Raw genomic sequence first — 72,089 nt, forward strand, 5'->3', positions numbered from 1 at the left:
GTGCTGGCCAAATTATTAGACTATTTTAAAAGCAAATTCTTTATTGATTACATAACTATAGACACATTAACGAATAATAAAATAATTATCTAATATTTAGTATGCATTTCCTTGTTCTTGATGAGCATTTTAAGTCTTTTTGGCATACTTTTCACAAGGTTTACACCATTTCTTAACTTTTTAAAAAAGGAGGTAAAAAATTGTTTATACTCACTATTATATATACTCACATACATATACTCACTAATTACCAAAAACTAACTTTAAATATAACAGAACACATTAATAAAAAAAACTAGAGAACTGTTTAAGCTGATTGAGGTTATGTTCGTGGTACGTAGATAAACAAAGAACATAAAGAAAGCAGACAGTGCTGCGACATTAAATTATGCTAAAATAACGTAATAATCAGTGTACAGTATGTACCGTACTTTAACAATAAAATAAATAGTATTTTAGTACAAATAGTGTACAAAAAACAAAAAAAAACCTCTTTAGTCTAATAATTTGCCCAGCACTGTATATACTCCATAAAATCGGTGGAAACATAGCTACCTCCACTGCTCTCTAACTTAACTGATATGACTAGTGTATAGTTACACATCGCTTGTGGAAAGGTTAATGTAACTATAGCGTAACGTCTCACTCATTTCTGTTAAGTTTACACCAGAATTGTCTCTATGCTTACAGAGAAATTGCTTGAAAGGTTACACATTAGCAAAAATTAAGCTTCCATCTGACTTTCTTGAACGGGTACTTATTTTTAATGGTAAGTAGACTTATACTTCAAGTTAACTATTGGCCAAACCTCTTGGCCAATACTCGAATTGGCCAAACTTCGGGCATTGGCCGTAACATATCGAATATTTAATATCCAATTACGAAGCAGATTCTTACGCCCTGTGCATCTGATTCGAAAAAAACTCGTGCTGAGGGTGAGGAGTTCACGTTAGCTCGGAGATACGTTACTCGGGAAAAAACTCGCTTTATATCCATTTCGCTCAAGTCAAATCACGTTTCAGCGCACGTCTACTGCATTTAGATCTGTTAAAGCACTACTTTTCGGATCTAGAATTTCTCAGTGTTGAACTTGCCGCACGGTTTTCTTTTTCTTTTTTTTTAATTCACTCTTATTCTGTTTTTGTATCTGAAATTAAATGCAACCTTTCAGCCCGCCTAGGGTGGGTCATGCGCATACTGGGCCATTGAAATTTGGGGGTGGGAGGGAGGGCTTTGTATTAATTCGTGGTGGCGCCCTTGCTCTTGGGGGATGCACGCCTGGCTACATCGAAATAGAAAATCTTCATCCTTTCAGAAGTGATTTTACGCCACATCTTCGGAATTTAGTAGTGATTTTTGCTAGGCGAAAATGGAAATGAATTTTAAAACAACCTATTAATGAATCACACGGAAAATAAACTAAAGTTCTTAATGTGAACATTTTTTTTTTAATAACACATGTAGTCAATTATCAAATAAGAACCAAACTCTTGAAACACAGGGTATTCAAGTTAATAAAATTATTTGTTAAAAAACTTTTTAAGCTACCTTTTTTTTTATTTAAAAAATCGTGAAACATATTCATCACATTTTCATATTGAAATTTCTAATGTATTGTAATATATTTTGCCAAACTCTATGTTTCAAAACACTGCGCACTAGTTCAAATACACTCAAAACAAAACAAAACAAACACATTCAATTGTTCACTGATATGTTTCGTAAATTTAAATCGAATTAATCACGTCGAACGCTGGTTTTCTATTACGCGAAATGGAGAACAGCGAATACTTGCACTGTATTGACAAATTAAATGTGCCTTTCACACAGTTTAGGTGAAGTTCGAAGAAAATTGAACTTAAACAAAATGCTTGCTTTGTTGTGTGTTCTAAAAATTCGTTTCAGGGATTTTTGTGCCGAATATATATTAAAAAAAATAGCAGCAACTTCTCCGGAATTAGGAGAAATTTTCACCGGCATGACGTCATGCTAAAGCTGCGCGCGCATTGGATGTAGCTCCGCACGTGTGGTGAGTTTACGGGTTATTCCAGAACCCTCTCAGCTTCCCATCGTTGAAGGAGGAGGTATTTGATCTCAGGTAGAGCATCTGTCAAAACTCTTTGTTTGCAAACATTGATGGAAGTATCTGACTCGATCTGGCAGCTGTAATTTATTCCGTTCTCAAGCATCAATATTTTGAAAGAAAAAGACCTCGGCAATGGAGCTTCAATATACCACGTTGTCGCTTTCGGATCACAATTCAACGTTTAATTCAAGCGGAATATCCGATAAATTCAATTCCTATGATGTTGCCGTCGTAATCTGCTATTTCCTTCTAGTTTTAGCAACAGGATTTTACGTGAGTTAATAATTCTTTTACTTGTATTTCTTTGTTAATTTTCTTGACCGGGAGAATCATCGTTACAGGTCGATATGAGATATTGATTACCGGCTTTAGTTCGAAAGGTCTCTCTATCTGTTACAGCAGCGTTTCTTAAATTGTATTCCGCGGAACTCAGGGGTTCCATGGAGATCAATCAAGGATTTCACGAAACTCAAATTCCTTATTTTCTTTTATTTTTAGAAAACTAGAAAGAATCTATCAAAATAGCGAATTTTCAAATCTTAAACTTAAATTATAAACTTGAGTTTTGTTTGTAACTTGACTTTGACTGTAACTTTGACTGTAAATAAAACATTTCATAATGTTGCTTCAAGCTATACTACTTTCGAAAAATACAGGGTTTCACGAAGAAACTAGTTATTTAAAAGGGTTCCGCTCGTTAAAAAGGTTAAAAAACGCTGTGATCGAGTTTGCTTGTTCCCAAAAATAGTTTTATCTCCTTTTCTAACGAAAAGTTTTTTTAATTTCGAAAAAATGTTTTTGTTAGATTGTATACAATATGTAATAAATAGATGCATGCATAAATGATGTTAAATGAACTTCAGAAACAAACAATATCAATGAATTGGTGTATTTATGTCACAAAGCGATTTTGTACCAAATATGAACTGAAACATTTTTGAGCTGAATTTAAAGCAAGGATCGATTTTATAAACTAATAAAGTAATTAAAAGCGAACAGCATTAAACGGACGTTAGGTTTTACTTATAAATATGTAGATTTTTATTTCTAAGTTTAGTAATTACATTTTTCTGTTTCAAAAATGTTTTTTAACTAATACTGCCGTGAGAATATAAAGGGCAAGTATCCGCAGAAATGAGTTTTTGAGATATTTGAAAAAAAAAAAAAAAAAACGCGTATTGATCCCCATACCAGCAGTGTATGTTTGAGTTTGGCATTTTTTTTTTTTTTTTAACTCCCGATTATCCACAGCACAGGTGCCGCGGATAATAAAAAACGCGAAAAAACCGCAAAAAGGCTAAAATGAGGGTCTAATAAGAGAAAAGTTTTTGATTCTCAAAAACTTGGCTGTATTGATGCATATTACTTTCTACAAACAGGAAAAATAATGTACAGTACAGTAAAAATGATTTGTATTTTTACCCGATAGAACTTAACATCAATAAAGAACGAGTGTATGTACGATGAAGAAAGCGCAATAAATAGATGAATAAATAAGCAAATACATAAATAAAATGAAAACAACTGAGTTTAAATTTACATTTCTTCGACCAAAAAAAAAAAAAAAAGCAGCCATTGGTGTTTCCTTTTTGCTACAAAAATTAATGTTCCCGATTGTTAAATGACTCGCGGAGTTTACTGTATTTGACAAAAATGCAAAAAGAAAAAAAGGAAAATAACTGGAATGTTGGAAGTTAAATTCCAACAGCAGAATAGTCCTGATCGTTTATTTATTTATTTAAGGAAGTTTTCGAATAAATTAATTATGGCTTATATTGTTTGACTGAACTAACTGATTTTTTTAGTAATTTTTTCTCTAAATTTACTCTGTCAAAGTTTTGCTAAACATAATATTGTATTCAAAAAATGTGAACTGTTTCGCGTTTATACTAATTAATTACTTATCTGTACGATGTTTTTTTACGTGAAATTTCGGATTCTTCTAAATAACTTTGAAATGAAAAGAAAAAAAAAATTTTTTTTGGGCGGTGTAAATTTGCATTATTAAGTTCTATAAGGTCATATGAGATGGTCGTACGATAAAAATTCTAAGACCACACTGTTCCAAGTGATTTGTCAAAATTAGAGACAGTATTGCAATGCTGCAGGATTTTTTTATATATATACGATGCCCAATCTCTCCATTCGATGTAGGTATGAGTGCTTACGAGTATATTTACTAGTTGGGTAAAGTTAGGAGGTTTCCTTTTTTTTTTTCGTTGAATTGAGAATTTCCTTCCTCCCAAAAAGTTCGGGGCACACCTGAATCCAAAAGAATAATGAAAATCCAGTTCAAACTCTAAAATCTCCATAAAAATGACGACATCATCCCCTCCCCCCTTATAAGCAATTGAGTTACAAAGGGTCAGTAAAAATTTTGCTCAAATAAATTCTGAGTTTCATAAAAGATAAAATATCACTCTCTAAAACGCGCCGATATTTGAGCAAAGCAGTACAACCAAACAAAAGGTTTTGGAATCAAAATCCATCCATCTCCACCTTCCTCCTCAAGAGCTACGGACCCCCCCCCCCCCCCCCTTCCCCAAACGAGATAAATATCTCAGAAAATACTCCCAAAACAATTTGGAACCCCTGATTTCCAAAACCGGCTTGATGACATGTATAATAGTGCAATGATTTTAGGTTGAAAAGAAAAAGGATTTAGGAAAATAGGTGCAAAGTTTGTATTCATAAAATAAGTGTCAAATAATAATTCCAACAGTTCATGGTTTTGTAATTTTCGTTCTTTTTCCATATTTTCGTCTTTTTCTTCCACTACTCTTTGAAGTATATGCTACAAACTACACACCATATTTTCGTATATTATTTGGAAAGATTTTGAAAATCCATGTGCTCTCCCCGCTAGAATCTTTTCAAAATAAGAAGTGGCCCTCGGAGAAAAAAAAGGTTAACCACCATTGTATGAGTGATTCATAAATTTTCAGCTCATTCAAGTAGTATTTTACTACTCAGGTTTACAGGCAAAGACGGATACAAGGGAGGAGCGATAGGGGCGATCGCCCCTCCCTTAAGGGACGATCCCCTGATCGACACGAAACACTGGCAATTTTTTCAAATTGAGGTCCTAAAACGCAAGTGTAGGCCATTTTTGATGACGTTAACGAAAGGAATTGAGTTTGAACTTCCCATCCGGGGGGGGGAAGATTTTTGGAATCGATGTTTCAAAAAGAAATTTTAGACTACTCTTAGCGATGATAGGCATTTTGGAAAATTTAACTCTTAAAGACGCAACTGTAAACATCTCTTGGGGAAAAAATTAGTTAAGGAGATTCCAGAAATTTTTGGAAGCTGAAGTTCAAAAAAAAAAAAAGCATTTTTAGTCTACTTTCGATGATAATAGGAGGAGGGGTTCTCAAAGCCTTCCAACGAAATTGTTACGCAACTGAAGTTTTAAAACGCAAGTGTAAAATAAGTCTTTTTACGGAAAAGTAAAGTTCAGGGACCTTCTTGGCTAAATGTCTATATTTTAGATGCTTTCAACAATAATAATAATAATAATAATAATAATAATAATAAAACTGGCAGCCTCCCTCCATCCTTCAAGCATGCATAAATCATATACTTAATAAGAGGTAAGTTGAAAATCAACCACCCCTGATATTTACGAAAAGTTTGAAAAAAGTTTCTGATGCCGTACTTCTGGCGAGCTCTTCATAATATTCGTGCTGTCTGCTTATTTCATAGCTGGAACGCAATGATACCAAACTCAAGTACAAAAATATCTTCAGCGGAAGTTTTGCCCCATTAATAAATAATGAGTGGTTGTAAGACCGGCACGCACGCACGAATGAACATGTTTCTCATTCTGAAACTCACTGAAACTTTCATTCCTTTGTCGAGGAATCTCATGAATGTCGTAATTATTCTTTACTCCATTCTATTAGTACGCCCTTTGGAATTAACCAGAGTTTCGATAATAGGATTTTTATTTGTCAATATTAATTGATCATACATAAATTCTGACGTGTATCGTATTTCGATGCAAAAATTTGCAACATCATTTGAAACATTTTAGTATTTCATTATGTCAGGGTAAAGGTGAAACAGGGTGGCGACAGATCAGGGAAATCAGGGAGATCAGGGAAAAGTCAGGGAACTTTATCACTCAGGGAAAAATCAGGGAAATATCAGGGAATTTTGAAAAAATAACAAAAATTCAGGAAAATTGATCAAATGAAGAAAAAAAAAAATTTTTCCTTGCAAAATGAAGTACTTTGATTCCCTACGAATTTTCCGCCAATTATTTGTTTTAAAAAAGTAAAATGAATGGGGTGCGATTATACATAGCCGCAATATTTGTGTATCTTTTTTCCCTCAAGGTCAAAGTATTCAATCATAGGATGAGCTTCCTAAGATAGCTTCTGTGTCTGTAAAGTTGTTTATTTTACCTAGCTTGAACTTTTCTTCCACGCATTCCATGCTACGTAAAATGAACAACCCTACAAGCAAAGAGGAAGCTGTCATTAATGACTTTGCTCCCTTTCCTTAACTCATTATCTTGAAGTAATTAGCATACTGTTATCACGATTTCAAGAAAAAAAGTTTGTTTTTCAAATTAATGCTGAGAAAATCTTAAAAGTTATCACTTGGCATTTTTAATTTAATTGGATTTTAACTAAAAATCAAATATGTTTTTTTTTTTTTTTTTTTTTTTTTTTTTTTGCCATGGTATTATTATTCGCTGTCACTTCAGATTACACGAAGGGTTTTTTTTTTCAGACTTTAAAACTCGTTTATTTTAAAACCATATACATATATATTTTGAAATTAATAATTGTTTTTGCATTTCAATGTTGTTTGTTACTAAAGTTTACTACTTTTTTTTTTCGATTGATAATAAAATCATTTGAAATTGAGTTGTGTACAAGAGTAAATATATTTTTATTATTTTTTAATAGTTGAAATGCTGTATTCATTTATTAAAACCTAAGTTCTTGATTAAAGAATAGCTGAATATGACTGGTTGTTGAAAGATTTAAATTTGATTTAGCTAAATATGTCTATTCTGCCATGTACAGGTAAAGGGCAGTAACTGCACATTTTTCTCTTTCTTTTTCTTTCTTTTTTTTTTGTATTTTTGTTATTTATTGTACGTTATCTTTATTATTATACTCCCTTATTTGGTTTCCGCTGAAAAAGAGGTGCGAAAAAAAGTCTAATTCCAACATTTTCCTATTGTTAGTACTGAATCCACCACACATTTCTTCAAATATCTCGAAAAATAATTTCTGCAGATACTGTTGTTCACCTGCACACGGCAATATTATTTACATAAGTAAAACTACATTACTTCTATACTTTAACTATCACTTGTTATTCTCGCAGCAACAATTATACTGCTTGAGAACTCAGTTCAAGATAACTTCCTTTTAAATTTTTTAGTTTTATCATGATTAGATATGTCTTTAAGAGTGGTTTTAATAATTTCTTAGAATTCTTATGTAACTGGTTCCTGGAAGTAAAGTTTATGTTTTAGATTTCTTATTCTCTGTCGATAATTTAATATACTATTTTTACCAAAAAAAAATAGCATCTTTTCAAAATATATTTTTAATTAACACCTTAAACCGTTTTAAACACTGCATTTTATTTAATATGCAATGCTTTTCAGGTAAGGCAAAGAAAGGAAACCATTATCGTTGGAAACGTAAATCAGGGAAATTTGGTGAACTTAATCAGGGAAAAGTCAGGGAACTTTTTTTTCCAGTTCCTGTCGTCACCCTGTGAAATATTTTCAGTACGTTACTGCCCTATAGCCAGGGCTAAGGCAGAAATACAAGAAATACACCACGATAATACCACCAAAATACCATGCCTTGCCTTCAATCTTCGAGTTGAACCGAACCATTGCTTCGGTCACTCGTCTGGTCAGTGCTAATTCCATATTAGCTACCAGTTTGTTTGGCACTCTTGGCTCCTTTAAGAGGTTTTCCACCTCCAGCTCAGTCACTTCCTATGCCGGGCTGAAGAGTGCTAATAAGCACGAAATTGCAGTCCTCGGCTGAGATGACTGAGCTGGTGGTGTATTTCATATATTTCTGCCTTAGCCCTGGCTATAGGGCGGTAACTTACTGAAAAAAAAATGGTTTGCAAAACAAAAGAACGATCAGCTTCCCTAACAAAAATCTCCAACAAAAGAAGATACTACAAAACAACTACCGTGTAGAATAATTGCAAAAAGGTACGGGAAATTCATCTGAATTTGCATGTATCATGAAAATATTTTGGTTCTAGCATGTGTTTTGTATTAAAATTTCCCATATTTTTTTATGCGGCATTTAAAATAGCTCCTGTTAGAGGTAATAATATTTGGGGAAGAAGAGAGCAACAGTTTTGTTTTACTCCTTTTGAATTTACACGTGTTTTGTCCCTGTTCTGTGTGTATGTATCACTTTTTTTTGAGTAGGGTTTTTTGATCTTGGCCAATTTCATCCCAGCAATGTTGACGTATAAAAAATATTTCAGTAATGCACTTTCGCTCTTGGCATGATTGAAAGATGATAACGTACTCTAACAAAAACTGTTGCCATGTGTGATTTAAAAAACAAAAAAACATTAAGATTACCATCAGTAGTGGATATATCATGCCGCAACTACGAAAGGCACCCAAGACCATTGGGACTTCGAAGGGGATTCCAAAATGCACATGATGAATGTTTTATATACAGTAGACCCTAGTTTTACGCGGGTTTATTTTACGCGGTTTCGATTATACGCAGTTTTAAGATTTGACACCTTTATTTTATTTTATATGGATGAGTTTCGGTTTTACGCGGAAGCGGCAATGCAAACAGATAAAATTTTCCCCACTTTCAAAAATCCAAGCTCCTAAAGATTGCAGATTACGCTTAATAAACCGCATTTTGGCCTGCTAATAACCGAGCTTGGGCCCCTGGAGACATTTTATGCGATTGGTTCCAGACCTCTTTCCAGAAATAATGTTATTAAACTCGCACAGTTCAGAACTCACTGGCAGAAGCACTTTTAGTGGAGACAAAGGAGGTCAAAACCAAGGAAGATACCGTCTTCGGTGACACACAACCAAAAACGTTCACATTGAAAATTTTGAGCCATTCCTAGATAATAGAAATGATCTTTCTGACTTGTTAGTGAAGGAAAATTCTATCATGGAAATGACGCAAGTAATCATGGATGCGTTAATGCTCTGCAAAGAATTACAGAGAAAAAATCTTAATGACTGCCAAAAGACTATCATAGCCAGCCACTAGCGTAACTATGTACCGCACGACCCCGCAACGCGGGGGGGGGGGCGGAGTCTGAAGGGGCTCGAAAATCTTTGAGCTTGGTTTTCATTCAATTTTATAAAAAATTTCCGTAAATTAAACTCAGTTTGAAAAGCTTATATTGGTTCTGGGGCCCCCTAAAACCCCAGAACCTTCGATGCTAACCCCCGATTTTCAACCCCGAGGCCGGACATTTTTTCGGGGCCCTCTTGTAGCTTGTAGCCAAACATTACAATTCTTGCCATATGCTAAAACAGTTTTAGCTAATTCGGGGCTCCAAAAATAACAGGAGCCCTAGGTCACGGCCTATTCAGTAATCGGCCTAAAAGTGGGGGGGGGGGGGCCACGAACCACCTTCCATATGCGAAAACCAAACCTTGGCACGGCACGGAGCAAAAAGTGGAGAGAAGGGAAAATCCCTGAAAAAGAAAGGGAAAGGAAGGAAAAGGTCCTGACCTAAGGGATCCTGAAAAGAACAGTCAAGAGAAGTATTTTGTGTAGGATCTGGATTGGGGGGGAGGGTAGGAAAGGGCCCGAAAAATTTTGAACTTTGTTTTTATTTAATTTAATTTTTTTTCCATAAATTTAACTTGATTTGAAAAGCTTATATTGGTTTTGCGTTCCCCTAGGGTTATAATATCATTCAAGATCGTCTATAATTGAATTTTTGGAGCAACTGTAAAAATCTTCCAGGGGAGAGTTCTGAAAAACTTCTCTTATCATTTTTAAATGTAGTCCACGTTTGCTTTTCTAGTGCTTTTATTTAGAAAAATATTCGGGGGAGGGCCTCGAACCCTCCGTCATCCCAATATGATTGAAAATCGCCTAAAATTTGGGATTTTAAAACTTTGATTTTTAAAAAATCCCGGGAGAACCTGGAACTTTATCTTTCTTGTCAGATCATGAAAGGCAATTTCAATTTCAGGAGTTCAATTTTGAAAAAAAATGCGGGGGAGAGCCTCCAAATCCCCGTTTTTTTTTTTTTTTTTTTTTTTTTTTTTTTTTTAATTATCGAAGAGAATCTAAAATTGCGTTTTGGGAGCTTCAATATCAAAAAACTTCCTGAAGTCTTACCTTTCACCCCCAATCCCTTTTTATAACATCCTAAAAATGCATTTTTGCACCACTTTCGATGTGGGGGCGTTTGCTGTGAGGGCAAGGGATGAGGGGGTTTTGAACTTAGTCCTGAAATTTTCCGAAATCGAAGGTTCAAAAAGGTAACTTTAAAAGGCAAAGAATCGCATTTTAAATACTTCAATTTTGAAAAATTACAAAGACAGTACCAAAACCATCCCTCTTTTTAATATTGCGTTTTTGGAACTTAAACTTCGAAAATTCTGGGGCAGAGTCCCCAATTTAATCCTTCCCTCTAACGTAATCAAAGGTGGCCTAAAATGAATTTTTAGGAGTTCCATGTAGAAAAACTTCTGGAGCAGAGTCCCTTCAATTTAATTCCATCTTCTAACGTCTTCAAAAGTGGCCTACAACTAACTGCATTTTTAGAAGTTCCATTAATAAAAATTCCTTGGGCAGTGCCCCCGACACCGTTTCATTAAATTAAAAGATTTGACAAAAATTACGTTTTTGGAACTTAAATATGATGAGATTTTCGGAAGTTCCTAACTCCTTCCCCAAAGGTGCTACACAATCACGTGTGTAAAAACTTTAGTAAAATTTACGGAAGACATCAAAACCTTCCATCCTCCTTACATCACTGAAAAACGATTAAAATTGCTTTTTTGGAAATTCAAAAATCTCCTATAGGCAGAGAATCTCATTTTTACTTTCTTCTATATCTAATATATAGAAGAAAGTATTGGATTCGTGCAAATTTTCGAATTTCGAATTTTTGACGGATTCGAACGTTTTGAGGTGTGCTGAGTCCATTTCGACTATTTTTGGAAAATGTCTATCTGTCTGTGTGTGTGTGTGTGTTCGTATGTGTGTCACGTCTGTGTGTGACCAGTTTTTTGTGGCCGCTCTACAGCAAAAACTACCGCATGAAATCGAACGAAATTTGGTACACATATGTGCCCCTATGTGAACTTGTGCCATTGGTTTTTGGCGCGAATTCCTCAAAGGGGGGTGGAGCAATGGGACGTTTTTTGAGTTACGCGTGCTTGCTATTCCTCAGGAAGCAACTGACGGAATCAAACAAAATTTGGTCCATATGTTGCTATTAACAGGAACAGGTGCTGATTCAATTTTGGTGACAATAACTCAAACGGGGGTTGAGCTATAGAACGTTTTTTGTCGTCAATTGTAACTGCTGTATCTCAAGAAATAACGAACGGAATCAAACAAAAAATTTTTGACAAGTAGCCCTTAGTGGGTATAAGAGCTGATTTCATTTTGGTGTCAACAGTTAAAAAGGGGGTAGCGCAATCGCCCGTTCTTTTTTTCCATTGTGAATGCCCTAACTCAAGAAGTAATACTACGTTCTGGTTGAAATTTGGAATATATGTTAATCCATATGTAAACAGGCTGTGGTTCAATTTTGACGCCAATCGCTCCAAGAGGTGTTGAATTTTTTTTTTTTTTTTTTTTTTTTTTTTTTTTTTTTTTTTTTTTTTTTTTTTTTGCGAATAAAAATAGCTTTATTAATGCAACAATAAGAAAGATAAATCGTAATAGATTGTCGTCTGCGTATTTCTCGTGATTTTAATTGTATGGAAATGATCGGAAATATTATCCATAGACTAATAATAAGAATAGACCGAGCTATGGCAACCCTTTTGCTGCTCATAAACCAAACCATGTGACTGGTGGATATCCTAGCAACAGCGGGCGTTGATCGTAGCAGACGATCAACGAACGCGAGAAATAAAATAAATATAATTGATGGAACACTGAAGAATGATCTTTTATGGAATCCGATTTGTAAATTTGTTATTCTAAGTTGGAAATATTTTGTTAATATAGTGAGTTTTTCGTTTAGATAGTAATGTGCATTTTCTTTAGTCAATTTCAATAACTCTCTAAGCAATTAAAGATGCGAGGGCCCAAAATAAATCGCAAACGGTAAGATTTTTACCTACAATTTCAATTTAAGATACCGATTAGTACATTTTTGCGTTAACGCAAAACGTTTACGCCATTACGTTCACGTCTACGCTGACGTAGCAGTTTCAAATGAAATAAAAGTTACTGAAAACTGTGATTAAAAACTAATTATTAATGTCAAAATAATGCATAACTAAAAGAAAAACAGTTCAATCTCTGCTCCTGGAAAAAAATTATAATGAAAACATATTACGTCTTAAAATACATGTCGAGTTCCAAACTATAGATAATGTTGCCATCTAGCAACCATGCTACCAAAGTTTTCCAAGCCTTCCACCAGTCACATGATGTATCCATGAACCAATTTTTTCATCAGCAAGTCTGGGAAAGCTCGGTCTACTCTTATTATTAGTCTATGATATTATCTCAATGATTTAAAATTTTTAACTGTTGCCAACTTATGTTTGTTAACAAATAAAATATTTATAATTAATTCAAGCAAGGCTTTTAAAATAACTTTCAATTTTCGCAATTTGCTTTGCTTTTGCAATAATTCAGACATTAGGATGGTCGTCTAGTTACTTTCTTCTATATCTAATATATAGAAGAAAGTATTGGATTCGTGCAAATTTTCGAATTTCGAATTTTGACGGATTCGAACGTTTTGAGGTGTACTGAGTCCATTTCGACTATTTTTGGAAAATGTCTGTCTGTCTGTGTGTATGTATGTATGTGTGTGTGTGTGTGTGTGTGTGTGTGTGTGTGTGTGTGTGTCACGTCTGTGTGTGACCAGTTTTTTGTGGCCGCTATACAACAAAAACTACCGCAGGAAATCGAACGAAATTTGGTACACATATGTGCCCTTATGTGAACTTGTGTCCATTGGTTTTTGGCGCGAATTCCTCCAAGGGGGGTGGAGCATTGGGACGTTTTTTTGAGTTACGCGGGCTTGCTATTCCTCAGGAAGTAACTGGCGGAATCAAACAAAATTTGGTCCATATGTTGCCATTAATAGGAACAGGTGCTGATTCAATTTTGGTGTCAATAACTCAAACGGGGTTGAGCTATAGAACGTTTTTTGTCGTCAATTGTGACTGCTGTATCTCAAGAAATAATGAACGGAATGAAAGAAAAATTTATCGGCAAGTAGCCCTTAGTGGGTATAAGAGCTGATTTTATTTTGGTGTCGACAGCTAAAAAGGGGGTAGCGCAATAGCCCGTTCTTTTTTTCCATTTTGAGTGCCCTATCTCAAGAAGTAATGCTACGTTCTGGTTGAAATTTGGAATATATGTGAATCCATATGTAAACAGACTTTGGTTCAATTTTGACGCCAATCGCTCCAAGAGGTGTTGATTTTTTTTTTTTTTTTTGAATAAAAATAGCTTTATTAATGCAACAATAAGAAAGATAAATCATAATAGATTGTCGTCTGCGTATTTCTCGTGATTTTAATTGTATGAAAATGACCGGAAATATTATCTCAATGATTTAAAATTTTTAACTGTTGCCATCTTATGTTTGTTAACAAATAAAATATTTGTAATTAATTCAAGCAAGGCTTTTAAAATAACTTTCAATTTTCGCTCTTTGCTTTGCTTTTGTAATAATTCAGACATTGGGATGGTCGTCAAGTTTTTGCATGTGTAATTTTGTTTTTGTTGGGAATATTGCTTCCTCGTTAAGCATGGGGAGGGATCAGAATTATAAGAAACTTATAGAAGAAAGTTTCGTGATGGCCACAACATACTAGTTTTTGCATGTGTAATTTTGTTTTTGTTGGGAATATTGCATATTGTCAAGCATGGGGAGGGATCAGAAAAAAAAAAGAAAAATATAGAAGAAAGTTACGTGATGGCCACAACATACTAGTTAAATAATGTCTTCAAAAAATTGAATCTGTTGAAAAATTTCCGGGGATAACCCCCGACCGCCGCTGTTTTAACATCATCGAAGATCTAAAGTTGCGTTTTCCGAACTTCAATAATAATTGCAGGAAGAGAGTCACTGACCTCTTTCCATTATGTTACGAAAAAAAAGACATAATCACGCCTTCATGAAATTCGAAAAATTTAAGACGAAGAGCCCTGAACCTTCATTATTCTCAATACAGTCGAAAATTCCGTTTGCTAAACTAACATTTTAGAAACCCCCCCCCCCCCCCATCCCATATTTTTGTACGAGTATATTATGTTTACAATTAAGTTCATATTGCTTATTCTTTTTCTCCTCATTATGGCGCTCTCTCCAGATTTCTGCCGACTAAAAATTCAATAATGCCCCCCCCTCTTTTCTCTTTCTCTCTCTCTCTCTCTATATATATATATATATGTGTGTGTTTATGTTTGAAAATAAATTGCGGGGCCAACAAACTTGAAAAAGTGTAGTACAAATATAGATTAATACGATTTTTAGTAGGGAGCCCAAAGCCAGATTTTGCGGATGGGCCGAAAATTTGAAGTTATGCTACTGTAGCCAACTCCTCTTTATAAACAGAACACGAAATTAATGTATGTTTTCTTTATACATATTGTGCATAAAAATCGATATAAGTACACATTAAACTTATTATACAATTAGTCATAACTGGAATGAAGTATTGTTTTTATCTCCGACCAAACCCCTATTTTAACACTACTATTAGGTCTCAATTTACGCTGTTTCGATTTACGCGGCATTTCCGTGGAACGTAACCCCCGCGTAAAACGAGGGTCTACTGTAATTCTCTCATAGACCAAGGGGCCCCAGAAAATGCATTGCGACGGGCCCCTAATCCAGAAAATCTAAATGCTTTTTGCTTTATGTACATGGACACTAGTCGATTTCTCTACATACAAATATGGTAAAACCACAACTAACTCAATATTGCAAAGCATACGACTTATACCCTTTCTTAAATAATCGATTCAAGTATTTTGAAACATTTTGAGATTAGATAAATATATGCTCTCCCTACAAGCATTCCAAAGTATTAACAGAATAACAGAACTTTAATTCATTTAATCATTCGTTTTATTACAAAAGATTGTCTAAAACGGAGTTTTTTAAAACAACTTCAAATCTGTTCCGAGGTAGCGCCTCCCCCCTCCCTCTTCGTGAACAACATAAAATATTATCTTAAATTTTAGCTTCAATTTCAAAAAATTTCTTCGAGAAATCCCGCGAAAACAACTTCCCCTAAACGTTATCGAAGGTTGGCTAAAATTACGTTATTGGAGCGAATTTCGACAAGTGTTCGGAGAAGGCTTTGAATCTCTGCTCCTCCTAACAACACCTGGAAATCGTCTAAAAAAAATTTGAGGTCACAGTACCTTCAAGACATTTTTTTTATATTTTAAGTAAATTTTGTTTTTCTTTGAAACCGTAACACGCACACTTATTTCGCAATTAATAATTTTCTTTCAATTTTTTAAACAATTGACCATTTTTTTAATTCAAAAAATTTAGAAAATGTTCAATTTTTTAAATTTTTTAAGTTTTTTTGTTTTTGAACTGTCATAAAAAATTCTTTCTTGCTAAACAATCACAGTAATCATCTCAAAGATCTGTGTATTCATTTGCTTATATATTTATTAGAAAACTTTCTGTGATTAATTATGTAAAAAAATCGTTTTTTTTCCAATGCAGTTTTCCAATGTGTAGCACAGTGTATCCAATGCACAGTTTTGTTAAACATATTATCCTGACTGGAAAAAGTATTACTTTTAAGCGGTATCTTTAATCGAAAAAAATCCTTAAGAATTCTAATGACATAAAATTGCAAAAAAAAAAAAGCTATCGTCGAGAAAAAGCAATTTAAAGTTTTTTTTTTTTTTTGCATAGGAACACATAACGAGCGAGCATGACCTAAAACCGCTCATCAGGGGCGCCATTCCTAAAGTTCACCAGGGGCGCTAGACCGCATAGGTACATCACCGTATAGTACATTCGCGAAGAAAACGAGGAACGGGAACTTTTTTTCAAAACTTTAGTTGTAAAATATTGCAAGGGAGGTAGTGGGGAATCAGAGACGCTCGCTAATTTTTCAAGAAGGAAGTCTGAAGAACGTAATTGCAGTCCACCATTGATGAAGTTTGGGGAAGGGATAGACATTGAGACTCTTCCCTAGAATTTTTTCAAATTTGAGATCCTAAAGCGCAAATGAAGCAGTGAGAAGCAAAAGGGATAAAAGTATAGACTTTTTGAAGTTTCGAGTAAACCTCGTTCAAAGTTAATTGATCCTCCTAAGTAGAGTTTCGTTATTATTATTATTATTCCAAAATCATATTGTATAGCAACACTTAACAGTACCATCTCCTGCCCTAAATCAAAAGAGAGGTTCTCTTACCGTTTGAACAGGCTATATCCAAATTTTTAATTATGGCACAATGTCTTTGTGAAGAGAATGACTTTTGGGTTCGGAGATCGAGGCACGGGCGCCTCTGTTTAAAACTTTTTAACTGTTCATGTACCAGTTCCAATCCATGAATTTTCGAAAAAAAATTTCCGTCATTTGATCTCTTTTGTTGGATACTCTTCCTTGAAAATTTTGAAATTGAAATTCCAAAAAGCGAATGTTAGATGAGTTTTCTCAATTTCTAAATTTTATTTAGTGAAAGATGGGACAAAACCATCTTTTCTGTGTGGACAGATCTCACTCCCAATATTGACTAAGGACTGGATGAGATATATTTTACAACATCCAATATTGCTAACAATGTGCTCACAATGTTATATGCGGTCTTTGGTCAATATGGGCATTTTCTTGAACTGCAGTCTGCAGTTGACTAGCAATAATATGCAAAAAAAAAAAAACTTTATGACATGTTTTTAAAGGGTAGTTTTTACATGAAAAAGAGCTCTATATGAACTTGTTAAAACTGTAAAGTCACACCTGTTCGTAACCGTTAAAACTGTTCGTAACCGTCGGCGACTCTCTGATTGTAAACAAACAGAAACGTCTGCACGCTGCACAGCTGGCGAGGTTGAATTTCTATTTCAAATATCGAAAATGAGCAAAACATCTAATAATCCTGCGGCTGAAGTGATCAATGTGTTAGAACACAGAAGATTCTTTAAATTTTCGGATTACAAGTTTCTGCTATGCGACTTTCAAAAGTATCAGGGAAAGTATTTCTCAAGTGTCAGGTAGATTGGAACAATATCCGACTGACAAATTAAGTACATATAATTTGTTTCTTTATGTATTGTACGTTACGGTTGTTCCCTTCAAGGCCTCCCCCTTCCCTCCCCCGTCTATTGAGACGAGCTCAACGATCTCTGTTTACAATTTTCTTTTCCCGAATTTTTTCTTTAAACAGTTATTAAAAAATGTTTCTGATCAGTGTACTCACATATGCAATAGGTCTTGAGTATTTAATGTTTCTAAAACACTTACTATAGTAATAAGAATGAAATTATTTTATTCGCTATTCTTTGAAATAAAATTATAATTTGTGTCTGATCATTTTTTTATTTTTTTTTCATACAGTCCATGTGTGTATCCAATCGTTCCACTATCAGCGGATACTTTTTGGCTGGAAGATTTATGTTTTGGTTACCAGTAAGATTCTTTGATTCTTTTCAACGTATTATTCATTTTAATTGCATCACCTGTGTTACTTCCTTTTGCATTCTGCCTTTTTTTTTTTTTTTTTTTTTGTGCTCTAGGTCGGTGCCTCTTTATTTGCTAGTAATATTGGCAGTGAACATTTTATTGGACTTGCTGGATCCGGAGCTGCAGCAGGGATTAGTGTTGGAGCTTTTGAACTAAATGTAAGTAAAATATAGATTTTGTTGCAGACTAGCACGTTTTAATTTTTTATGCATTAATTTCAGTTTTGAATGAAACATTCATGTGAAGTTCAACTCGTAAAAACTTTTTATTAAAAAGTTTCATTCATATTTTTGAAATCTAGTGTGACAAACAGCATCAATTATGTTTTTAAAGCCTTAAAATACAAAGAATATATGAATTTCATTGTTAATACTTATTTTCTTGACATATTTTGTATTTTTGAAGCATAAAAGAAATTTGTTGTTAGGAAATTGATCATATTAATTGTCTGCAATTGGCCATAAGTATGTGGATCTACCAAGCAAGGCCATATCCAGGATTTTTTTAATGAGGGGCCCGGATTCGCACATCCCCCCTCCCCCCCATTTCCTCCCATGTGTGTGTGAATGTTTTTTTACTGATTCAGCACTCATGGTTTTTTTTTTTTTTTTTTTTTTTTTGAATGCTCCTGCTGTTTTTTTTTTTTTTTTTTTTTTTTTTTTTAAATTTATTTTCATATTTTTTTGCTTATTTTTTTGTAGTGGTAAAGATTTGTAGTGGCCATTTAAGTTGGATGTAGAACATCCATAATTTCAGGGGTTTCTCCCCCAAGAAAATTTTTGAAAAATCGATATAAAAATCTGTATTTTTAGGCCTTATATGGGGGTATTTGAGACTACAAAATTGTGAAAAATAAACAGACAAAAACTTTTAAAAGTTATGCATTCTTTTGCAAATCAAGATCAATCAAAATAAAAATTGCTTGTTCTATAAATCATTGATCAACAGATAGGAAAAACGAGAGGAGAAAAGAGAAGCACATCCTTACTTGCTCATGTCAGCTTTTAGTGTTTGTTTTTGATCATTTCCCTATCATCTCCCCGCCCCCTCTTGCTTCAAATGCCGTATAGCACCTATAGCAAAAATTGTACAAAATGGTTTAAAAGAGATGGTATAAAAGATTCATAAAATAAGTAAAGAAAGAGTAATATTTTGGCCGTTCGACTATTTATACAGTAAAACCTGTGTAAGTTGACCACTTGCGGTGCACTACTTTAGTGGTCAACTTTAGCAGGTGATCGACTTATAGAGGTTGAATTATATGACACAGATCTAATTCCGTGCCTGAAAAGAGCGGTCAACTTAGACAGGTTTTACTGTACTTTATTTTCTTGATAAGTGACAAAATTGAAGTACTTTTCAAGGAATTTCAAAAAATTAAATAATTTTCGAAGATTCTAGAACAGTTGAAGTTATTTAATGCACTTCTTTTGTACTTTCCAGATGTTGATTGCACAGTCTTACAAAATGATTATAAAATTGTAAGACACACCTGGTTTATGTTAAAAACAAATGTAAAAAATATTTCTCAAAACAAACATTTTTATCAATCACAAGTAGAGCAGAATATGATATATTAGAGTAAGTGCTATATCTTTTCTGATGCTTAAGTTATTAATAGTATGCCGTGGAAGCAAGAAAAAAACAAGCCATAACAAAAGAACTTCCAAAATACTGAATTCGGTATTAAGTAAATGGCAAGACATGAAACATATCAATTAGTGAAATTTATCTTGAAAAATATGCTAAAAACGGAGAATCAGGATTTTTGCATTTATTACTCAGGATGTATCAAGGAGCTGAATTTGGCACATCTTAGTTAATCAAAATCGATGTACTGTAAGTTTTATAAGAGTTCTTTGGGGGGGGGGGGGCTAGTCTACCAAACTGACAACTAGCCTGCCTTGGCCCTGAATTAAATTGGAAACGAAAGCAGGAAGTCGTAATAAGTGTCTCAATTTCAAGTATGCTTTGCAGCTAATGAGAACTAGAATTGCTTTTTCTGTATTTTTTCTAGTAGTTCACTTGTTTAATAGTTACAAAATTGAGATTGAAAAAACTTGGTTATTTTCCTTTTCTGACTGACATCAGACAGTAAAATAGAAATTTAAAAAATTCTTCTATTTTATGTTACAAAACATTTCGGGGGTGGGAGCGGGCTTGTCGCCCCCCCCCCCTGATACGGCCCTGCTACCAAGTTCAAAAAAAATCTTGTAAGGCAGAATCTGACCAACAAATGAATAGTCCTGCTTTCTTACTTTGTTGAAGGTATTTGTCATGGAAAAATCAGCTCAATCCTAGTGTAGGGGAATTCAAAGACACCTTGGAAACTTTCTGAAGATCAAATGGCATTAGTGCTTCAAGCCTTTGCCTTCTTGCCTTTCTCAAAACAGAAAGGTTATTTTTCTGACTATTACTAGGAAAGTAGGCTAAAACAAGAAGTTCCATCTAGAACTAAACAAGCCTACTTTCCCGAATACTCATACAGTGAAACCTGTGTAAGTTGACCTCTTGCGGTGCACTACTTTAGTGGTCAACTTTTGCAAATGGTCAACTTATAGAGGTTGAATTATATGACACAGATCTAGTTCCATGCCTGAAAAGAGTGGTCAACTTACAAGGGCGGTCAACTTTACAGGTTTTACTGTATCTACTTTATCTCTAGAATCTGATCAAAAATAGCTAAAACCACAAATTGTTTCAAGTATAATTTTTTAATATTTTAAGCCAATTTCTAGGATTAAAATATGCTTCATTCATCTAAAGAATTAGATGCAATAAAAAAAATAAAAGATAAACGAACAAATAAAATAGCAGCACCTTTTAAACAAAGCAGCTATACATTTTTTTCCATTAAAAAAAATCTTTAGCCACTTCTAAAAAGAAAAAAAAGTTAAAATTAATAAACTCATTAAACCAAATACATCATATCAAAATGAAAAAAAAAAAAAAGTTTTGTTTTTCCCCTGTTGCCAAAAAAAAAAATTTTTTAATGAATTAATGTACATTCCAAAACAATAAAATGCCAACTTAAGAAAATAATTTTCAATGTCAAAAAAAAAAGTAAATAAATAATCGTCTGCACATGTCTTAATGTAGAAACATAAAGGATTTCGAGTTTATCCACCGAGAACTGCATACATAAATTAAAACTTTAGAGTGAAAATAAAAACAAGTTATATTAATAATAATTATTTCATGGTTAAAATCATGGTTGGGGAGTTGGAGTCAATCTCATCTTGGGATAAAAGAGTCAGATTCGGGAGCCGAAGGTAATTAATTCAAACACACAGAGTTGGAATCGGTCATTTCCCTTAGAGTATGCAACTCTTCCAATGTTCGAAGTCGGACTTATTTTGAGATAAAGGAGTCGGATTTGGAGTCGAATATCCATAAAACACTCGGTCATTTTTCCTCTGTGTATAAATTTTTGCCAAAACTACGAAGTCAGGGAGTCGGAGTCTGACTAATTGTCGGGCAAAAGAGTCGAAGTCAGGTGCCCCAAATTTCTCGGAGTCGTCAGAAGCTATTTCCAACCAAATTTGTTTGAAGTAAATCCGCCTTCAAGTGCAGAATCTACATTAACTTTCAGTTTCCCCACAGGCAGCTAGTGTTTAGGTGATTTGAACTGTTCAAAATTGAACGGAAAATTGTTCAAATCGAAAAGATATTTTATATATATGTTTTTCATCCAAAGCTTTTTCCTACAACTTTGTTTGAAGCAAATTCGCCTCTTAAGTTCGGAATTGCCTTGAATTTTCCTGTACGTGATAACGTTAAGTTTTTGTGAACTGTTCAAAATTGAACAAAAAAAATTTGTTCAAATCGGACTATTTACTCAAAAGTTATTATAGGGGGACTGACAGACAGACATTTTTCCCCATCTCAATACCCTACTTTCCAATTTTTAATTTTTCAATATTTATTTAATCATTTTATTTATTTTTGACTTTTTTTTATTTTTCGCAATATTTTCAAGATGCATTAAGCCTTCTTTCATGCTTTTTTCTTCGTTTTCTGACTTTTAGTGGGAAATTAGGTTAAAAAAGAGGTAAAATAAATTTCATTGTTTGATCTTTTTTCAATTGTGGGTAATTTTGATGTTCCAGGACTCTGTGAGTATGATTTTTATTTCCAAATTCTTTCATTCATAAATTCTCTTAAATATATTGATTCTTTCTTTTCTTAGGCTTTGGCAATCATCCAGTTAACAGGATGGGTGTTTTTACCTGTTTTCATAGCCAGTCGAGTAAGTTGAATACATCTTTTGAACTGTTTTATGCTTTGGAATTGCTTTATAGACAAGTCCTCATATATATAATAGTGGATTCACTGATCAAGTAACACTCTTGAGGTCACCAAAAATGAAACTCACGACATAGTATGATAATTCGATAATATTTTTTGGAAATGTTTGACATGCAGAGAAATGCTTTATTTTGACGAGGCTGAACTGGATCCGGTAACCAAACTGTTTTACTGGTACGACTCATTTTTAACTCCCGGCACACAAAGGAAGGGAGTTATAAGTTTGACGTATCTGTGTGTCTGTCTGTGGCACTCTAGCGCCTAAACGGATGGACCGATTTTGAAAAAAAAATTGATCGAAAGGAGAGTTGATCAAGAGTGTCTTAGCTAGGTTGCATCTTTGGATGACATTAATTAATGAAGATATTAATTAAAAACTTCTAAATGGTTTTTTGCAATTTTTGCAGTAAAAACATAGTTAAAATATTTAAAATTTAATACCAAAATAAAGATAATTTTTTCCCGCGTCTGATAGAATGTGCTTGGAACCTCCATGTTTCATAGAATTCAAATTATGTATAACGTTTCTTTAAAGCAGATTTTAATTACGGCTAAGCCTTTATTCACGCGATTGATAACCAAATTCATTGTTGGCCGACAAGGAAATAAAACACAATGATTTAAAATTTTTATCTGTTGCCAGTTTCTATTTAATAGCAAATAAAATACTTGACATTGATTTTTAATAATATAAGGCTTTTAAAAAGATTTACGATTTTCTCTCTTGATTCTACAGTTGTAACTCAGTCGAGGTTTTTTGAAATTTGTAATTTTTTTGTTGCTTGTAAGATAATGTAGAAATGAAAAAGGGGTCAACAATGAACACTATCTACTGGAGTTAGGATTAAAATTTCAACTATCAAAGTATCACCAAACAAGCAATTGCTTCATTCAAATGTAGAAGCAATTTTCACCCATCATACCTTGACAGACGATTTTCTAGTTTATAATAATAAGATAAAGATAAATACACTTTTATTTTCAAAAAATTGTTTCCAAAATAAAACTGATCTTTTTTTTTTTCGTCTTTTTGTCATTAAAATGTTACATGAACCATTTTGTATTGTCTTGGGCTATGTAAAGTACATAAATAATAATTTCTCTACATGAAATACACCGCCTACTCAGTCAGTCCAACCGAACAAGTCCTCAGATGGATGACTGAGCAGGCGGTGTATTTCTGCGTTAGCCCTGGCTATAGGGCAATAACTTACTGAAAATAATTTCGCTGTCTTTTATTTCAACCTGCCCAAACAAATTTTTTTCACAAAACTGATTTATAAATTTATATTCATAATATCGTCGCCTCAAAGCAACAGTAGGATATCTTGGTGTTGTTCCTGGGACTAGATGTCTTAGTGTTGCTCTGAGGCGACGATATATTGTTTCAGATGTTTTTTTACTTATTTGATTTTATTCAACTCAGGTCTGTACTCTACCAGAATACATGTCCAAGAGGTTTGGAGGCTTACGAATTAGAACTTATTTGGCTGTTTTATCTCTTATTTTATATGTATTTACAAAAATTTCGGTAAGTACACTTTCATCTATTATGCATTAAAAAAAAATTTCCTACTGAACTTTTTCTCTTATACTATATTTCTTCCTTTCATTTTTGTGTGTTGTATTTGTATTAGAAAAATTCATTTATTTTATAACATTCTTAAAAAAAAAAAGAAATATCTTTATATTTCATGGTTACATTTTTTTGATTAGTGCTTCCATTTGTTATTCATTCATATTTCCTTAATTAGGCATATTGATATTAATTTCATTTTTTTGCATGTTACGTGATTAGAATCTTTCAAGAACTATAGGCTAATATTGTTTTATTCTTTGAAATTGGGATTTACTTAGAGTTTAATTTGAGTTTTGTTTTTCAGCTCTAAATCATTATTCGTAAAATTGAGGGGTGTGCTCTTCCCCTGCATATTGGTTCTATGGAGCTCAAAGGAGTACAAAACCCTAACAAAATAATAAGATGCGCCGAGTGCGGTAGTTCAGTTTTTTTGTTCCATTTATACCAAGTTTTTCCAAAAGTAAAATGGCATGGTTAAGAAAAGCTTCTGTGTTGCTTGGTTTTTAGTAGAAAACACATTAAATTTAAAACATGAAACATTTGAGTATTTTTAACGCTCATCCATCTCAAAAAAACATTAAAACTCTCTAAATTCCAATCATATAGGAGTCATGCTACTTTACTTTTATTGAACTTGGTATTATTTATTCCTTCATTTTCAGGCAATAACTTTTAATTTTTTTTCAAGAAAACATTTTCATTCTTTTGGAGTTTTGTTCTTCTTGTTCCATGGATATAATTTTAAACAATAACATTTTTAAAAATTGAAAATCTGATTTAAAAATATTGTTCAGTCTAAAAACTACTTATGTTACTTGAATGGGAAAAAAACAGCTTTTGAAGTTTTTAGGTATCTCTTTAATCTAATTAATTTATCAGCCTCTTTTTTGGAGGCATACATAGTGATTAAATTATACTTTGCACTATCTTTCATGGTAGTAAGCTTTTAAATTTCGCCAAATATACTCCTATGTATTTTGGAAAAATTGTAACAACCGCTAATGATATTTTTTCCTCCTAATAATCTTAAACAAGTGATAAGAATTTAAAAAACAGCCTATTTTCCATTTCATTGATTTTTGATTTCAAACATTTACTCAAAGAAAAATAACTTAAAAGGGATAATTGAACTCTATATCCAATGCTTTTAATTGTGTAAAAGTTTATAACTACATTTATGTTACACACACACATATATTTATGTGATAAATGTTTGTTCTTAAATATCAGTTTGAGGAGTTGTTTCTTGATATTTTAATATTTTAACACATCATTTTTTGCACTTCGTTAATGTTTATAAGTTTTGCCTTTGTTGAAACATAGTAACAATGAAAAATTATGCAGAAAAAAAAATATTCTTAAGTCATTTAAGAAAAGATGATCTTTTGCTCTGAGTTTTGAAACAAAAACAAATCCTATCTTGCAACAAAGTACAAACATTTTAACAATTTAAAAAAAATTTCACTAGAGGGCGCCTGTGATGCAGGGAGTGTTATTGCTGCTGATTTGATAAGTGTTTTCTTACTATAATTTTTCATTATTACTGTCTAGTTTTAGGTTTTTTTACTTCACTTTATCATGTAATTTAGTTTTATTGTGTTTTGGGGGCTCATTTTTGCTGTTATTGTATTCTTGAAGTGTTTTTGCATTTTTTGGAGCTAAGCCTAACATGTGGTGATCTCCTGGTTTTTGATCTTGTGTGCTTTATTGGGTGCAGCAACTCTGTTTATTTACTGCTGTTTTTAGTATTTATTCTGTGTTTTTTTGCATTTTTATATTTCTGTTTTGCCTTTTGGAACATATTCACTGAGTAGAAATGGGTGTTATATGCATTATGAAAGAGGTAAAGAGTGGGAAGGGGGACAGGTGGATCTCTTGTGATTTATGTCATATGTTCTGCCTGTATAAGGGGGAAAATGAGTCTGTTTTTGAGGAGGATTATATTTGCACTAAATGTGCTGAACTCTCAGACTTAAGACTTAAGATGCTAGTTTTGGAAGCCCAGTTAGCATTAGGGTGTAAGCCAGTTGTAGAGGGTATAAATGTTCCAGAGATTCAGGGGGAAGTTTCAAATGAGGAGTTAGATTGGGAAACTAAGGGTGTAATTTTGGGGGACTCTATGGTAAGGGAGGTGGGTAACACAGTTGGGAGAGTAAAGCGTAAGGTGGCTAGGTGTTGTTTACCAGGGGCTCGGGTAAAAGACATTAATATGGTTGCTGAAAAGAAGGGAGTATTGAATAAGGAGGACATGGTTACTTTGTGGGTGGGAACAAATGATGTAGGCCACAGTAAAAATGAGGAGTTTTCTAGGGAATGGGAATCCCTGTTGGATAAAGCAACCAGCTTTTCGACGAATGTCCAAGTGGTTGGTTTGCTTCCCAGGTATGGAGTGCATAGGAGCTGGCTAAATCAACGTGCGAGGTGTATGAACTTGCTACTGAAGTCAATTTGCGAAAAGCGCAGTATCAGGTTCATTGATGTATGGAGTCATTGTAAACGGGATTGGATTGCTAGGGATGGCCTGCATCTGAGCTCTACAGGGGTCAAAATGGTTAGTGGATTAATTTTAAAGGCTTCGGAGTCAAAAAACTAAGTTGGAATGGGGGGCATGGTTCAAGCATCAGGTATCGAGAGAATGAAATTTTTTTGGGTATTGCTAGAAATGGAAATAAAGTGATGAACAAGAGTAGTAATGTTAACAATTGTAATTTAGGAAATTTCAGGGTGTTAAATAAAAGCAACTTAGGCATGCTTAAAGTTTTCTATACCAATGCTCGCAGTATTAGGAACAAGATGGATGAATTGAAAAGCATAGTCATGGATGAGAAGTTGGATGTTATTGGAATTACAGAGACATGGGCTACCGAATCTGATGCAGAGTTATTACATATTGCTGGGTATAATTTGTTCAGACAGGATAGAGTAGGTAAAAGAGGTGGTGGGGTTTTATTTTATGTTAGAGACAATTTTATTTGCAATGAATTGGTCATAAATGATAAGCCTACTGATATTGATATGGTTTGGCTGGAGTTGATGAGCAGTAAGGGCAAAAAGCTACGGTTTGGAAACATTTATAGGCCACCTAATTCAAACCAGGGACAAGATGAACAGATGTACCGTATTATTAGTGACATGTCCAGTAAGGGATCCGTTATCATAATGGGGGATTTCAATTTTCTGGGTATTGATTGGAATAATTTTTATTCTGGTAATGGCAAAGAAGAGGAATTTTTAAAAGTAATTGGTGACTGTTTCTTAGATCAAGTTTTAACTCAGGGAACTCGAGAGGAGGCAATTTTGGATCTAGTTTTTTGTGACATAGGTAGTTTTGTTCAGGGGTTGAGTGTAGGGGAGCATATTGGAGATAGTGATCATAACAGCATTAGGTTCCGGGTTAAATTTGAAGTGTGCAAAGATGATAATTTTAGGTTTGTGCCCAATTTCAGAAACACCGATTTTGTTGCACTTAGGCAGAGCTTGAAAGAGGTTTTTTCGTCAGGGTTGGAAAATAGCGACGTAGATCAGCAATGGACGGAATTTAAGGATAAACTTGCTAAAACCGTTGGGGACTATGTTCCATTTAGGAGAAAAGGTGTTAGTACCAAAATTTGGCCCATGTGGTTCTCCAGGGAGACTAAAGAAGCTCTTAATTATAAGCAAGCCACTTTTCGTAAGTTTAAAGAAACTGGTCAGAGTGCAGAGAGACTCCAGTATAGTAAGGCAAGGCGAAATTTTAAGTATTTGGTACGGATTCAGAAAAGGGAATTGGAGCAAAGGCTGGCAGATGACATTGATGGGAATCCTAAGAGGTTTTTTGCTTACGCTAATTCTGGGAAAGCTCGAAACAGTCAAATTGGGCCTTTGGTTGATGAGTATGGAAATTTAATCCAAAACGATAGGGATATTGCAAATGTTCTAAATAACTTTTTTTCCAGTGTGTTTAACGATAACTGTATCTCAACAGTTGACACTAACAAGACACAAGCTATTATACAGCTTGAGGATTTTGTATTTTCCAGGGAGGAGGTTTTATTTCATTTGAAAAAGATTAAAGCAACTAAAGCTCCGGGACCAGATAATATTTATCCAAAAATTTTAGTAGAATGTGCAGAGGAATTAGTGGATGTTATTTTGATTATTTTCAATGCTTCTTATAACTCGGGGACGGTGCCAGAGGACTGGAAGCTGGCTAACATAACGCCACTCTTCAAGAAGGGGTCTAAAGGTATTGCTGGGAATTATAGACTTGTAAGTTTGACTTCGGTGATTTGTAAGATTTTCGAAACTTTGATCAAAATTAAGATCATGATGTTCTTAGAGACTAATAGTCTGTTGACTAGTTTGCAGTATGGTTTCAGGAAAGGTAAATCCTGTACTACTAATCTATTGCATTTCTACGACAAGGTTACCTCAGCTTTAGATAACAAAAAATGTGTGGATGTTGTTTATATTGATTTTCAAAAAGCTTTTGACAAGGTACCGCATGTTGCTCTTCTCAGCAAGTTAGCTGACATTGGAATAGGAGGAAAAACTTTACTTTGGGTAAGAAATTGGCTTACTGGTAGGAAGCAAAGAGTAGTTGTGAGAGGAAATCATTCTAATTGGAGTGATGTTTTAAGTGGGGTTCCTCAGGGATCAGTTTTAGGGCCTCTTTTGTTTATTATATTTATGAATGACATCAATGAAAATATTTCTGGAAGCATGAATTGTTTTGCTGACGATGTAAAAGTTATGGGGATTGTCGAAAATGAAGAACAAGTAAAACAGCTGCAAGAGGATTTAGATCATATTACTAAGTGGGCAGATAAATGGGGTATGGCAGTTAATGTAGGGAAATGTCAAGTGCTACACTTAGGTCATGGAAATAAGCGTATGAGATATCGTTTACAGGGTTCAGTCATAAATCAGGCAGAAAATGTTATGGATCTGGGTGTCTTTATAAATCAGGACTTCAAGTTTAGTCAACAGTGCAGTATTGCTAGTAACAAAGCCAACAAAATGCTTGGGTTCATCAATAGATCTATTTCAAACAAATCTAAGAAAGTTCTTCTGCCTTTATATAGGAGTTTAGTAAGACCTCATTTGGAGTATGTTGTGCAATTCTGGTCGCCTTATCTGAAGAAAGATATTTTTGTATTGGAAAGGGTTCAAAGAAGGGTAACTAAATTAGTAAGGGGACTCTCAAATTTAGATTATGATACCAGACTTAATAGGCTTAACATGTATAGCCTAGAGCAAAGGAGAGTCAGAGGGGACATGATTCAGTTATTTAAATTTATCAAAATGAAAGATGTAAATGGATTAAATTTTTGCGGGGAAAGCAGGACAAGGGGTCATTGTTTTAAGCTATTTAAATCTCAGGCTAACTTGGAAATCAGGAAAAACTACTACTTTAGCAGGGTCGTGGGCACTTGGAATAGCTTACCGGAAGAGGCGGTAATGAGCAAGGGAGTGGATAGCTTTAAGAGGGCCATTGATCTTCATTGGGGACTAATTAATTGACCAGGACCAGCCTAGCTGGGCCCAGAGCCTGTTGCTGGTCGTCACATTTGTATTTGTATTTGTATTTGAAAAAATACATGCATAAAAATTTATTTTCATTCCATTCCATTTCAAAAAATGTATTTTTTCAGTGCCTTTTTTTGATTTAGAATGTTTAATGGATTTAAAGTAAAAACTGAGCAGTGCAGTGAAGTTCCTTTTCCACAAACCTAAAATTATTACTTTTAATTGTGGTCTTTCTACCTGAACATGTCATTTTCTTTTAGAAAGATTACTTTCAAGTTGGTTTTTACTGTTATATAAAATATTTTTGAAATATTAATTTCATTTTTCAAGTTTTTTCATTACTTCTAATCAAACTTGGATTCATTATATTTTAGTTATTTTATGATACAAGTTAAGGAATTAAAATACTTCTAGAAGTGCTAAATGATTATTTAAAGGGGAAAATAACTACAGTAGAGTAAGCTTTGCAAAAGTGTTCTTAATGATTGTGTTATTAAAAAAAGACATGATTCATTGATTAAATCAGTTGTTATCTGGTAACTTTAACTGATAAAAGTAATAATTTGTTTTCCAATGTCTCAATGCAATTAAAAATAGAATGAAATTAAAAGCTTTCTTGTAACGGGCTTGGATCCTAGGTAGGAACAAATTCTAGAAATCATGTGCAAATTAACAGTGAAGTTTATTGAGTTTGAATAATTGGAATTCACTGCACTTAACATTTGTTTTTCAATCAACGCTCTGAAATTGTTCTAGTTTTAATGTTCTCAAATAATTTTAAAAATTTATCTGTATTAAATATTAATGAAAACTGAATGAATATTAAGTTATGAGTTTTTTCACTGGATGTTTTTGTTTCTTGTAGGTTGTGATTTGGGCCATGTTTTTGTTTCTGTAGACCAAGGCCGTAGCCAGCAGGGGGGGATCAGGGAGAGAGACCCCCCCCCCCCCAAAAAAAATTGGAAGTTTTTCATGCTATAAAAAAACAATCAAAAATTTTGTTTTTTGAACTTCAACCCGGAAAATTTCAAGATGTCCCCCCTACACCCCCCCCCCCCCCTCAATGTCGCCAAATATCGTCTAAACTTTCGCTTTTAAGGCTTCAACTTCAAAAAAAAAAAAAAAAAAATACCGCTGGAGCACTTAAAAAATTAACAAAGAATGGCCTCCAAACTTCTCCTCTTACTAACATTAGCGAAGATCTTCTAAAACCCGTGCTTTAAAAGCTAACTTCAAAAATTTATTGGATAATTGTCTCTAACCCCCCCTCCCCCCTCTCTCGCCAATATCATTAAAGATTGTCTCAAATTTAGTTTTCAGGGCTTGAATTTCAAAAAATTTCCGCAGGAGAGATTTTGAAAATTTCTCCCACAACTTCATTGAAAGTTAATCAAAATTACGTTTTTGGAGCTTCAGTTGGGAAGGATTGCACGTCCCTTTAGCCTCACTAAAGATAGTCCTACAACCGTGTTTTGAAGATTTCAATCTCAAAAAATTCCTGGGGATTGGCCCGAATCTCCTTCCCCCCTAACACTAACAAAAATCGTCTAAAACTGCGTTTTTGCAATTATTATTTCAAAACATTTCGGGGGAGAGCCCCCGAACCCCTCTTTCTCTCCATACCATTATAGGTGACAATTAACAATTGTAATAAAGAATAAATACCTTTGTGCTGAAAAATTAAAATGTCAGTAATCCAACGTTATTAAGCACAAAACTTGCAAATGATTGCAGACACGTGTTTCGGTGTTACAAGGAACACCTTTTTCAATGCAAAGAAGTGTGAGCTTTTGGATGAAAAGTCATCCGAGAAAAGCAACACGGTGGAACAGGAGGTAGTATAAATATCAAAAAATAGAAACTAAACAAAACAAAAAAGATAAAATGACACATGGAGACAAAATTTATTATATAATTCCATCAGGAAAAAACCGTTAAGTAATAAATTTTAAAAGAAAACCCATAAACAATGCAAAAAGTCCAAAAATGAAACCACTCTGAATAAATTAGCAATAAAATTACCAGCGGGAAAAACTATGTATGGAAGCAATGTATCAAATGGAGAAATGCAGAAAAAACAGAGTGAAGGATAAACATATTGGAATTAGTTAATCACAAAACGAAATAAGAAAGCAAAAAAAGAAAAAATAAAAGTAAGAAATGTACGACGTTTACATAAAAATAATAGAAAATCTAAACCAATTTTAACAAAGGAGTCCACACAGAAGAAAAATAGGGAATTGCAGTAAGATCGTTAATTAAATTAGAACGGTTCCTCAAGATGTGAAAAGATTCCCAAAAATCAAGATCCAACGAATTGGGGCATTTTTGGATAATTTGATAAGAGTTAAAATCAAAAGAGTGATTCGATTCCCAACAGTGTTGAGCAATACTGGATTTATTCAGCTGTTGTTTTCTCACATAGCTTTGATGTTCTTTTAACCGAAATTTCAAAGAACGGCGGGTCTGTCCGATGTATCCGAGTCCGCAATTGCAAACAATTTTATAGATCCCACAGCAATTAAGAGGGTGAATAGAATCTTTAAGAGAAGAGAAAGAAAGTTTATTAATAGGAGAAAATACCACTTGGAATTGGAATCGCTTCAGAATCTTAGCAACCTGAAAACTGATACCAGGGAAGAAAGGCAGAACAACTAAATTCTTAGTGTTAAAAGTTCTATTAAGAACAACATTTTGAGATTTTTTGCAAAGTTTTTTATAAATGGAATCAACTACCGCCCACAAGCAATCCGCCCACCTTAGTTGATTCCATTTATAAAAAACTTTGCAAAAAATCTCAAAATGTTGTTCTTAATAGAACTTTTAACACTAAGAATTTAGTTGTTCTGCCTTTCTTCCCTGGTATCAGTTTTCAGGTTGCTAAGATTCTGAAGCGATTCCAATTCCAAGTGGTATTTTCTCCTATTAATAAACTTTCTTTCTCTTCTCTTAAAGATTCTATTCACCCTCTTAATTGCTGTGGGATCTATAAAATTGTTTGCAATTGCGGACTCGGATACATCGGACAGACCCGCCGTTCTTTGAAATTTCGGTTAAAAGAACATCAAAGCTATGTGAGAAAACAACAGCTGAATAAATCCAGTATTGCTCAACACTGTTGGGAATCGAATCACTCTTTTGATTTTAACTCTTATCAAATTATCCAAAAATGCCCCAATTCGTTGGATCTTGATTTTTGGGAATCTTTTCACATCTTGAGGAACCGTTCTAATTTAGTTAACGATCTTACTGCAATTCCCTATTTTTCTTCTGTGTGGACTCCTTTGTTAAAATTGGTTTAGATTTTCTATTATTTTTATGTAAACGTCGTACATTTCTTACTTTTATTTTTTCTTTTTTTGCTTTCTTATTTCGTTTTGTGATTAACTAATTCCAATATGTTTATCCTTCACTCTGTTTTTTCTGCATTTCTCCATTTGATACATTGCTTCCATACATAGTTTTTCCCGCTGGTAATTTTATTGCTAATTTATTCAGAGTGGTTTCATTTTTGGACTTTTTGCATTGTTTATGGGTTTTCTTTTAAAATTTATTACTTAACGGTTTTTTCCTGATGGAATTATATAATAAATTTTGTCTCCATGTGTCATTTTATCTTTTTTGTTTTGTTTAGTTTCTATTTTTTGATATTTATACTACCTCCTGTTCCACCGTGTTGCTTTTCTCGGATGACTTTTCATCCAAAAGCTCACACTTCTTTGCATTGAAAAAGGTGTTCCTTGTAACACCGAAACACGTGTCTGCAATCATTTGCAAGTTTTGTGCTTAATAACGTTGGATTACTGACATTTTAATTAACAATTGTATTTTAAAAGATTCAATTTAAAAAACGAACTGTGGGACCACCTCCCCCCCCCCTTTCTTTATGTTACTAAAAGTTATCTAAAATGCATGTTTAAAACTACAAATTCAGAAAATTTCCGGTGTTGGGTCTTTGAATCTATCTTCCCCATAACATCACCGAAAATCTTCTAAAATTGCATTTTAGAGCTATAATTTACAAAAATTTCATTGGCGAGCTCCCGAACCACTCCTAATTTGAAAACCCTTGTACCTTCTTTTCTCCCCCAGCGTCATCAAGTGTAGGCCTCAAAACTTCAGTAAAATTTCTGAGTAAGAGCAACCACCTTTTCCCATAACAGGTTAACATGCATCCCAAAATTGCGTTTTTAAAACATCAATAACAAAATATTCTGGGGACTGCCCCAAATGCGTTTTTTAGGGCTCCAAAAATTTCCAGGAGAGCGCTGTGCAAAAAAGTACTGGCTACGGCACTGCTGTAGGGTACATTGGTCAAACGTTAATTTATTTATATACATTAAAAAACTTTTAGCAATCAGGCTATTTGAGTTAGTTTATTCTAACAATAACCAAATTTTTCTTTAAAACTACGTGATTTCTTGTCTTTATTTTCATTATAGTTCAAACAGTATTTTATGAACATGTTCAAGTTGTTATTAAATTACTTTACTAAAATAACCTTAGTGTTCTATTCTTTTATTGGGTTAACTTTTTGATTTTCCTTTAATTACAACTGCTTTTAATTACCTATATGCCTCTTGTGTCTTGTGTTTGATACTTTGAAAATGTTCTTTTTCTGTTGAAGTGTGGAGCTTAGAAAGCTGGAAATTAGCAAGTTTTATCTTCAAATTCAACAGTGTGGAAATATTATTTTCCTTTTAGTTAACTAGTTGATTAGTTACTAGTTGAGCAAGTCTTGGGTCTTGGTAGTATTGAAAATTCTATTATTAGCAAATGTTACTTTAATTCCTCTGTAAAAACTGCATTTTTTTAAAAAATTATTTATTTAATGTTATTATTTAGATCAGCTTAACATAGTCCAGTGAGTATATTCTGCTGCTTTAAAGTAAATTTAGAGACATGTTGAGCAGATGGTTATAATATTTGAATCATATGGTAATAAATGGAATTTATACTTCAAGTGATCAATATCGTTGAATATTTAAAAATTTTATTAAAATTAAGTAATGATTTTTTTTTATAAAGAACTACCATGATGCTGGTTATGTCACATTTAAATATCAGTTACTTACTTGCTATTTAAATGTTATGTATATTTTCATGAATGTGATTGTAAAACAAAATTATATAACTATTCAAAAATCTAACTAATGTATTATAATCATTTTTAAAACATCCAAACTGAAGTTGGATAGAGAAACACATAAAAAACAGGACTATGCTCTTTCTTACAAAAACTTTAAATTTTTGTGTGGGTATTGTTTTAAGCAACTTAACCAAACCATTTTTATTTACGAAATATTTTGTTTATGTTTTGCATTTAATATTACACTATTTATTTTTATAGTACAATTGTAAAAATGTTACATATATGGAATAAGTATTTATGAATTGTGTCTTGAATGAACCATAAGATTTCATATCATTAGTTGTATTATAGAGCAAATAAAACATAAGTTATGGCAGGACACCTGTTGTAGATAAATTTTATGCAAAAATAACCTCAAGATTAAAAAGAAAAATGTTGTGATATTTTAGAGTTATCCTATGTCAATTGATTTCTGCCTAATAGCACCAAACACTGTCACAGCTAGAATTTACCTTCTGGGGGAAGGTTGTAAAGTACTCAGATATGGTATAAAATACCACACTTGACTTTTCAATATCTGTTAAAATGTAATATTTTTGGACCCCGAAAACCTCTCTTTCTCTCTGCACCTCTGTTTGCTACATAATATAATATTATAACACTGCCACATATATTTGCAATAAAATATTTAAAACTGCTTTATTTAGTGTTACATCTCAAACCTAATGTTACAATTTGGTAAAAGATATTCCGGGCAAAAATTTACTTTTCACTTTTTTTCATTTTAATTGTCTGTTTTTCTAATTGCAAATTAAATTTTTAAAAAGATGTCTTAAATAAAAAGCATTTAGATTGAATCAAATTAAACTTTTTTCTATCTGCCCCATGGGCGCCCATATAGGGGGCAAGGGGAGGCTCAAGCCCCCCTTTGAAATTAGAACTTCCTTGCTTTTAGTACTTTTTCCTTTGCAAAAACGCAAAAGCATTTCTTCTCCAGCCATTAATGAATAAGTTATTAAAAATGTCAAATTTTATTGACTCTAATCTGTCCTGAAATCTGTTTCTAGGGGGAAAATATCCTGCTAAACCACGGCGGAAATATTTGAGCCCCCCCCCCCCCCCCCCCCGTTAAAATTTTGCATATGGGCGCCCTTGATCTGCCCCCTTTAGGAAAATAGTATATTTCAAACTTATTTTATTTCAATTTAAGTTCTATAACTTAATGTTCATATCTAAGGTATATTGATTTGGTTTTCAGGTGAACCTTTTCTCAGGCGCTGTTTTCATCAATCAAGCTCTTCACTGGGATCTTTATGTAGCCATTGTAGGGCTATTACTTATGACTGGAATTTGCACCATCACAGGTATAGATTGTACTACGTAAATGTAATATTCTTTTTCAATTTTCAGTTTTTTCTTTGTTTTTCAATTTCACACATCGTTGCCTCAGAGCTACAGTAGGATATCTTACTGTTATTCCTGGGATAGTATGTCTTATGCAACATTCACACTGCATCCGCACATCCGTCACCGAAGTATGCTTTTCTCCCTAAAACCAGTTTTCGGCCGGCGTTGCCATGACAGCAAGTCGTATTGTATGGGACCCGTCAACGGGACGAGAAGCCAGATATCTGACGGCTCTGACATCTGTAGAGTTGGGCGTCGCATTTCATTTATCTCCACGAGATGAGCGCGCTTTCTCTATTGGGTGAGAGACTAACATGTACCTTTTTCACTTTCGCAAAGTATGAATGCTTCTCCCTTTTCGGGAAACGTTACTCTGTCCGCTTTACATGGCGAACGTGATGTGCGGGCGCTGTTTGAATTACGCTTTACTCTTGCTCTGAGGCGATGATATGTTTGTAACAAACCTGTGAAACCTTATCAACAAAACTCAACTCTTTCATTTAGTCATTACACAGTTATATATGAAATTAATGTATTGCCATTTTTTATTAGTACAGATAATAAACCCCAACATTTTCATTTGGGTTTTGTTTATATGAACCTTAGATTTTTTGTTAAAACGTTGAACATTTGGCAAGATATTGATTATTCCTTATCATAAATTGCATTTAACAAATTAAATATACTTTATAAAAGTTGCTACCTCTGCAACAAAGAAAGTTTTATTTTTAATTCTCTTGATGAAACTTATTGAAATTACTTGACTATGAATGAATTTCAGTGCATCTTAAAAATTATTCTCACCTGCTTACAGTCTTTATGACTCATTTTATGGTTTAATTAATGTCATATATATAAAACTACTAGAGAACACGACAGGCGTTGTTCTGTTCAAACTTGATAAATTGAAAAGTTAAAAAATTTTAATAAACCATCCAGTGTTTTAACCGTTCTGTTGAAAAAAAGAAGTAAAAAAAATGTTTTACGCTGCTATGGTGTCAGAATTTGTATATTTATTACAACTTGATTTATCTAATGCCCACTGAGCAGTTGTTTTATTAACTATTTTTTCTCTCGTACTTGATGGTTTCTTTTAGCCATACTCACAAGATAAAAAGCGTCCTCAGATATTAAGTGTACAAATCTAACTGCCTATCTATAACAAACGGGAAATCCCACTGCAACATCCCGCATATGAAAAAGAATAAAATAATCGAAAGGATATTGTCCAGAAAAATGTTAAAGATAGAAACAGTTCTCTGAATAAGCGAAAATCACTCATCTCTCCCCCCTCCCGATGTAAAATAAACACATTCTTCAACTAAAATGACTAAAAACCCTTTAAAAATGAAAAACAATTCTTTGCAATTTGAAATATTTCGCCAAATAAACAAAAAATACAATAAATTACATTAACAGTATCTTTAAAATGTAAACAAATGGTTGCGCAACTTTATTGTTTATGGCCAAACTCGCCAAGTCACCACGCTACTGTAATCCAGCTGATAAGTGAGAGAAGCCAACTCCGACCGATTAGTGGTGCGATCTTTTGAGCCAAAACTTTTTAAGCTTCATATATTGCAAAATTTGTTCTTTCCACCAAAGATCTTCCACTGCACTGATCTTTTGTGTACAGAACTACCCTGTTGTAATTTATCTGGACGAAAATAAAATTAGTTTCGTTTTTAAATTCCATCATCTTTTCCTTTAATAATGACTACGACAACAGAACACACGTTTTGCGTGAACCTTCCAGTACTTGATTTTAAAATGTATCACAGGACCTAAAATCGTTGCTTTCAAGAAATGAAGGCTTCACTCTCTCTCTAAGTTTTATCTATTCTCAATTGACCTATATCACAGTAGGAAATTTCATTACAAAAAGCACAGCTGGCTTTCTTATTGTCCTTTGGCAACGGGTTAAATATTTATTTCAGTTCTCGCTCAACAATAGGTAAAAATAAATATTAATCATTTGGGAGATATAACCATCCAATGTTTAAATTAATTAATTAATCCACAAAAGCGTTTTTGATTCGATCCATCGCGCTTCGAAACCATGCTTGCCAAAACTTAATTACACACAAAAAAATTGATCAAAATCGGTCCAGCCGTTTAAAAGCCTTATGGTGACAAACGTCCGCACGGAAGATTTTTATATATAAAGATTATTATGTATTATTATTCTTTGTATCTGTGTGTGCATAGACTTTTTATAAAGTTTTATTAGCATAGAATTTAGTTCCTATTAACATTTTACTCAAGTGGTTTATGCTAGTCATGTTTCACCAATAGTATTTATGAGACAGTGAGAAGCAAAGGGATGTTAGTGGCAAAATGAAACATTTGGAGATAACCAGTACACATGGTAGGTGAACCCCTCGTCTGTCTTGGGGCAAGTTACAGTAATGGTAGCCCTGGTAGGTGCTGCTGTCCTGTACAGCAGGGTTTAGAAGAAAAAAAATAAATGTTTGCCTGCCTAGGATGTTATCTCTAAAGTCGTTTTGTTCAAAACTTGAAAATGTCCACTCACATCCCTTTGCTTCTCACTGCCTCATATATCTTTTGCATCAACAAAATTATCTTTTAATAAGATTTCCTTACAAGTACATTTCATAAAATGTTATAAACTTCGAAGGCAGTAACTTGAAAAAAATGGGACTAACTATTGCCTTTGCCTTTTAGGTGGATTAGCAGCAGTTATATATACAGATACATTGCAGTTTTTTGTAATGATCATTGGTGCAACAATTGTTGCAATTAAAGGTAATTTTTAATATAAGATATACACTAAGAAATTTAAATATTTTTTTGTGATTTTTTTAAAAATTACAATTAAATCTATGCATTAGTATGTAACTGCATGATAGAATCAAAGTTACGAAGCATTTTATATGCTTTTTGTCTTATTTTAAATGCTATCAATAACTGATATAAAATTTAATTTGCTTTTTTTTAAGCAATATCTGGTAGATACTTTTAAGTTTTATTGGTGATTTCAGGAGTTTTGTCCATCTGAAATTCAAAAGTTTACTACTATCAGAAGCGTGATTTTTCAGTATTTTTACTGAATTTAGTAATTTGTTGAGAGAGCAAAATATTGTATGCAGAAAAAAAAGAATGGGTATTGTTGGCTAAACTCGACATTTATTAGTTAGTTTCATGCATCCGATTAAAATAATTGACCACGTAGAGACAAAAACTGATGGGTGAACTTGCAGGTGTAGTCAGGGGTGCGCAGACGTTTACTGTGACTTTCCAAAAAATTCTTTTTTCAGCAAATTTTGCTGATGATTCAGCAAATTTGGGGACAATATTGCAACATTGAGATTATTTTCTTTCTTTTAATTTTTTAACATTGTTTTTTAATTTTGCCCAGTTTTCCTTCTCATTAGATGTTAGGTATGTATGATATGTGTGTAGGCTTGTTTTTTTTTCATTTGTTAAAATAGACATCAGAAGATCAGAATTGAGAATGTTCTCCGACAGAGATATTTCCAAAGATTAAAAATGTCTCTGTCACTTCAAATATTTTATATAAACTTGTTCTTAAAATTTATATTTTGAAAAACGATATTTATTTTTGTACTTTGATATTTAAAAACTATATATGTACTGTTTTAGCTTTTCTAATGGTGGGTGGCATGTCTGGCCTTCAAGAAAAGTACATGAAGGCTATTCCATCTATTAGAATGAATGACACAGAATGTGGTATTCCGAAGCATGACGCTTGGATGTTGTTGAGATCCTGGGATGATCCTGACATGCCCTGGTTAGGTTTTATCTTCGGACAGACTCCTGCATCTATATGGTATTGGTGTACTGATCAGGTCAGCATTGCATTGATCTATATATTTGAATATACTTTTCTTTTCTTTTTTTAAAACTTATTTAAAAATGGGACATTTTAATTTTACAAATTGAATTTTGGAATTGATTTCCAGTGAACATTTATCGCATTAATCAAATGGAAAACTTAAAGAGTGAGTCATGAACAGTAGTAATGACTGGATTAAATCCAGTTAGATTAATCCAGTTAACTGAATTAAAAGCTTTGGATTCCTAAAGCGTTTAGATTTCTGAAAATCTCACTTGCTTTACATTAATCTCTTTACAGCTGAAACAGTAAAAATTAGTATTTACAAGACTATAAGACCTGATAATATTTGTTCAAAAATTTTAGTAGAGAATTTGAGTTAAGTTGTTATCCAAAATTTGTGCCAAGATATTAGCTTGTGCTTCGATATCATGTATTATTATCATTAATACATGATATCTAAGAACTCCACTATAATATATGTAATTGTCATTGTAGTCTATAACTTCTGCTAAAAAGGAATGAAGCACCAAGTTTCATTTTTGTATCACTCTAACTGCAATATTGCTTTAATACTTGTACATATGCCCTCATTTTATGCAGAGGTTAGGTTCCACGAAAATACCTCGTAAAATCAAAATTGCGTAAACTAGGATTTACTAGTAGCATATTGCAATAATTACACATATAATTAACATAATGTGTAATTACTTTGATACATATGCCCTATATACATTAAGAAAACATGAATGATCTTACTGTTTAAAAAAAATAGCTGGTTATGATAGTCTGTTGGCTGGTAATCAATTTTTTCCTCCTAAGCTCTATGTATGGCATTAAAACATCCGTGATTGCTCCCATCACTTCCATGACAGGACCTTCCTTTACTAACAAATCAGAATGATCATTTGCCATTGTCAAGAAATGGTTCAAAACTTTCAGAGTGAAAGTTTTCCATTGTGTGTCATTGGTGTTGATATTCTCATTGGTTTCATCTTATTTTATCACCTCCAAAAGCTCTTCTTCCATGGGTCTTCTGACACAAAATAAAAGGTCATTTTTTCTGCCTGTGAGCTCAGAATAATGTGAATTTAATAATTATACTTCTGGAAAGAAATAGTTCTAAAAACCAAACGCAAAAAATGTCTCCAGTGACCCAAGCTTGCTTATAAGCGCACTAAAATGCAGTTCCTTGTATGTATTCTGCAATCTATGGAGTTTGGTTTTGAAAGATGGGAAAATTTTCTCTGTTTGCAATGCCGCTTCCATGTAAAATTAGAACTGATCCGTATGAAACATCAAATATTAAGCCGCATAAAATCAAATCTGCCTAAAATATACCCTCTTAAAATGAGGCTATACTGTATTGCATTAATTCTAGCCAACATTTAATTTTAGTTACTTCTGTTCCTTCTTGTGGTTTGCAAATAGTGCATTTAGTCTTTAGCCCAATTTGCTGCATAGCACATTAAATGTGTCTAATTTTATATGTCAAACTATTTCTTAATAAATTTAGTTGCACCACCATAGGATAAAAGTGCTTTGTTTAAAATTTTCAAAATCGTGATAGTTTGTAACTTCATAAATGTATGTGTATATATATTTATATATACAGGTAGTTACCAAAATAATGGAAACACCTGTGAATAAAAATGACATTTTTGAACGTGCTTCGTAAGTGATAAAGAATAAAACTAGATGTCCGGTTTTTTTATAAATAGCAATGTACGTATTCTGGTACCATATGGTGGCTTAATGGAAGTTCTGGAAGTTTTGGATTTTTTTCAAGCGCATGAAATGTCGGATATCTCAAATTTTAAAAGAGACCAAATTGTTGGAGCGCATCTAGCTGGAGTAAGTGTTACAGAAACATCTCAACTTTCTGCCATTTCTATAGGTACACTATCTAAAGTCATAACAGCATACACAGAGCCCGGTAAGACAAGCTGCGCAAAGTAAAATAGTGGACGGAAAGATAAGCTCAGTGAAAGAAACTGACAGGTATGAAGCGGATTGTAATGTCTAAAAAGCGAACAATAGAAGCAAAAGTGACCACAGAACTCAATCACCATCTGGATTCACCAATGTGAGTGATTACAGTCAAAAGGCACCTTTATTAACAGAACATTTACGGCATAGTAGCGATTCCCGACACAGTTGTCACAAAGTGTTTCCATTATTTTGATAACTACCTGTATATATATATATATATATATATATATATATATATATATATATATATATACATATATATATATATATATGTATAAGAAAACTTACTTTTTCTTATAAATTTTATAGATGATGGTCCAGAGGCTTCTAGCTGCCAAATCTTTATCTCATGCACAAGGTGGAACTTTATTTGCTGGTTTCATGAAAATTCTTCCAATTTTTCTTATTGTCATGCCAGGCATGATAAGCAGAGTTCTTTTTACTGGTAAGACTTTGCAAATCCCCTCCCCTTCCATCAGCCATGAGTGACTTCTTTAGAATTAAAAAATAATTCCCCTTTCAAGTAAAATTGGACACAACTCAGAATTCAACTAGCATTCTAGTGATGGAAATTTGAAATTCACCCTCAATTATATTGATAATGCTAGAATTCAATTGTATCAAAAGTTTAAGCAATAGCATGTAATCTTACATTGAATCAAAAGTATTGCAATACAGTAAACTTCTGACTATCCGCAAGTCAATCAACAATCAGGAACATGTATTTTTGTAACAAAAAGCAAATACCATAGGCTGTTTTTTTTAATACCAAAAATTGTAAATTTTAAACTCAGTTGTTTTTCTTTTATTTATTTATTTGCTTATTTATTTATGTATTGTGCTTTCTTCATCGTATATACACCTGTTCTTTATTGATAAAGCTCTGTTGGGCAAAAATACAAAGCATTTTTATTGTGCTGTATATATTTTCACTGTTTGTATAGAAAAGTATTGTACATCAATGCAGCCAAGTTTTTGAGGAAAAACAATTTTTACCTCATTAGTCCCTCATTTTAGCCTTTTACGTTTCATCCGTGTTTTTTATTATCCGCGGCACTTTGGACACTCAATCTGCAGATAATCGAGTGTTGACTGTACTTTGTTAATTTCTGAACTGTTATTGGAAAAGAATACTATCAACTAACAAACATGTCTTTTGAAGTAAGTTCTGGTTTAGAGGGGGAGGGAGGTTACAACAATTTACTTGTGCAAAAAAAAGTTTTCATGTCTAACTTACCTGATGAGCAAGTATCGAAGCAAACTTAATGTTGAGGATAATTTGCTGCTTTTTTTTTTTTGGCCAAGATGGAGTCAAAAATAGTGAACTTTTTAAAGAAATAGGCCCAGCATTCCTGCTGATTTTTTGAGACTTTTTTAGTTTTATTTCTGATTAATAAAAAATTTTGTAATAAAATATCCATCTAAATAAAATTTTGGTTTTATCTTAAACTACCTATTTGTAATTAATCTTCAGCAGTTCAACTTTAACCAGTGTAATACATTTTAATAGAACTAAAATGTTTTTGTTGAGGGCATGCAGAGTTAATGATACAGAAAAGAGTTGTATATTGTTTCAAATTCCTTAGATTATTAAGTACAGCTGTTTCAGACTAACAAACTTTTCCTTTTTTTTTTTTCATTTCAAAGTTAACATATATTTGTACATAAGAGTTGTACAGTGCATGCAAAACCTTTTGTGTTGAATAAAGATGAAGATCTTCTAGCAATTATTAATCTGCTGTAAAATAATAAAATTCACTTCTGTAAAAGTAGTAAATTTCTGCAAATCCATCAGAAACTAAACTTTAAAAATTCATAATTTTGATGCTTTCTCTTATAAAAAATGAAAGAAACTATTTTGGGGGGGGGGGGAGTTATATGGGTCATTCTTCAAAAAGTGTAACTTTTCTGTCACACTCCTTTTACAGTAAAAACTTTAAGGAACAATTCATTTAACAATGATTTTTAATTTCATCAAAAATATATCTATTTGAACCTGCCAACAATTTTTATTTTAATATATTTTTGGATCACAACATGTGGATTCTCCCCTCCGTGGCATGTCACACACCTTGTGTGACTGTTTATGTTGCTTAATAACTTGTTTAATTAAAAGTATATACTTATTTATATATTATTCCTTTCACAAGTGTCTCAAATACTAATTGTTTAAGTATATTTAATTTTTTAATACATATTATGTTTTAGTTTGTCTTAGGACAAAGATTCATGTTACACAATAAATTCTCACCTCCGGTACTTAAACAAAAAATGCCATTCCTCATTAACATGTGGCAGTTAATGACATCAAATTTTATTTTCCATGATACAAGGGAGACGCCCCCTTGTTTATTTTCAGCCATAGTTGAAGTTGTGAGATTTTTGTCGAAAAACAAGAAGATTGATTTTGCTTAAAAACTTAGTGTGGTTATTCTGACTTCTCACCACCGTGAACTTGAATTTCAGGGATGTAAATTAATACAAAAAAAAGTGAACATATTTTCATATGCTTAACATGTGCAGATTGTAGCAACGAAGAAAAGAAAATTCCTTGAAAAATGTATCATTAGGCCTATAATAACGGAAAATTACTCACCTCCAATTACATCCATACATCAATTATAGGTATTCTACCAAAATTATAAATTGCCAGTCTATTCTCAAATTTACTGCATACTATTTTTAACATACATTTAAAACTACTAACTAAGCTAAATTCAGAGAGCTCTCACTGATCATCAAAATAGCTGACTGTTTGCACAATCAACAAAATTACTACTTTGATATTAAATTGGCCTTAATTTTTAAACATTAAAAGTTTTTTATTTTTTTTTTATTTCCATGAACAAGGCATTTTTATTTTTTTATTTATGAGCAAAATAATTGGAACTTAGCTGGGCAATTGTTTATGGTTACTTCTAGTAGGTAACACTTTCATGTAAGAATGAAAAAGAAAAAAAAAAAGGTTTCGAAATTGAAAAATATTTTTGTTCAAAAGTTACGTTTTCTGTAGAATGACCCATATACTATTGTGATAAGTTATTTTGTCTGTAGATGAAGTAGCCTGTGTGGACCCAGAAGTTTGTATGAATTATTGTCAAAACCCTGCTGGTTGCTCCAATGTTGCTTATCCCCGACTTGTCTTAGAACTTATGCCAACTGGTAAATATAAGCTCTCTGTTATTATTATTTTTAAAATGTTTCTTTTAATTTTTTAACCGCAATATTTTACAATAAAATGTTGTTAATTATAATCTTGAAGCATGAAATATTTTCCTTCTACAATTCTGAATCAGCTTTTTTTGTGAATAAAAAGTGTCCAATGCTATTTTTGGTTGATGGCTAGTTCTTAGATAACTGCATTAAATAGTAAAACTATCTTAAGATAACTGCATTAAATAGGCAAATGAGAAAGAGTTAAAACTCATCTTAAATTGCTATTTGAGAATATTAGTTTGGGTTGACTATTGTTATTTTTATTTTATTTATTATTATTATTATTTTATTTATTTTTATTTATTTATTTATTTATTTTTTGATTAAATGGTTATTTTGTGGAACATTTATCTTAAAAACTGTAGGTTTTTAAACTGGAATTTACATTTTATTTTTTGTATTGGTAAAGTTTCAAACTACAAAATGCTTTCAACAATGGACTATTTCATTAACTCTAGCCATGTTCACAACACACTTTTTGACCCGGTAAATCCCCGCTCTGGCTCTGCCAAAAACCCATTGAAAAATTCCCCGTTTCCATGTAAAAAGAGATTTTTCATTGTACTAGAGAAAGCAGTTTTTACCCAACATCCTTAGCGGCTAGTAGATGAACTTGTTTCGCATAATGCATTCTGGGTAAAAACTCTGCTTTCACTCCAGAAGCAAGCAGGAGGAGAAAAATTCCACATATACCCCACAAATAACCGAAATGTGGTGAAAAGCAGGTTTTTTCCGGGGTCAAAAGTGTCCACAGAAACAGCCCTAGTGGGCATTGATTAGAAATTTGAGTTTAAGTTGTCCAAAACTTTGTGCTTGTCAGAATGATAGAAAATAATTTTTAAACAACAATGAAACCTATATGAGCTGACAACCTTTCGTTCCGTAAAATTTCAGCCATTGAGAAGGGGTGGCCGCTTTAAAGGGTTTTCGTTACAGTGTTTCGTTATAATTTCTATAATACATAATATAAACAAATCTAACACATAAAATGAAATTTGAGACCTTTCTAAAGGAAAATAGAGCATTAATTAATTATTGTTTTATATTTTTAGAAGAAAGGACACAATTTGTGACTAAGTTTTTACTTTTTCTAACAAATGTTTTCAAAATCGTTTTTTAATTCAAAATGTAAAACTCCAACCACTTGATTTGTCATAGCATCTGATTATCTGATGACATTATCCACTATCCCCCCAAAATCACTTCAGTTGAAAGTTTTATTTGCTGATGATTAAAAAACGTATTAGTAAATTGATCGTCAAAGGCGGAATTAGTGCTTGAAATGCATAAAAATGTATTTGCTCCAAAAAAGTTAATAATACACACTACGAACTGATTAGTTAATTTAAACCAGTCCCAAACTAATATTAAATTTTGTCAAAAAAATTTAATTTTCGCTGATTCGTTGACCAGAAGGTGTTTCTCTCAGTTGGCACTGTACATTTCAAAGCACTCCATTACTGTTTCGTGCTGAAAAGAATCTTAGTGTATTCATTCTCTCGCCTACTGTCCGAGCTCATATTGCTCAGAACATCAACGCATTAATCAAGATTCATAAAATGATCTCCGACAGTGCTGCTTGCAACCCAAATTGCATACACACTGACCAACTAATAAAATAAGCATGAGTGACATTTTTACTCCAAAGTTATCGGAATTTGTTAACAGCTAACAAAAATTCTCCTCCTATAACTGAAATGCTGTAGATTAGGAACAGAAAAAAAATTGATTTTCCTGGAAAGTGGGATGGACACATTCACTCGGCAGCCATTCAGAAGGGTTGGGTGACTGTTGCTAGGGGTGTTTTTAACATTAAGCCTAAGAGCTAAAAAATTCCTGCCACGAAAAATTGACCATTAGGAGGGTGGCCGCTCAAAGAGGTTTCACTGTATAAAACTTTGTGCGTTGATAAAGTGGGTAAAATTAATATAGTTCACCATAATAACCATATCTTTATTAATCCATTCTAACTACCATTTATTTTTTATGGATATACCTTGTATTACCTAATCTGGAAAATCGGCCATCAAAATATGACGGGCAAAATTCTTCTCCATTTCCATTCCATTCGTCAAACAAGGAATCCAATGAGTAGGGTCTATCAGAACTCCTGACTGCAAGAAAAACGTATATGAATCCAAGACATCAAAATTCAAATGAATGCTGGTATTCTGTTTTTTAGAATTTTATTATGTCAAAGGTCACACAGATAGAAATACATTTCTTAATATTGCAACTGGATGATTTTATAAATAAACTGTAATTGACTTAAACATATTATTAACAATATGGATGTTTTACTAAAATTATTTTTCAACTATTTAGGTTTAAGAGGTCTTATGATGGCTGTAATGCTGGCTGCTCTAATGAGTGACTTGACTTCAGTTTATAATAGTGCAAGCACATTATTTACTATGGATATCTGGCCTCAAATTCGGAAAAATGCCACTGTATGGGAGCTCATGATTGTTGGCAGGTGAAGAAAAATTATAATACATTCGAATTGACACAAAAATAAAATATGTTTCACATTTTATTTTAATTAATTAGTATGTTGAAGTAAGTAATTATTCCCAGAAGTAAATAATAATTGTCTTATTGCACAAAACATGAAAATTTACTGTGGATTTTTTAAAATGCTATAATATATTTGTAATTTGAATAAACAAATTTATAGCCAAAGATTTTGAATATTCAACTTCTAGCTTTTTCAGGTCAGGGGTAACTGCCTTGCCTAACGTAACATATTTTTTTTTCTTAGAGCAGTTGACAGAAAATATTACATAAAAACAGTGTACGTTAATGAATTCATTTTGCTATGCAAAAAAGAATTTTTTTTAAATAAAATTTTCTGTTTTAGTTATTAAAAATGAATTTATGTAACCAAGATAATTTTATTAATTTTTCTTAATATTGTAAAGTGAAACATATTTTTTGAAAAGAGTGAAGAAATTGAGTACTGTTAATTTCACAGAATTAATTTTCAACATCAAATAAGATAAGGTAGCAAAGGCCAAGATTAATTCACACGAAGAAGCCTGAGATGTAAACTTGTAATGTGGTCATGAATATTTAAAAAATATTACAATTTGATTCTTTACTCGATTTATTTTTTAAAAAAATTCTCTGTTTTTTTTCACATGAATTGATACATCAATTACAGGCAAGAAAAAGGATCCAGTTTAATGGAGCATAAAAAAGTGCTGTAAACTCCAAAAATGGTATAAATCGGCATTTTTTGTGCACATTAAATAAATCTGTGTTTTTAGAAGGTCAGAACCGCCAAGTGCTACATATAAAAACTTCCTTTGAATTAAAACTTCAAACTGTGATGCACTCTGCTTAAAATTAACAGAATCTTTTTATCCCTAATAAAAGTTCAATATTTATTATGAAAACATTTTGTATAACTGATTTCTCAAATTGACATGCTATGCTACTTATTTTGAGTTCATCTTGGCTGTTTACAGTATTATCTTTGATGTTTAAAATTTGATTCTGTAACATCAGATGTTATCGACTGTTTAAAAACGTTTGCAGTTGTGTTGCTATAATTTAAATACTTTTATTTTCTGAACTAATTACCAAATGTGATTTTTTTTACATCGTTTTACAAAGAAATAAAAACAAAAGGCACTGTTCAAATCCAACCTTGTGTGATTATTTTATCAAATGCACAGTGTACTAGTGCATTAGAGTTTGTTCAAGTGAGATCTGCGAGCTTGTACCTGGGGCTCTGCAGTGCTAGCATGCCAAAAAAACATAATTAGTAAAAGTAATTGTAGTCAAGCCAATTACAACGTGAGATTTGGGAAGGAATCTACGAAGAAGAAAATGATTTATATCATTTTGGTTTCTTGTCCACTCCTAAATTCAGATTTAGCTAACAAAAGACTCAAATATCTTGTTCTTTTTTGTGAAACTTATTTGTGTTAACAAACATTTTCCACACTTCGTAACAGTGGCATACATAGCACTCCCATGTCAGTGGGGGGGGGGGGGGCCTAGATGTATGAGGGCGCACGCTCTGAAAAAAATAACACTACGTTAAATTTTTTTTTTAAATTCTTATGGGTTTTTAAAGAAAGTCTATGTACGCTGCTGCTTCGTAACATGAAAAGTGTAAGAAGAAATGGCTTTAAACAGTCCCATCAGTTTAAATTTTTCCCAGGGGCTTTATAGGTATGTACACCATTATACCAAACAACAGAAAAACCCATGCTCACTTGGTTGGCCACTACGTTTTGAGTTTACACTCTTTGCCCCCTTCTAAAAAAATTCAACCTGACTTATGAGTATTGCACCAGCCTTGTATTTGGAGTTTTCAACAATCCTCTCTAAAACCTCTGATATAATCAAATCCAAAAACAACTTCATTCATCTCATGGGTTCATCTGGGAAGGCTTAAGTTACGAGTACATCAATGACCTAATGATTTGTGAAAGGAGGTCTGCTGAATATTGTCCAAAATAATTATAACTTCATAAGTTTTTATCTTTTGTGTAATTTAAAACATTTGAACATATCCGTATTGTTTTTAAAAATCCAAAGGTCAGGATTATGCACCTCATACGATGATCTCACTTAAACCAGGCTATTTTTTTTTCCAATAATTTCAATAAGTTTGCTATTGTTAGTAAACTTGAAATATAAATAATTTGATATCATTCATTCCTAGCCATTGATTTTTACTACCACAGCCTAAAATAATGTTAGGTAATGAAAACTAGACAGTTCGGGGTGGGGAGGGGAGTACAGAGTTGGTACATTTTCAGGTGGAGATCCATGGTGGCCTGGACTTTGAGCGCATCTGGATGTGCATAGACTAATTTTATGCAAACAGTTTGAATTTCCAAAAGTTAGCTGCAATATCAAATCATGCTTTACTGTGCAAATAACTTGAATTTTATGTGGAATGTAATAAATAAAAGTTATAAAAAAGGAAGCAACTGCTCATGTTGGACAAACTTGAGGACATTTATAAGTTAATCTATTTTGTTGAATACAAATCCATATGATAAGCAACTTAATTTGAAGTAAAACATTTTTCAATAGTTCATATTATTCAGGCATTTTCTATAAGTATTTTCGTGTCTGTTGAAAACGATTAAGAGCAAGAAAAGGAAAAAGGTGTCATGTGTTATTGTTTCTTCTTTCACAGAACCTTCATTATCCTGATGATCTTTATCAGTATTGGCTGGATACCTATTATCCAGAACTTACAAGGAGGTCAACTTTTTATTTACATCCAGTCTGTATCAGCATATCTTGCACCTCCAATTGCAGCTGTGTACATATTAGCTGTTCTGTGGAAAAGGATGAATGAATCAGTAAGAACAAAGTTCTTCATTTTTAAGATAGTTTTGTAAAAGATTAAAAAAGAGACTGAAGAATTTTTCATGTTGGTTTTACTCATTTATTTTTACTCGTTACTGACAAGGCCGTATCCAGAAATTTTTTTCGGGAGGGGCCCGGATTAGCACATTGCCTTAACACACACACATATAGTATATATAGACACACCAAACGCATAAAAATGTTAACATAGAAGACTTTTTGTCTCGATTTTTAATGATTCCACTGTTTGAACTGTTGTTATTTTAATTTCTTATTATTTTCTTATTCACCTTGTAGTCAGTGGCGGCGCGAGAGCAAAAGTAGACGTCGGCGATGCAGTTTTGCGAGGCCCTTTTAATCGTAAAATATTCTCAGACAAATAATTGAATTCATGGAATTTAATTTTTGTACTGGTAGGACAAAAACATTTCGTGGTTAGTAGCGCAGTAAAGAAGTTTTTTGGTGGTGGGGGGGAGGACGCGGCATATTGACGGGGAAAAAAATTACATGATAGAAAGGGGGGTCCGGGGGTTCTCCCCCGAAAAAATTTGAAATTTATAGTTTAAAAACGCCATTTTACGCTTTCTTTGCTGATATTAAGGGAAAAAAGGTACAGGGGGTCTCGGTGGGAATTTCTAGAAATTGAAGCTTTAAAAACGCAATTATAGGCCATATTTATTGACTTTAGGATCAGAGACTGTCCCAGATCGATTCTTAAAGAAAAAAAAAGTCAAAATCAATCTTCTGCAAATTCTCGAAATTAAAGTTTCATAAACGAAATTTTAGACAGACAAACTTTGAAGATTTTACGGGAAGGAAGGGAGCTCTTCCCTCGAAAAATTTTGAAAATTATGGTACTAAAAACTTTAGCAATATTTTATATTCAGGAGCCATTCCACTTAAACTTTTTGTTAATGTAGTTTAAAAAGCCTAATTGCTTATGGTGTAAAAGAAAGACCGTATGGGGACCCTTGACCAAATATTTTCTGAAATTCAAGCCTTAAAAATGCGATTGTAGGGCCATTTTTTGTAATATGTAATTGTAATTTTTGAAATTCAAGCTAAAAACGCAATTTTTGATGTTGTTGAGTATTTGGGGGCTATAAGCTGGAAATATCGCGAAATGTTAGATCTAGAAACAAAATTTCAGTTGCTCCATAATGCTTTCGGTGTGTGTGTGTGTGTGGAGGGAGGGGGAGTTTGGAGGAGCAGCATTTTGAACATTTTCTTACTTTTAGATGAACTTAGGAAACAAGAGAAAAAAGAAAAGAACTGAAAAGAAGAGCAAAAAGAAGGGGGGGGGATAGAGTTAGCTGATCAATAAGCTGTTGCCATTGAATATTTTTAACTCAGGCCCCGACAGAATTGGGCCAAACATTTGCTAAGGCTGGGCTCTGTGCAGTTTCCCCTGCACACACTATTTTGATTACTTTTGCGTCTGTTGTATTTAATAAGAGCTTCAATCAAAGACATGGAATTATCTTAAAACTTCTGAGAATTTACTTCGGAGAATTTTGCGAGGCCCTACCTGCGCGAGGCCGTCGGCATTTGCCGACGTCGCCGACGCCTAGCGCCGCCACTGCTTGTAGTAGTAAGGATAACAGGAGAGTGTCCCTTTAAGTCGGATGTAGAACATCCATAATTTTGGGGGGTTCAGAGGTTTTTCCCCCGAGAAATTTTTGAAAAAAAAAAATCTGTATTTTGAGGCTTTATATTAGGTATTTGAGACTACAAAAATATGAAGAAAAAAAAGAGGCAAACAAAGTCTTTTAAAAGTTATACATTCTTTTGCAAATCAAGATTAAACAAAATAAAAATTGCTTGCTCGACAAATCATGAAACTTAATGGACAGAGAGGAAAAACGAGAGAGGAGAAAAGAGAAGCCCCCCCGCCCCATCTGCTCATATCGGTTTTTAGTGAAGTTTGTTTTTGATCACTCCCCCTACCCCATTCTTTTTTTTTTCATTAAATGCCCTACAGTATGAAACTTGTACAAAAGAGTTTAAAAGAAATGGTGTAGACATTCAGAAAATAAGAACGGAAGAGTAATATTCTGGCCATTTGGACAATTCATACTTTATTTTCTTGATAAGATACAAAATTGAAGAACTTTTCAAGGAATTTCAAAAACTTAAATAATTTTCAAAGATTCTCTAACAGTTGAAATTATTTGAAGCTCTTTATTTTCATTTCCAGAAGTTGATTGCACAGTCTTACAAAATGATTATAACTTTGTAAGACACACCCGTTTTAAGTTAAAAATAAATGCAAGGAAATGTTTCTCGAAACGACTTTTTTTCAATCACAAGTAGTGCAGAAAATGAAAGAGAGTAGAGTAAGTGTTATTTTTTTCTTATACATAAGGTATTAACAGTATGCAGTAGAAGTTAGAAAAAAAAACAAGCAATAACAAAAGAACTTCCATGATACTGAATTCGGCATTAAATAAATGCAAGACAAGAAACATATCAGTCACAAAAATGATCTTGAAAATTATGCTACAAAAACGCGAGAATCGTGATTTTTGCATTTTTTACTCAGGATGTATCAAGGAGCTGAATTTTGCACATCTTGGTAACAAGATACTCGCCTAATCGGAAACTAGGGGCCCAGCCTTTGGGGAGTCCCCGGCTCGAAATCAGTACAGTGTAAGTTTTGTAAGAGTTTTAGGGGGAGGAGGGCAGGGTCGTACACAGAGGGGAGAAGGGACACCTGTAGGCCCGGGCCCGAGCTTAAATGGGGCCCAATATTTTTAAACCTAGGGTTGAAAATATGGGTAAACATTATGGAGGGGGCCCAAAAAAAAAGCAGGTTGTGGCAGAACCAAAATTTCTGTGCACGCCTCTGGAGGAGGAAGTGCACAGAAGTCATTTTGGTAGACTTGAAAAGTCTACCGAACTGACAAAGGGCCTGCCTTGACCCTGGACTGCCCTGAATTGAATTGGAAAAGGGAGCAGGAAGTCCTAATTAAAGGTCTGAATTTCAAGTGTGCCTTGCAGCTAATGAGAACTAGAACTGCTTTTTCTGTATTTCTTCAAAATATTATAAATTTTGAATAGTAGCAAAATTAAGAATTTAAAAAAAAAATGTTATTTTCTTTTTCTGACAATAGGAATTTAAAAAAAGAAAAAAAAAAACCTTCTTCTGTTTTACGGTACAAAACATTTTGGGTTTCGGGGGGGGGCCCGGGCCCCTCCTCTGGATACGGCCTTGGTTACTGAAAGTAAAATTATCTTTCTCCTTTACATTGGAGCTCACTAATAGGGAGCTGCCACAACTAGTAACAATTTTCAAATTGATCATTTGCTTATTTTCCTCCAATTTTTTTATAACAAAAATTTAAAAAATCTTTTTGGTTAGTATTACACATACCCTGAGGTCTGTGTTCAAATGTGTTAACTTCTTCTTTTCTTTTATTTCTAAGAAGAAAAACATGTGATTCTTTAAAGGTATACTTTCTTTTGATAAGGTAAGTGAAAGCTGGCATACCTAAAGGGTTTTCTATGATTTTTCCCTGTGGAAATTAATGGAAAATAATTTTAATAATGTAATTTTTTTCTAAAAGATCATTCAGAACTATCTAGCTGTGCAGTGAAAGAATAATTAGCAACTCTAGTTATTTATTTTTATTGAATTATATTACTGGGTATTCCACTAATTTTACACTTAAACTAACTTTTTGTGAACTTGCTTGCTATATGTTCCTTTGACACACAAGGGCGTATATATTTAACGAAGGATTCTGGGTCCTTCTGAAAATAAGTTTAAAGCTGTTCATTGTGAATACGGATAGTAAGGAATTTATAATTTTCAAACTTAAATTTGTTTTCAAAATATTTAGCTTGGGCCCCTTCTAAAATAAATTCCTGTATCTGCTCCTGGTGGCACACCGAGAGAGAAAATTTCTCTTTAAGCATATTGCATACAAGAAAATACTTTTATGTTTTTTGTAGACTCACTGCAGCACAGGTCACATAAACAAATGTTTTTACTTGATAGACGCCCACTGCATTCATAAGTCCGCTATAAAATAGACCCCCATGCAATATGTTAAGAAGAAAATGTACCAGGATAAAAATATTTTACATTGGACTAACAAATATCCGTATTACCCTGCATTATCCGGCATGTCGCAAAATTCGTGAGTCACCAGATTTTCAATAACACTTGCCTGGTTCTTTCTGGCATGCCAGAAAAATTAAGGTTAGGGGAAAAAAATACTATAATAAAAATAAGTATAAGTATTCTATACATATCTTATCAGTATTAATAAACAGTTTAATTTTGTAAAAATATTTACTAAAAATGTAATTTGTTATTTTAACAAGAAAAAATATTTTGTAATAACGAATAGTTTTATAAAAATTAAATTAAGTTACCACCCCTAAACCAGTGCTAAAAACGTTACCTTAGCTATTCAATAAACTAAAATTAAACTTACCTCTTTAAAAGGAACCTAAAATAATTTATTTAAAAAAAAATATGAAGAAATCGCAGTAACCGATGATTGCTTGTGAATTGATTACTTTATTGACATATAATGAAATCCATTAATAATGACTTACCATAAATAACAAGCACATATAATATGCAATACATTTTTTTTTTTTTCCTTTCTGATTGAAACTGAATGGGGAAATTTACTTTTATCTTGTTGTTACATAAACCTCGGATTATCCGGTATACTGGAAAACTCAAATTTCCCAGCAAGCTGCTCAACCCTCGCTATTTTCCGGCATGCCGGATAGTGCAGGGTAATACTGTAAATTGATATTACAAACTGTGAAGGAGTAAAACATTAACAGGAATATCTGTATTGAAAAGGTGCTAAACACATTTTATCTGCTCGTTTAAAAAAGAGAGAAATAGTCTGGTTATAATATCTAAAGCACTTTTAATTTAACAGGGTTGTTTCTGGGCAATGATGCTTGGATTCTTGGTGGGTGTAACCAGGATGGTTTTGGATTTTCTTTATCGTGAACCTCGCTGTGGAGAAATGGACACCCGCCCACTCATCGTTCAAAAGGTTCATTACATGTACTTTGCCTGCATTTTGTTTTGCATCACAATTGTGTCTGCTGTTATCATAAGCTTGATGACAGATCCGCCTGAGGAATTCAGAGTAAGTAAAAATTGCTTTGCAAATGACCATTGCGTCATGTTTCAAAAGTTTTCATTTTGTACTGTTTTTTTAAATTTTCTTATAACCCTCATGTACCTGTTAGACCATCTGATAATTCTATAAAACATCTAAAAAACATTTCCTTGGCGTAATTGCTATTTTAGCAGCAGTTTTGTTTCACAACCAAATGTGATAAAACTTCTGTGTGCTTACTAATATAAAAGGATATAAATATAACTATAGAGGAGCTACCAGAGCTTTAAAAGTTATAAGCCTGCCATTGAGAAAAGTCACTTAAAAAAACAAAGTTTAAAGTGGATTCATTAATCAAAATACATAATTTTGTTCAAAATCACTGACCTAAAAACCTCATGAGTAATGACATGTTTATATATTGTGTTAGGGTTTTATTTTCTTTTAGTTCTTGCACCTGCATGTTATGTGTATTCTTGAGAATTAGTAAGAAATCTTAACATAAGGTTCTTGACTTTAAAAATGGTAGACTCTACAACAGAATAAAAGTTAAACCTACAACAAGATTATTCTTTCTAAAGATTACTTAAATTCCTAGCTTGGCCTTCAGGGATAAATAAGAGAACCATCTCAACTAGCATATTATGTTGTTCATTGTTTTATTCTGTTATTTCTTATGGGCAGATGCTTTCTATTCCTTATATTAATATCCAATTTTGGAATGATCTTGATTAAATTCTACAAAAAAAGTAACATTGATTGCTGAATATAGATAAATATTAGAAAACTAGACTGAACAAATAATAATATGAAAATAATAAATATGATAATATGAAAAATTATTCTTATATTAAACGTATTTAACTGACAACAAGAAATGCTGAATGAATTTATCACAACTCATTATTAATTTCAAACTCTAGCCGTTGTGTTTGTATTTGATTAAAAATAGTGGTGTGAACAACACATTTATATTTTTTTAGAAAACAAATAGCAACGGATAAAAGAGTTTACAGAGAAAATTCAAAATGAAATAGAACCAATTTTTAAAAAATGGATTTATTGAGACTTGGAACTAAAAAAAAAAGCGGACTAGTTAGGTCCCCCAATAATATTGTATTCTGATTTTTTTAAAGTCACTACAAAGACTTCCTTTATTTAATTTTTTAAATATCCATCAAAAATTAAATTTAATACATTTCTCATTACTATATTTATGTTGTTAGGTGGTATGATGTTGTAAAATAAGAATAATTTATGTTTCCCACATTTTCAGCTTATTCGCACCACATATTGGACTAGATTCGATGAAGGTAACAGGGATGATGAGAAAGTAAATTTTGAAATGCAACGAAATGCTGGTCTACAAGAAACAGTTAAACTTACTCATAATATGAGTAAAGAAAAAGCTTGCGACGTTGAAGGTATTATCCAAAAACATTTTTTTTTCCCCTCACTAAATAAGATTTTGCTTTCAACTGTTGTTTTATTTATAGTAAGAAATGTGAAAAAACATTCCAACCTTCTGTTGCTAAATTTTCTGATAACATTCATATATATATATATATATATACTTTAGTTTTGTGCGGAATGAAAATAACTTAATTGCAGTTTTTGCTCCAAATCTTAATTTTATCATAATTATCTTTTTAGACATTGCATGCATGGTAAATGGTTCATTCAAATGAAACCTGGTCAGTGTGTCTTTCTTCACATTAGACGTTAGATAGTGTCACATAACAGTGGTTCAGATGTTTTTGAACCTCTGAAATTCTATTCTCCGACATTGATTCTCAACGGAAGACGAAGTATGTGATTGGTTCCAGGCCTAGATTCGACACCAGCCTACTAGCTTCTTTAAAGATGGAATTGACCAACTAATGTCGGAAAGGGATAACTGTGCCAAGAGTTTTTGCAACTATTTTTGAGTTAATAAAGTCATTACCGTTACTTTATACTGGTTACCCGGGTTTCATTTGAATGCCACTGATATTATAAAACAGTCTTAATGTGATGAAGTTTTGTGTGCAAACATTAGTTGTCTTTTGTAGTAGTGCAGACATTCTACATGTCTGAAAGTTGAAGGAATTTGAAAGTAGAGCTAAGAAAATCTAAAACATGATTATTGGTGTTGTAACCCAAGTAGTTTGTTTATTTTATAGTTTAAACTTTTTCATTTCATTCAAAAATCTATCAAATAAACGGGCTGTTGGAACTTTTTTAAGTGTATTAGTATGATGAAATTGAAACATCTTTCTGGTGACTTGTATTTAAAAATGAAGCATACGGGCTTTATAGTAACTCTTCACAATTCTGCTGCACAGACCTGTGTTAGATTCTTGGGTTGGACACAGTTGACTCAGCCTTTCATCCATTCAGTGGGTCAATGGAAATGTTCGAATAGAGAAACTAGTTATCCTGGGCGGTAGTTTTTTTTAACGTTTGATGACGTCAGTGGTTAGTGTGGTGAGTGTCCATAGAATGTTTCCATATGTGATTCACTAACCATTAACTCTATTAGAAAGCATCTGGTTAGTCACTGCTGTCCACTTATCCCAACTTTTGAGAAACTTTTTTCATCAGAAAACATTGTAATAAGAAGTGATGTACTTAGTATTTTTAATTAATAATAATGAGACAGATTACTTACATGTTCTACAAAATGAATGAAGCCAAAAAAATAAAAAATTCTCAATATCATTATTGTTCATGAAGCACGACCCTAAAAAAATTACCAGTGAAGCTAATCGGCTCATCAGCAGAATAGTTCCTTTGATACGACAATGACAGGGGTACACTGAGTGTATTTTTTTCTTGATGTCTCTGTCTTGTCCCCAAGCTAGATTCCCTACAAAGCCCACACAGGGACAAAATTCCAAGAAATTTGGAGGGAACTAGACAGAGAAATGCCCTTTGATAGATTCTAAGCAGGTATATTTTCATTATTTGCATCTACTTCAATGATACAAGTTAAACCAATGTTTTGGAGACTGAAGAGAGGAATATTTTTGCATACTAGAAGAAAATTGAGACTCATTGCACTAGAGCTCTATGCCTTCGGCCCTTCACCCCCCCCCCCCCCCATAGTTCATTTTACTGTACAAATTTTCCCTTCAAATTATTTTTTTGTATGTTATATATTGTACAAGAGAAATATATGTACAAATTCTTTCTTGTTCCATTTTTCTCCTTAAGTAAAATGAATGTTTTCAACACAAGGCATTTTTTTCTTCAATCATATATTTACACTTAGTCATTTTGAGGGGTGAGGGGTTCTGTACTCCCCCTCCCCCCCCCCCTCGACTTCACCACTGGCCAAGCTACTTGGAAACTAAACATTAGGGGCTCTGCCGTTTAGTGGAGACATCCTTTGCACCTGAGAGCAGAACATCTGCCTTTGTACTCCAGAGCTCTCAGTTACGAAAACTGAGATAGGCACATTAGGCCTTGACTGTCATGGACTATTTCACCACTGGGTATTTAAATACTATAAATATTAAAAATGAAATTTAAAAGGTAAAATAGAATAACATTGATTTATTAATTGAATTCCTTTCACTTGATTTCATAACACAATTAAACAAATGAAAAAAGACTTACTAATGATGTTCATAAAAGCACTTCAACACCTGGAAATGCAATGTTGTCAGTATTGGAAACCTGTAAAAGTCGGGATTCTACTATGAGAATGTTTATCAAGCTGTCTACTTATTTGCTGTATTTCTTTGTCATTTCCTTTATACTTGAAATTACACACTTTTTTCTTTTTAGTTGCAGTTCATCGACCACTAATCGTGGAGAAGAAAACTGTTGTGTTTTACTTGAAAAAACTTGGCAATTGGTTCTGTGGCTTTAATCAACATACATCGGACAAAAAAGACGAAGTTTATAGTCATTTGACTGAAATTACCTCATTGTGCCAAAGCAAGAAGGATAAAATTATACTGAACTCCTTGCTTGTGTTGGCACTGACAGTTCCAATTTTGACATACACCTACTTTTCCACGCTTTCAAGAAACTTTAACTGATGCTTATAAAATGTATTCTGCACCAGTATTTCTAAATGGAATCAAACAATTATAAAATTAAAATTGAACAAAGTTCTAAGAATCAGGCCCCGATCTACATACCCACAGACCGCGCAGTGTGGAGGGTCTCACTGTACTAAAAGGGCCCGTGGCTCTCAGTGACATAGAAATCCAGTTCGCAGTTAGAGGCTCTACTGATTTTTTGCGGGGGGGATTAATTGATCCGGGCCTGCAAAGAATCCCCTGTCTATTGAAACTGGATTTATAATATATGGGTACTTGTCAGTCAAGGCTCATATACTAGCTAAGGAGAACCAAGAATTTAGTTTATTCAAAAATGATATAAACACAATTTAATACTGCGGAATATATTTTTGTTAATCTACGTAAATGTGTCCCTCTCCCGATCTATTTTTTTTTTCCAAGCCAATGATACATAACTAAAGCACTGTTGTTTACTAAAATCTCTTGATCCTGCAATGCAAGCTCAGCCTGAAAACAGATAATAGTTACAAAAGTGTACAAGAAGCAAAAGGAGAAAAACTTGGCTGCATAATATTCTGATCTCACAAATTTTTGTGCTCTTGATAACAAAAGATTCCTGTAGCTGGTTACGTATCAAATAAAAAGATAGGAGCATACTTTTGCAGAAGGAAGCAAAAAAACAATTGGCAATTTTTGTAATTTCAAGAAAAATCTTCAAAGGAGAAAAGGGCTAATGCAAGTGAGGATGCTATTTTAGACAAATGACACCAGAGAATATATTGGTAATCCTTGCGACCAGTTCAGCTCTATTAAGAATAGAAAATTTCTATCTGTATGATTGTGATATATTCATCCATAACATAGTATTTTCAAAACAAATTTCAATTTTTCCTCTTCAATCTACTTAATCACGTAACATATATATAACATTTGTCATTTTTATACAAATATTGAAGCAAACGTACTGCGTAATTAAGCATTAATTGTTTCAGTAATTTTTTTATATTTCAGTGAAGGCAATGTTTAAATTGCACAAAAGTAAATATATTAGAAACTTTTCCCTGAGAATAATATACATACTTATTATGGAAAAAAAGTTCCGTATTACCCCAATCTAGCAAGCGTACCGGAAATTCTATGTTCATCAGGTTTTCAATAACCCTTACCTGGTTCTTTTATTATAGTGTTATTAAATATCTGCTGGGTTACATTGAACAAGAGATGGTTAGCTGAAGGAATTAAAATAAGGCTTTTTTTCTCTCCCTCAAAGTAAACTTATGTTCTTGACTGAGAAAAAAAAAGAATATTATTATTATTATTTATTTATTTGTCATTATTATTTATTTATTTTTGAGAAATGAGCCCGAAATTATCAGGCATTCCGGAAAATTTGAGAATTTTCTGGCATGCTGGTCAACTTCACTTATTTCTGTCATGCCTGCTGATGCAAGGTAATACAGTAATATTGAACAAAAAAGGTAATAATTACAGTGAAGCACCGTTTATATGTTTCTCTTTTATACCTTTTTATCAATTATACTTTTTTTAATTGGTCCCTGGAGAATCTAATATACATTAACCTATACCAATTATACGTTTTTTCATTTGTACACTTTTTTCTTACAGTCCCTTCAAAAACATATAAACAGTGCTTCACTGTACCATTTTATGGAAAAAAGTCATAATATTTTATCGCTATACCCAATCTGTTCTCCATCACATCCATTTTTAAATGTTACTTATTCACCATCTTGTATACAGTCGAACCTCCATATACCGAAGTAGCAAATTGCCGGGAAAAAATTTTATATATAGAAATTTCAATGTACAGAAACGATCTTAGTTTATCATAAAAATATCCTAAAACATTAAAATTAAAGCTAATTTTCGCGTATGGAACTCAATTTCTAATTTATACAAGCATCGAATAAAATGAAAGTTAATAATTAAAAAAAAAAGTGAAACATTTACTGAGCACTGCATAGTTTCCAAAAAAACAACTGTAACGCTGCGCCATTTCATGTTTTGAGTGAAAGTTTTTTGTAAGTTTCAGTACTTTTTATTACAGCTTGCCATTTTCTCATAATAGCAGGCACTCTGCTTGTGAAAATACTATATTTACTAGAAATGATATTTTTACACCTTCATACATCTTCATTCCTTGGCAAGTCAACTAAATCTGCAACATTAGGGGGTTTTCGTTTTGGCAATGTAAATAATCGAGAGAAACGTAAATAATCAATCTACTTAACTTGAATTGTTTTCACTGTAGCGAAAAGGACTAGGAATGATAATCAATAACTTGAAACTGATTCCTCTGTATTACTGTTTGCAACTAAGATTTAAAATAAACTTGAGGGAATTTAAGAAATCCTGAACGCAACAACCTATCTACACACCCCTCAACCCCAGATTCCTTATGAGTTTCGTAGCAACCTTTAGTGAACATAATTTTCTCCCCTAACCTTCATTTTTCATGAAAAAAACAGTCTAAAGTGGAAAAAGAAATCTACGAACGTCTTGAAAATATTTTCGATATATAGAGATTTTTTCGATATATAGAAACAATTTTTCTATGTAATGGACATGGAAGTTTGCTAAGATTTCGATATACAGAAAATTTTGATCTGGGGAAGTTTGATTTATGGAGTTTCGACTGTATTTTCAATCTAAGGGTTTATACACTGTACTTAAACATTACCTCAAAATACTCTTCTGAAAATGTTATTTAGTATATACATATAGTATAATTGTATACTTATACTAATTGATAATACCTATTCAATAATATTTAAAGACAATTAATTAATAAAAATCTTTTCATATAAATGTAATTTGAATATTATCAGAAAATAATTTTTATTGTACAATCATATTTGATATTTTTAGTGTTGTTTCTTACGTTATATATCAGTTAGTATGCAAATTTTAGTAAAACATTTACATATACTATTACATTATTATTTATTTCTTCCCTTTTGAAGATAACCAGAATATTAAATTCATGGAGAAATTTACCTTTGAATGCTTTAATTTTTCTATGAATCATATGGCCTAATAATAGCATCACTTTTGAATATGCAGAACTCAGTTATTGAGTAAAGTTTTTTATTCATTTTTTAATAAATTATTAAAATACTGCCTTATACAGCATTTCTTAAATAACGTTCTACTGGATAAGCGAACAAACCCACATAATTTGAGAAATATTATTCCAAAATAAACATATAGACGAGGGGTGTTAGGTTCGAAAATTTGTATTGATGAAATTTTTATGCAGTCGAACCCTGCTATAGCCAACCCGTGATATAGAGATCCCCAGGTTGTAGCGAACCTTCTGAATGGTCGGAATTTAAGTCCTTTGTCATTAATGCAATTTCAAACGCTTGTAACGATCGCCAAATGCTAGAAAATCGGCTATAGCAATCCAAAATGTTCAAAAATTTCAAGATTTTTATCATCTGGTAAAATAAGTAAGAAAAAAATCCTATCATTCATAAACGTCTTAAAAAATGGGTTCACTCCAAATAAATTTTATTGGACAGAATTTTTGACTCTGAATATGTGCAAAAATGCTTTCTGGTTTCACGAGCTTCAGCATTTTTTGATTGATACGAAAACCTTTTACAAGATCAATTTCACTGTGAACTTAACTTCTGATACTGATGAAGAAATAGAAGATCCTGAACCTCCAATTTCAGCTCCAAAGGCAACTGTCAATGTTTTGAACATTTTTGCAACTGAAACTATAGATCAACATGTTGGGGGTTTGTTTCCGATTGCAGACTAAAATATTGGCAAAATACTTTTAAAATCAAAATATTTGCAACTGAAAATAACATCCTTTTCCCATGCTATAGAATTTTTATTCTAAAAAAGGTAAATTTTTAAAGTTAGCTTTTATTATTGAGTACAATATAATTAATGCATTTCACTTTATTGTTCTAAGTACTAACGGAAATAGTGTGGAATTAGGATGTCCATTATGGAAGTAATTGAGTGAATCCAGACTTTTTTGAAGAATCAGATGTAGCGAACCCTCGGCTATAGTGATCTCTCAAGTTGGTCAGTTGAAGTTTTGTTATAATGGGGCTTGACTGTATTAATAAAAAATTTTATATCTTTATTTTGCATTTATAAATCTATTGTTGGACTCAAACAGAAGCTTAGTATAATCAACAAAATTGGAAGCGCGAAGTGACAATTTTTGATAACTTTATTGCCAGGTATACAAAATAATTGTAGTAAATATTCATTTATTCATTTAAATATGTAGTGAATTAAATATTCCAATTTCATATGAGGCAGTGAGAAGCAAAAGGATGTAATTGACAAAATTAAAAGTTTTTAGATAACCAGTGCAAATGGTAGGTGGACCTCTCTGTCTTGGGGCAAGAGATAGCGCTAGTAGTCTTGGTAGGTGCTGCTGTACATGTGAGTTATAAAAAAAAATAATGAAAGCCTTCTTATGATCTGAACTTTAAACATGATTTGCACAAAACTTTATTAATTCATATATTGAGATTCACTTAAGTTCCAGTTTTTTAACTGAATTTTTAAAAAGATAGTTGTAATTTCCAACTAAAACTGGTGCAGAAGCCAAAGTTGAATAAATGGTTGTTTGAAAATTTGCAACTTAACATCTTAGCAATGTGGTAAAGAACTAGTGTCTTTCATTTCAAAGGCTTTCACTGAGACTTTTTTTTTTTTTAGATAAAACATGTTTTTTTTCTGGTAAAATTGTTCATTGATTTTTTAATATTCTAAAACTGTTCCCCTTACCCCTAGAATGATATACGAGCTTAAAAACTAGTATGTTTCATTCCAATTAAATATTTGGAACAATTATTTTGTATTGATATAAATATTTTTTTAGAAATATAATCTTGTGTCAAATAATTTTGACTTAAAATTAAAGATTGTAGATGAAAGCATACTTGTCTGTTAGAATATAAATCACCCTGCCTTATGTAAGTGCACATGAGCATTGAAATAGAAAACAATAAATTGATTTATAAAAAATATTTTTTGATTTACATTAGATTTTAAAAAAAAGTCTAATTTCCTTATTTTAAATTCAAATGCAATAGATAATGCATTTGTAATCATTTTTATATACACAAGTCAGTTAGTATTAATTTTCGTTCTTTTTATTTGCATTTTGTAAATCATTATTTGTATAATACTTACTGTATTTTCCCTCGCACAATATGTGCGTTTCTGTTGTACTTATGTTAATTAATAAAAATTTTTGAAATGACTTGAACTTAATGCTTTATTGTAAGAGGACATTGTAGCTCAAAAATCACGTTTAAAATACAACAAAAATATTTATAAATGTAAATTGATTAATATTTGAAGTTTCTAGTTTTCTTAAAAAAAAAAAAAAAAAAAAAAAAAAAAAAAAGATCAGATTTAAATTTTTAAAATGTGATTTTGATTCAAAAGAATAATTTTTATACCCTGATTAGTATTAACTTTATTTAGACAGTTAAAAAAATCGTTGTTATAAATTAATACCATAAACGCAGGCTACTTTGGCCCTAAGGTTCTCTTTGGCTCAAATTAAGAAAAAGATACAACATTCTCTGTAAACCTTGAGGAAGCAATTTTTGAACATATTTTGACATATAATCGGTTAGAAACAGCCTCAAGGGCTCACTAATGTATACCAAGCAGCAGTTTGATACTTCTCAACAAGGAGTAACGCTACTGTTTTGTATTCCTTGTGTTCACATGAGACGAAATAACCTCAGACTTCTGTATGTACAAGCAGTTCTATATCAGCTAAGAGTTTGAAGTACCTATTTATGAACAGTATTCAGTACTTTATGTAGTAGCATAGTCATACTGCTCATTTCTTTTAAGGTTTTTATTCGAAAAATCACAATAACAGCATATCTCTTAAACCTACAGAATACCACCTGCTTTGCCTCAGCGCAAAAACTTGAAAACATCCTCCATAGAGATTTGGAAGCAAAAAGAAAAGCTAAAAGTAAAACTCTAAACAGGAAAAACAAGGAATTCTCAGCAACGGATTCAGAGAGCGATTACAGACTCAAATCCTCAGGGCTCAGCTGCATGGCTTTTATTATGGAAGATGAAGAACTAAAAGTTGCAGGAGTTTTAGAAAACGTTGACCTTGTTGGGCACATGCTTCTTAATTTTGTTATTGTAGAATGGAATGAGCTCATGTTTCCAAAGATAACTGTTCGTGTGAAAGAAGGTGCGAATGTTGAGAGCATGGAACACACCAAAAAGTTTTGGAAGTGACCGAAAATTAGAATCCTTTGTTTTAAGAATGGTGTTATCTTTAAAAAATTATTCAATCTCCAAAACTGATGAAAAGATAGACTGTTCTCCGTAGGTAATTTCTGAGACAATGACTAGGTCTGGCGTCTGGTTCTGCACACACATTTTTAAAAGTTAAATTTTCCTTAAAACAAATATGTGTAAGTCAAATCTCTTGAAAAATGTATATTTCTTTTAAATAAATGGTTTTTTCCAATGAACACAGGTCTTTATTTGGCTCTAAATTAATTCTACAGCGATTTTAAAGAGGGAAAACCACTTTGGGCCAAAGTAACCCAAACGTAAGGGTAACATTGGCCCAAAAAAAAAAAAGATAGGATAATAATACATTGAAACAAAGTGATCAGTATTCAAAAATTAAATTAAGAGAACTCGGCGTAAAAAAAGGTTTCCAGAACTAGGAAATATGAATAATTACGAAATCATTGAGAAAAGTCCTAAAAGTGGGCCAAATCAGCCCGTGTTTACAGTACTGACATTGAATTCAGTTCTCCCAGAAAAGAGAGTCTACCACGTATGAATGAACATAAAAAAGTTCAATGTTTCATGAAAAGTTCAAAAATTCATGTTTTTTACTTACTTTTACAAAAAAGGAAGTATTGTATTCGCGAAAAAATTTTCCCTCAAAAATCGACCTTAATTTCCATTTTGTTCACCCCCGAGTGAATGTTGAGGTTTTTTTTTTTTTTTTTTTTTCCGACTCGACCACACGTGGATAAGTGCCTAAGAACGTATAGACACGCTAAATATCCATTTTGACGATTCCCGAGTTAGTTACAACGAGTTTTCTCGTGACGTCTGTATGTACGTCAGTGTTGCCAGATGGTCAAATCCAGATTTCCCCAATTCCCTTCCAACTTTTCCCCAAAAAGCGATGTTTTCTATCAAAATTTCCCAAATTCAAAAATTATTTTTCCACTAATATTTTCATAAAATGAGTCGACTTCCTCTGATATTTTTGTCTCTTGAAAAAAAAAAAAAAATTCCCCAAATAGCCAAATTTTCTTATAAAATTCCCCAACTTTTTTTTCTTCCCATTTTCTCTTTTTTTTTCCTTCTTTATCTTTATCTTTTTTTATTTTTACTAATAATGAAGCTGAAAGTCTCTCTCTCTGCCAGGATCTATGTGACGCGCATAGCACCTAGACCGTTTGACCGATTTTCATGAAATTTGGCAAATAATTAGTTTGTAGCACGGGGGTGTGCACCTTTAAGCGATTTTTCGACAATTCTATTTTGTTTTTTTTTTTTTCTATTCCAAATTTACGAACATTTTCCCGAAATGGACGACTAAGTTACCAAGTTATCATAATGCGGAACTGTGAAGTGGGCAAACCAATTGGCGAGAAATTCATCATGCATTATTTAAATATACAGGGGAACCAAAATACCTTTTAATTTTCTACTACGGGCAAAGCCGTGCGGATGCCACTAGTCATAAATACAAGCGCCTGACCGAAAGATAAAAAATAACCAAATATTTTCTTTTTACTCGCATTTACTTACTCTGCTTCTGTATTTACATTTAAACTATGATTTTTATATGCATTTATCTAAGAACATTCTTCATCACGCTATTTTTGCCTGTTTCACGTATCAACTAGTTACACACGGTGCAGAACTATTAATGCGAATTTCGTATACGAATTCCATAAAGTTGAGCAAAGCTAAACCAACACGCTGTTTGATACAAACAATGAAATTACCAGATGTCAAGACGTGAATTTAAATACGAAAAAAATATTTTTTCCCCAGGTTTTCCCCAAGGAAAAAATTTTTCCCCAAAGAATTCCCTTCAAAACCCATTTCCCCAGAGAGCACCAGATTTCCCCAAAATGGGGAAATTTCCCCCAATCTGGCAACACTGATGTACGTGTATGTCGCATAACTCAAGAACGTTATGTCCTAGAAAGTTGAAATTTGGTACGTAGACTCCTAGTGGGGTCTAGTTGTGCCTCCCCTCCCGCTTTTGGTTGCATTCGGGTGTTTTTAAGGGGGTCTTTGTTAATTTCGATGTAAACTCAAGTGGTGTTACAATTTGGCGGACACTTGGCGATACATCGCCAGTCTTTTGGTCGCCCGTTTTGTCGGGGTTTTTTTTTTTTTTTTTGAGCAATCACGATTGCTTATTGTTCTCACTTGACTGTTTTTGGCGTCCTATCATTTTATTTTCCCACCGCCACCCTCCGCACCATCACCGTCGACCGGGTCCTCACGATGCTGCTCCTATAGCGAAAGCCGTCTCCTGGTTGCATCCATATCCTACACACACGCGCATACACACACACACATACACCTACACACATACACAAACACATACACACACACAAACATATACACTCATACATAGACCCCTACACATACACACACGCATACATACACACACAAACACATACACATAACTATCCACATATTCATGCATGCACACAGGCACAAACACATATGCCTACACACACATACACATACCCCGCCCCCACGCACACAAACACTCATACACACAACTACTCACACACTCATGCCTGCACACAGACACAAACACACATGCCTACACACACATACCCCCTACACACAAACACACTTACTCCTGCACACAGGCCTACATACACACACACACTCGTGATTGCAAAAAACATAATTTGAATTTAAGAAGTCAAAATTCAAATTATTTTTTTTTTAAATCTGGTTTTGATTTGGCCACTGCTGGTGATATTCACAGGGTAAACTGTTGAATCACATTAAAATTACCAATAATGGGAAAATGACATTAAATTGGAATAAAAGGAAGTCATGTGAGGCACACATCAACTCTTTTTTTGGTCGATGTATTTGTGCCCCTGTTGTTTTAATTTTGTACATCGACGTTTTGTCACTGATGTCTAACATCTATTTTGGAGTTCAAAAAAGCTTTAAACCACAAAAAAGTAGTTGTAAACAGAGAATCAAAAAGTCGCAAATTTAGAAACCAAAGTGTAAGCGGCGGTTTACGAATCTGGAAGCTGTAAAAAGTACTTCCCTACATAGACAGAGAAAAAACGGAAGAGCCCGTCCAGTACTTTAGAGTCGTGCATGAATCGAATTTGGTAATGTAAAAGCTCCCGCTCCCATTGAGAGGCCCGGATCTATAAATTTTACTTATTACTGCAACAAAATCTGTATGGCCCCTCTCCAAAGACGGCCAGTATAGTGTATATTTGCAACGTTAGTGCTAGTTTTTTTTTTTTTTTTCCAAATTTGTTTTTCACTTTTTTGGATCGTTGGGCCCCTTATTGATGAGCCCCCCTCCCCTCCCGCTTTGCGGGTACGCAGATCCGGAAATGCCCATTGATCTGAAGTTTTTTCTCTAGAAGAATGCTGAGTTTAACACGCATGGCGTAAAAATGCGCTTGACTAAATTTATGAGGCGGTTTTCCGATTTTTAATGCGCGTAATACACGCCTGTAGATGTGATTAAAAAAACATCTGATTATGTAACTATCTAGCTGTACCCACACGGCTGTGCTCATACTATAAATTTAAAAAAAAGCATTGTCAAATGTAAATTTCCCTTAAAATGAATAATTCTGTTTCGATAAATAGAACGTGTATACAATTTTATGTAAGTTCCAATCAAATTCCATAAAGCAATAAAAAAAAATCCTAAAGCGCAAACTGTCCGTTAAAATTCCTTCTTCGAAAGAAAAAAAAAACATCTAATTTAAATACGCTTTAAAATCATTCGAAACCACCGTAGCTAAGAGTTTAAAATTAAATATTAATAATAGAAAAAATCTTCTGACAATCCAATCCGAAAAGAATTCCTGAAACAGAAAGCAATGAAAAAGAAATATCATTAAGTTTCGATTTATCGTCTAGAAATATTTATAACTAGCAAAAATACCCGCCGTTGCCTGGGTCAGAAATAAATGTAAGAAACAATCGCTTCTTATTAAAAATCGAGCTTCTTCCTTACCCATTAAAGTAAAATAGCAATAAGTATAAAGAATGAACGATTATTCATTTAGAAACGAAAGCACGAATTTAAACATATAAAAATTTGAAGAATTTCCAAAATATGAACTAACAAAAACAAAGATCACTGAAAAAACCGTGCGCTTTATTTAATTAAATAGTACACACTCAAAAGAAAAAAAAAAGCTCTCTACTATGTTTCTTTAAGGATGCAAAAAGTAGAGTTTCCAAATGTCTAAACGACTTTAAACTCATGTCTGCTCCGGAAGCCTTGATTCAAAATTTTCATTATGATTACTTTTATTACTTTCTTCTATATCTATTTCGAATTTCGAATTTTGACGGATTCGAACATTTTGAGGTGTGCTGAGTCCATTTCGACCATTTTTGGAAAATGTCTGTCTGTCTGTGTGTGTGTGTGTGTATGTGTGTGTGTATGTATGTATGTGTGTGTGTATGTGTGTCACGTCTGTGTGTGACCAGTTTTTTGTGGCCGCTCTACAACAAAAACTACCGCATGAAATCGAACGAAATTTAGTACACATATGTGCCCCTATGTGAACTTGTGCCCATTAGTTTTTGGCGCGAATTCCTCCAAGGGGGGTGGAGCAATGGGACGTTTTTCGAGTTACGCGTGCTTGCTATTCCTCAGGAAGTTACTGGCGGAATCAAACAAAATTTGGTCCATATGTTGGTATTAACAGGAACAGGTGCTGATTCAATTTTAGTGTCAATAACTCAAACGGGGGTTGAGCTATAGAACGTTTTTTGTCGTCAATTGTGACGGCTGTATCTCAAGAAATAATGAACGGAATGAAAGAAAAATTTATCGGCAAGTAGCCCTTAGTGGGTATAAGAACTGATTTTATTTTTGTGTCAACAACTAAAAAGGGGGCAGCGCAATCACCCGTTCTTTTTTTCCATTTTGAGTGCCCTATCTCAAGAAGTAATGCTACGTTCTGGTTGAAATTTGGAATATATGTGAATCCATATGTAAACAGGCTTTGGTTCTATTTTGACGCCGATCGCTCCAAGAGGTGTTGATTTTTTTTTTTTTTTTTTTGCGAATAAAAATATTTTTATTAATGCAACAATAAGAAAGATAAATCGTAATAGATTGTCGTCTGCGTATTTCTCATGATTTTAATTGTATGGAAATGATAGGAAATATTATCTCAATGATTTAAAATTTTTAACTGTTGCCATCTTATGTTTGTTAACAAATAAAATATTTGTAATTCATTCAAGCAAGGCTTTTAAAATAACTTTCAATTTTCGCTCTTTGCTTTGCTTTTGTAATAATTCAGACATTGGGATAGTCGTCAAGTTTTTGCATGTGTCATTTTGTTTTCGTTGAGAATATTGCTTCCTCGTCAAGCATGGGGAGGGATCAGAAAAAAAAAACATATAGAAGAAAGTTTCGTGATGGCCACAACATACTAGTTATTGCTGTTGTTAGGCAACGAATTTTTGTAACAATGGGTTTTATATTCGCAACTTCAAAGCTCGAATACGCTACCTTGCGGTGATTACCAATGCTAAAGAAAAAGGTGAAACATTCCATTCCACGAGTTTTCTTTGGAGTAAATTTCCGGCTTCAAGAAATTTGTGGTGTAATGTAATTTCAGAAGAATAAAAAGAAAGCTTTGCACAAATACAATGAAAAACTACTGTCATTCACTAAACGTCAAAGCAAGTTATAAGTTATGGCATTTGTTTATTTCACCTTTATTCATCCGCCATTAGACAGTGGCTGCTGCGCCCCCTATAATTTATTGGAGTTGCGAAATAATTATTTAATGGGGAAATGATATGAAATTTACTGTTTTCCACCATAACTTTTTACAACTAAGTTTTTAAGGAATAAATTACAGCCTAAGTTGCTCCCTCATAATGTATCTATCTATGGTGACAAAATGGTTAAAATCCGTCCAGTAGTTTTGAAGTTTACCCCGGACATCCGGACAGAGATTAGCCCTTTGTGTATAAAGATGAGGATGCAATTCCTAAGAAAGCAATGCCATGCTTGCTCTAGATAGGCCTTGTTTCAAAATTTACATTATGATTACTTTCAATATTGCTGTTGTTAGGCAACGAATTTTCGAAACAATGGTTTTAATCTTTAATCATTTGATGTGGAAATTACATGACATTAACTGTTTTCGATCACGACCTTCTTAAACTAAGTTTTTTAGTGATAAATTATAGCCTAAGTTGTTCCCCGATTATGTAGCTATCTGTGGTGAAAAAATGGTTAAAATCCCTCCAGTAGTTTTGAAGTTTAAACCGGACATCCGGACAGAGATTAGCCCTTTATGTATAAAGATGAGGATGCAATTCCTAAGAAAGCAATGTCATGCTGCTCCAGAGAGGCCTTGTTTCAAAATTTACATTATGATTACTTTTAATATTGCTGTTGTTAGGCAACGAATTTTCGAAACAATGGGTTTAATCTTTAATCATTTGATGTGGAAATTACATGACATTAACTGTTTTCGATCACGACCTTCTTAAAC

General features: G+C 32.9%; 1 protein-coding gene across 1 annotated transcript; it reads left to right on the forward strand.

Moving 5' to 3' along the window:
- Positions 1 to 2,218: 2,218 nt before the first annotated feature.
- Positions 2,219 to 59,328, forward strand: LOC129220781 (sodium/myo-inositol cotransporter 2-like). Its single transcript, XM_054855210.1, has 16 exons — positions 2,219 to 2,359; positions 17,823 to 17,894; positions 18,002 to 18,106; positions 22,138 to 22,197; positions 23,683 to 23,787; positions 35,694 to 35,799; positions 38,528 to 38,608; positions 39,467 to 39,672; positions 41,961 to 42,096; positions 44,706 to 44,813; positions 47,193 to 47,343; positions 50,029 to 50,197; positions 53,584 to 53,589; positions 55,112 to 55,327; positions 56,577 to 56,724; positions 59,072 to 59,328. Exons 1-16 carry the CDS (start codon positions 2,219 to 2,221, stop codon positions 59,326 to 59,328), a joined length of 2,067 nt encoding a protein of 688 aa, XP_054711185.1.
- Positions 59,329 to 72,089: the final 12,761 nt, after the last annotated feature.

Source organism: Uloborus diversus, chromosome 4 (assembly GCF_026930045.1).
Source record: "Uloborus diversus isolate 005 chromosome 4, Udiv.v.3.1, whole genome shotgun sequence".
NCBI lineage: Eukaryota > Metazoa > Arthropoda > Arachnida > Araneae > Uloboridae > Uloborus > Uloborus diversus.

What these genes read in the sequence shown, in the direction of transcription:
- LOC129220781 (XM_054855210.1), top strand. Translation starts at nt 2,219, where the DNA reads ATGGAGCTTCAATATACCACGTTGTCGCTTTCGGATCACAATTCAACG. An exon ending in TTTTAGCAACAGGATTTTAC is followed by an intron (nt 2,360 to 17,822) that starts GTGAGTTAATAA and finishes TTTTTCATACAG; the next exon opens with TCCATGTGTGTATCCAATCG. An exon ending in AAGCAGAGTTCTTTTTACTG is followed by an intron (nt 42,097 to 44,705) that starts GTAAGACTTTGC and finishes TTTTGTCTGTAG; the next exon opens with ATGAAGTAGCCTGTGTGGAC.